General features: G+C 43.5%; 1 long non-coding RNA gene across 3 annotated transcripts; it reads left to right on the plus strand.

Moving 5' to 3' along the window:
• The first annotated feature begins 1540 nt into the window (after window positions 1-1540).
• On the plus strand, window positions 1541-42002 carry LOC125699884 (uncharacterized). Of its 3 annotated transcripts, XR_007379725.1 has the most exons (6): window positions 1558-1649; window positions 26849-26968; window positions 31213-31366; window positions 32146-32232; window positions 33110-37731; window positions 40271-42002. It is a non-coding gene; the product is annotated as an uncharacterized LOC125699884 (long non-coding RNA). The 3 variants fall into 3 exon arrangements; XR_007379723.1 differs by lacking the exon at window positions 26849-26968 and having other exon boundaries at window positions 1541-1649; XR_007379724.1 differs by lacking the exons at window positions 26849-26968; window positions 40271-42002 and having other exon boundaries at window positions 1541-1649; window positions 33110-39736.
• Window positions 42003-72089: the final 30087 nt, after the last annotated feature.

Genomic DNA, 72089 nt, shown 5'->3' on the forward strand with positions numbered 1-72089 from the left:
GTTAATTCCAGCAGTTATCTGTTCTGCTGCATCCATCTGACAATAAGACTGAAAATCTTTCTGTGGCAACAACCGTGTGTAATAGCAATGTTCCCATACCATAGGTATTTATATTGGGATGTCATAACTGTCTGCATTTCAGCAAACAAACCATCAGCTTTTCCCAGGACAGGGCAACCTAGGTGCAGCATGTGGGGAAGCTCATCCTGCAGACAGCTCAGCTCTGCCCGTAGTTATGGAGATAACTCAAAAAAGCTGAAGTCACACACAAGAAAGAAAAAAAGCTGTACGTATTATTTTTAAATGTGTTGATTTGAAGGGCTGGGAAAAAAAAAAAACAACAAACCCTGTTCACATTTTTATACACTTTTCAGATAGAGATTAAACTGATTGCCACTGTGGGGGGATTTTGGACAGGCTCCTTGATTTCTTGACACTGAGATGCTTTGTTCTCGGCTCTGCGGCACAGCTCTGTACAAACAGCAGCGACTGAACTTTAAGAGTACTTACGAGTGGATTTTAGCTCTCTTGACTTAGCCAAGGGAAGCCAGCAAGAACTCAGCCTGCATTTTAATGACTGCAGCTTGAAAAGAGTGCAGCGGCGTTCAGGAAGTCTCATAGGAGCTGCCTGGTGAATGATAGGGCACCGTGGGGAGACTGTGACTTCTTGCTCACCACCACACCAAGAGCAGCTCCCCCAGCTTGTGCTATGGACACCAGGTGTACCCTCTCTTCCTCTCTGCTTTCACCCATAATCTGGAATGCGCTTTGTTAGGAGATGTAATTGAATGGGTTGGATATTAGGAACGTTTTCTACTCTGAAAGAGGTGAGGCACCAGCACAGGCTGTCCAGGGAGTGGTGGGGTCACCATCCCTAGAAGTGCTCCAGATGCATGGGGATGTGGCGCTGAGGGACGTGGCTATGGGCATGGTGGGTTGGAATTGGACTTGTGGATCTTAGAGATCTTTTCAGCCTTCATGATTCTAGAGACCCAGCCTCTCCTCTCTGTGGCAGTAACCTTTAAATTGTGAGTTCTCATTGCAAAAGCTCCTCAGTTGGGTGGAGTTTCGCCCTGTGCTCTGCACCAGCTTAAAGTACTAGCTGAATTTCTTCCTATTCCTGCTGTGAATGTTAGGTCAGGTGCCTTCAGCATGCTGTTTACCTCGTCCCTGGGTGCTTCATTCACTCCTGTGAAAAATAAGTAAATCACTTCCACTCCTAACAAAAAAAATCTTTGTCTCTTTTTATCTCTTTAAAATGTACCTGACTGGCTGAGATTATGCCTGGAATATTTTTCACCTCTCTTTCTCCTGTCGAGCAAAATCAAAGCTCCTGAGCTCCACAAGGCTGCTGCTGATCTAAGTACAATCTCTGCTAATCACTGCAGCCTGCGGGTGATTGACTTCAGGCACTTCCAGAGGCCGTGGTCAAAGCTGACTGCAGGGCACAGGGCTTGTGGAGATGAGCTCCAGCTGGGTTTGGCCCTCCAGCTCAGAGAGATCAGCTGGAAAATACAAGCTGTAGCCAATGGACTCAGGGAAGAGCTGGAAGGATTCAATAGAAGTGAGTATGAGGCATAGAGAAAAAGGATGCTTGATGCTGCTGGGTAGGAGCTGAGGCAAGTAGGAGGGAACTGGAGGATACAAAGGTAAGTGAAAAACAGAGACCTGGTGCCTCTTTCATAATAGTGGTGTCTGTTCTCATAGTAGTGCAGATGCTGGGTGAAGAGTGTTGGGTGGCAGGGATGCTGCCTGGCTGGTGCTGCAGGGCAGGTTCCTTCAAAGGAGAATTAGCTCCTATCAGAACTGAATGTCAGCTTAATTATTCTAGTTACACTGGGATAATTTCAATTAGCTTTTCACATCTGATGTTATCTCCCCTGTTTTGCTCAGGCAGACTTTTGCCCTCATTTTTTGCTCTTACCCAGGAGTTGGACACGATTAAAAGTCTCACCTATTTTCCAGGTGCTCTGTGTTTCTGCTCGGTCTCGTTGATAATCAGATTGTTCAGGATATTGAAGCAACTTATTGGGAGCAGCTTCTTTTCGATTAAACCTCACCTACGGTGCAGAGGTTGGGCTCATTTCTTTGCCTCTCTTACTGCATCAGAATCAGACCTCAGTGTGTGCGTCCTCATGGATGATTGAAAACATTTCTATAATGTGTCCCTCACCCCCAAGGTAGTCGCTTAGCAACTGCTTCCCTGTCATGTCACACATGTGATGGAGCTAACATGCAGTCAATCTTTCTCATTTGCTACAGAAAAAAAGGTACTCTGAGGAAGAAGAGGGTTAAACAGAGAAAATGTGAGCTTTGATGGATGTGACTCTTTACCCTGGGGAATGGTGCATTTAAAAGCATCACCCCAAAATGTTTGCTGGGGTTCATGGATGCACTGTGCAGGTGATGGGAGAAGCAACCTGCTCTTGGATAGGTCACCATCCCAGAGGTGCCGCGCTGCCCTTCACTGTGCAAGGATGGGATGGCTCACTATCTATGCCTCTGTTTGTCCTATGGATACTAAGGTTCAAAGAAAAAAATATAGATTAGATTTTCCTGCCCAGACCGTCAACTTCTTTGAGGGGTCTGCATGGTGTTACACAGATGGCTTATGGCCTTGCTGGCCCACAGAAAGATACTGTATAGCAGCATCTGCTTTGATCTCTCAGCACAGAAGGGGCTCTGCCTGTGTCAGGCTGCAGACCTCTGCTTGCTCACAGCTATTTATCTAGTGTTTTTAGCTTAACCAATCTCCCAAGTGGTTGGAAATGTCAGAGAGATGAGATAGTGTGATCTGAAGGACTGTCTCTGTTCAATATCAAAGTAAACTTGTGGTTGTCTTGTAATAATTAAAACTAGTTCTGCTAATCAATATCTCTCAGTTTAGCTAACTCTTGCTCAAGTTCAGACTTTCTTTTTAATTAAACTTGCTTCAGTGACCTTTTATTCCTTTGCTTGCATCAGCAGCGCCATCCGTTTGCATATATTAATGCAATAGGAGGGATGCAAATAAGCCAGCTGCATGGGGAAATCTTGATTAAGCAATTTTACAGGGAGGAGGATGATTTGTCAGGAAGGCTCTTCATGCATTTTCAAGAGAAAGATGGACTCAACTGGGAGAAATGAGTCCAGCTCCTTCACTGGATCTGGGGAGGTGTTGGCAATGAGTGTCCCTACTCATGGTGCAGTAGAATACTGCAAGTTTCCTCTGCTCATCTTCTGAGGGGTCTTGCTTTGCGTGCTTTGCAGCTAGATGCTTCTTCATTATGGTTTCAGCAGGGATCCCCAGTTATTTTAAGTCTTGTAATGGCTATGGATAACTTAATATTTGGTATGGTTAAGTCCATGCATCTTCATCCCCAAAGGCATGGAGTGCTTTTAGTTCCATCCAGATGGTGATCTATCAGGCCATTTAAATGCTTCCATGGTAAGAGTAATATAGAGGATGTTTTCTCTGGCTCTGGGTTGCAGACTCTGTAGGTGCTTCCCACACTGAGAGCTCTGGGTATGACAGAGATATCCATTCAGTTATTTCATCTCCTCTGTAAACACAGGCTAATCTTTCTTAGATTCACAGCTGTAGTATTTTTAAAGGAAATAAGTCAAATTCATGGCAGACAACACAAAAATCCCAGTCCTGCATTACGATCCACTAGCGGACATGGGAGTTCAGAGAGCTTTGATATGGCAGTGGGGCTTTATGCAGGGCTCAGCCCACTGCTGGATCACTGTCCTGATCTGGCAGGTAAGTTCATCACCTTGTGATTCATGGGGAAAATAGATGAAGTTTTAAACAGGTAGGTGGACAGCTTTGCAGTTGTTCAAAATTACTGTTACATAGATGGCACATGGAGCATGCTCTATACATCCCCTGCCAATCTGCTCATCAGTTCCTGGGTATTAAAGGTCGCTGGGTATTCTGCAAAATTTATCAAAATCTTGCTTTGTGATGCCTTTCTGTCAGTCTGCTCCTCTATCATTGCAAACCCTCCTTGAGAGAGGCTGCCCAGGAGCTGGTTTAAAATTCCTCTGCACCATCTGTCTCCTTGTAGCATAGGGAAGTGGGAGCAGAGCGGTGTGACAGACTCTGTGCTGAGATGGCAGGGGCTGGCAGGTGGTGGGGCTCTATTTGGTGGGCACAGCCAGGCTCTCCAAAGCTATTTTTTTGTCCCATGCTGCAACCAAAAGAGTGAGACGCTTTTCTTTTTGAGAGTAGGAGGAAAGGCTGACTCAGTCCAGAATGGCCCAAAAGAAAGTGAGGCTTGCACCCAAAAATGAGCATCCCCCTAGGGAGGGCAGAACTCCTCATACCACAACCAAATGCTTTTGAGTTCTCAGAGCCCCTGCAATCTGCTGTAACAGCAAACAAAGGTGTGGGTGCCAGGGTGCAGGAGCTGCTGAGGTTACCTCGTGTATCAGGGACTGCAGCAGTGCTAAGGCTGTGCCCGTCTGGGATTGGCTGTGACAAGGTCACCCTATTGCTTGATGCAGAGCTGCATCGTCCTTCTAATGCAACAAAATATGAAATTCAGGGCTGTTCCCTTCTGCTTTCAGCTCACTGGGGGGGAAAAAAGTCCCAAAAGGTGGAAGCCATGTGGAGCAAAGGCAAACAAAACGTTGGCATGAAATGCTAAAGTGATTTTTCCAAGGGTTGAGGGCAGCAGCTCCTATACCCCAAGATAACAGTGCCCTGAATTGCGCTGACAGACACAGCGTGGGCACAGCTGAATGCAGTGCTGAGTTGGCTTGGTGGAAAGCTAAAGCGAGGAGAGATGAAGGCAGAAAGGAGCTGAGCCATGCTCCCCAGTGCTGTGAGTTCAGGCATCTCACTGCTCTGCTGCTCTCATAGGTATCAGCACACACAAGCTGGTGTTTGGGGGAGGAGGAAATGAGCTTTCAATTCAGATTCCTCTGTAACGGACAGTAGGGTAAAGAGAAATGTAATTCATTAGGGCAATATCTTTATCTCCTATGTCTGCCCAATTTCTGCTCATTTAGTGGTGTAGCAGCAGATACGGAGTGCCCTTGCACAGATCAGAGCAAATCACTGCTGAAGGGAGCAGACTGGGGACAGCAATCACTTGGCTGCTTGGAGGAGGGGATGGAACACAACACTTGCTCCACAGCATGTAGAAAGACAGGCAATGGCCCTGTGGAACCAACTGGGTGCTGACTGCTGAAAGGCAGTAATTGCTGGGATCATTTGCATGTAATGTCCTCCTTTCTAAGAATGTCAGCCAGGGTTGGCAAAGCCACCGATTAAATTTAACAAAATCACACATTTCTTACCTGGTTTTTCTTTTATTCTCTACCACCTCTTTCTGATATTAAAATTAAAGCAGAGTAGCATCATTGTTGAATAGGAAAGCTGTAATTAACTAGTCCATCATGATTTCTTTGATTCCTGAGATCATTACGGGTGAAGCCAAGTTGCATCTACTCCTATGATATGCTGCTACTGAACGTATAGATGCTTTTTGAACAACTTGCTCTGAGTGCTGAGTTGCCTGAATGTTTCTGCAGCCAGAGAACTTCTGAAAGCAGGGAGCTTCTATGCACGTGTATGTGAATACACATATTGCTCTCATCATGCACCTTGACATTTAATCACGGGGTTTTTGTTCTGGTTTGGTCTGTGGGTCCTGACTTCTTCTTTTCACTGTGGAATCACCACCAGAAGTTTGTTGGGTGCAATGTAATCTCTCCTAACTGTAGTCCCTTGTGTTACTACAGAGGTAAATGCCCTATAATGAGAAGAGATTCTTTGTGCTTCTGTCCAGCAAAGGCCATTTGGATTGATTCAATCATGCAAAACAAATTACAAAGAAAAAGAATCAACTCTCCAAAGCCCCTCTGCTCCCATGAGAAGTGAGAGCACTTGCTGACTTTGTGGTTAACTTCAAATGACAGTAGATTTGTTGTCTTCCTTTTAAACCATGTAGCTCTCATGTATGCAACTTTCAGCTGCTTGGATTTGAAACAACCCAAACAAAAAGAACTCCCAAGAGAATCAGTTTCTTCCTTTGGCTCAGAACTGTGTTTTACTGAACTGATCCATGAATTCTGCAAAAAGGAAAGCCCAAAGCCTGATAACAGGAGGGAGGAAATTGCTATTTGACCCTCTGCTTGCAGCCAGTTCAGTCCCAGTGTCTTGCTATCTGATGGGAACTGTTAAAAACCAACAACCAAACACAACCCCAGGTCTTTGCAGCCCTGGCTGAAGCTTTGAAGTTGCACTGTCTTCTGAGCACTGTTGCCAAATGCTAATACTTAAAGCTGCAGCTAATTTGTAAAACCTTTACAAGATGATTCTTAATCACAGCCATTGTGGAGTTTCAGCTGCCAGAAGGCCCTTCGTGCTGGGAGGTGAAATGCAGAGCTGCTTCATGGGTGCAGTCAGGGCTGCCCTTAGAAGGTCAGGGAGTGCCCCAGAGCAGTGTTGTGTCCCCTATAGGAATGCAGTGCTCTGTAGGATGCTCTGTGCTGTGTCGGTGTTGTTTGCCAGACCTGCAGTGCTTCTACCCCTTCCCAGCTGTTAATTAGCAGCCAACCAAGGCTTCATTTCCTTTAAGGCTGTGTATGCGAGAGGGGGAAGAGAGAGGACAGAACAGTGTAAAAATTGGGGCAAAAAGGAAAAAAGAAATGCACTAAATGAGCTCTCCAGGGCTGGTGGCTTCAGTGCTGCTGCCTCAGCCAAGCTCCTTGTGGGAGCAAACCTAGCAGCTGGTTTCTATTGCGAGTCCTTGGCAGTGTGTGTGGATGAGCCCTAACCCAGGTGCTCTGCCATGGGCTGGGTTTGCTAATGTTGGCCATCAGTGTTAACTAGGTCATAAAAATGTCCATGGGTTGGCTGTAATGAGGCTCCTAATGAGCTGCTATTTCAGTCCCATCTCCAGCAGCTTCCCAAAGGCTGCATTTATGAAAATGCTTCAGTGCTGGTATTTGTTCTGTCCTCGTGGTGGTGAGTGCTGTGAAATGGTTCATCAATTTTCTTGCAGAGGTTGTTGTGCTCAAACATCTCCTCCATGTTAGGATGATGAGATGGTGTGCATTATGGTTTAGGTTGCATGCAGATGATCTCATCGCTCTTCTTAGAGCTGGAAAATGGAAGAACAGCAACCACATGTGTTGTCACAGCTCTTTCCTTATAGCATTTGCTTTTGAGCATTCCCAGTTAAAAAAATAAATAAATAAATGAAAAAGGAACAAGCGAACAAAAAAAACCAAAACACCACAAACCCAAAATAAAACATTGAAGAGCATCAGTTTATTCATATAATGGAGACTTTGTGAACTGGCCCTTCCCTTAGGACTGCCCTTATGGGCAACTCCATTTTCTACACTGCCCACAGAGGGTTCCTCCCATGAACTGAAATAATTGAAGCCCTGACTCAAGCCCGGTGAGAACAGTGGGGGACTTTCCATTGACTGCCCAACATCTGCCTGCTCTGGGCTGCTCCAGGCGCTCTGGGGAGCTCTTGGTTTCCAGCTCATTGAAACCTTCTTGGCTTTGGGCAGTGCCCTGCTGTGCAGGACTGCTCTAAGAAGTTTTAATGAAGCATGAGCTTGATTTAAGTAGGGACCCTGTCCCTCAGCACTGGAGCAAGGAGAGGGAGCCTTGCTGGGGCTGCTATGCAGGCTGGTTGAAATGACCTTTAGGTGGAATGCAAAGTGCTACCAATCCTGTAGGGAGTTAAAGAATAATAGGGATAAGAAAAACCTTTAACTTTGACTCATCAAATTCAATGGCTTTTGTTCTTGTGGTTGTTCAGATTCGGATGTATAGTTTCCTCAGGGATAGCAAATTAAACTGTGGAGAAAAATCCATTCTTTGGAATGGCTCAAAAATATCTTTTTATAGGAGTGCAAGTTCTGCTATTATTTAATTCTATCTTTCTGTCCTCTGGAGCTAAATGACCAGCCAGATTATGTGCTGTGCTTCATTACTTGAGAACATTGCAGCAACAAGCTGGAATAATGAGTGTGGATCTTCATTCTGATAGTGGTTGAGGTTCTCAGAGCTTCCAGAGATTCTTCAGCTTTAGCAATGAGAGAAATTGAAATATACTGAAGAATTCAATATTTTCTAGGATAGTCATGGAAATTACAATAAAATCAGGTCAGGTGAAGGGCATAAAAAGATGCTCTGAAGATGGACTGTGCAATTCCCATAAAACTGTCTGAGAAGTTTCATCCTTGGCTGCCCCTTCTTGTTTCCAACTCATTCTATAAGCAGCTAGATTTGGGTTCCTGTATGGGATGGATGTCTTTTCACTGGCAGTGGAAAAGAAAATAACTGACATACCAAAATCAAAATGTAAAACACATTTGACAGAATGTAATCAACTTTGCAAGCCTTAAATTCCTTTTATAGGGAAGAGGGAGAGGTAGTACCAATCAAACCATGTCCATCTCTCTTAGCTTCTTGACGCTGGGTCTCAAGCACCCATGCAATGTGTAAGAATAAGAACAACATGCATCTGGAATGCACAAAGCTGCAGCCTTTGCCCTTATCTCTTGTGCTTTCTCTGAGCTAATGTATCAGTGTCATTTTTCCAAAAATACATTTTTTTAATCTTTGCAGAAACGACTTCAGGTGGATCTTTAAATGAATTTTTGTACCTTGTCATTTGTGACAGGTTTTGAAGAGTATTGTGAGCCAACTGGCTTTGTTCCCCTATGTAAAACAAAATGACATGAAGAGACTTTAGGCTGCATCCTCAGATATCTTGTGACACTCTGGGGTACTTCTGATACAATTTTCTCCCTTTCTGGATTAATGTTCCTTTACCAAATCACTCAAAGATTATCATTTTAATGGGCACAGACACTGTGTCCTGTATGTCTCCTAATTCCCCTCTCTGTAATTCCCACAAACCACTTGATTAACTCCTGATGTATTCTGGATAAAGTTGTCCTAAGTCTGGTTTAAGTATCCACAAAGCAATTCAGCAAGCTTTGCTGCCTTCGCAGCATTAACGTTCTCTTAATGTTGCATTCTGATGATAAACCTTATTTAAAATAAATAAGCCCACAACACTGAGCATGCATTTTGATCAGATGAACACTGATCTCCCATGCATTAATATGAATGAATAGGATTAGCATGAGGAAATTTGCAATTTCTGAAAGCGCTGGAAGTCTGAGCCGGAATAACAGTGTTAACATTTTGCCTTGGCAAAATCCTTTAAAAAACCTTAAAGGTTTGTTTTGTTTTTCCCCCTAGTTATAAGCAAGCATATAAATTCAGAGAAAGACTGAGAGTATGGAATATATGTAAGAAGTTGAAACTTTAATGGTATAAGTTGGAGATAAGAGTTAGCAGGCGTTTTTATTCTGAATTTCCTGCATGGTTGGTTTGTGTGTTTTGCTGTTTATTTGCTTTTCTTTGTTTGGTGTTTTTATATTAAGTGTAGAGTGTGGTGAGGGCTGAAGGAATTGCTCAGCCTGGAGACAGATGAAGGATGGACAAATTGCAACTTCCTGACAGGAGGTTGTTGCGAGATGGGGGTCGGCCTTTGCTCCCAGGTAACAGTGATAGAATGAGAGGTGATGGCCTCAAGCTGTGTCAGCAGAGGTTCAGATTGGATATTAGGAAAGTGTTCACAGACAGAGAGGTGCTGCAGTGACACAGCTGCCCAGGGTGTGGTGGGGTCACCATCCCTGGAGGTGTTCAAGAACTGTGGAGATGTGGCACTGTGGGACGTGGCTATGGGCATGGTGTGGGGTGGGTTGGGGTTGGATTTAGTGATATTTGTGGTCTTTTCCAGCCTTAATGATTCCATGATTCTCTAACAACTCAAAGAAATGGGTTATAAGGAGGAAGGACCAAGGGGCATCTTGAAGATGCGTGGAGAAGGACCACAAGGCATGTTCCCACCCAATTTATTCTATGACCATACAAATTAGGGAGATAGTTGCATGAGGAACAGTGCATCCAGACATGTTGTTAAATGTGCCTTAGAAAACATTGGGAATGACAAATGGTCCCAGTCCCAAAATGCAGTGCCAAGGAGGATGTGCTGGGTGTGCAGGAGCACTGTGGGCTCTTGGGGTGTGCGAGCTCACACACACAGCCCTGTGCACAAAGAGAGTTTTGCAAGGATGTGGGCTTTTCTGTGTATGGTTTCACTGACAATTGTAGCCTTCCTTTCAATTGGAGATGTCTAGCAAGCTTCTGGAAATTGCAGTGATGAAAGGCAGTTTTTTTGCTCCTGCTCTTTGAGACATTCTCCTCTAAAACTCCAAGCAGCTGCAGTTTCTTTGTCCAACCATCTTAATTGCAAGCTCGTCAGTGAGCCAAGCTCTCTTCTTCAGGCCATGACAATGAGGAAGAAGCTTTGCCAGAGCATCATCCATCAGAGATGAATGCAGTGTTAGTGACAGCTCAGAAGCTGACCAGGTTTTGCTAGTGCAGCCATGTGAGTATTGCTGCACTCTCCAGTGCCCTGGTGGTGATTTATCAGTGAGCACTTGGGCTGTAATCCACACGGTGCTGGAAACTGGGAGAAAATGTGATGGAATATGTTAATCCCCTGAAACTCTGTTTCTTCTGATCATTGCCATCCCCTGCTGCGGGTACCTTTCCTTCTGTTCCCTAACATACATCAAAGCACTGTAAGTTGTTACCACCCACAAATATTCCCTGTCATTATTAAACAAACGAGATGTGATTGCCAGGCAAAGATAGCCAGAGTGCCTCAATGGGGAGGGGGAGGGGGAGAAAAAAAAACAGAATAGGGAAAATATGTCATTCTGGGGGGTCTTATTTACCATGCTAAGGATGCTGGATAATTGGGGCATGGATCTTGGCACACTGACTCAGACAGCACTGTCTCACTGTGGGTTTGGAGCAGGGGTGGGAATGCAGGGGTGCAAAGGGGCTGTAAGAGCAGAGCTGGCCCAGACCTTCTGCAGCTCTGTCTCACTGGCACTGACCTTGTATTTGCACTTCTCCAGTTGTGCTGTTCCCGATCTGCAGCACTGGAACTGCCTGGGGAAATGAGGAGGCATCTGGGGGCTATGCTGTTGTTCTTGCAAGCACAGGGGATTTATAATCACTTCCAGTGATACTGAATATGTATTTCGTTTTGAAGTTAGCCCCTGCTGCCACAGCAAATGGCTGGAGTTGCATTAAACCGATATGTTATGATTTCACCACGGTCGTGTCATTTTGACTTTCTACACAGTTCTGCAGAACCATTTATATACACATATCTATGATCTGATTCAACTCCCTTGGCTGTTGCTGGGAGCTTAAGCCACTAGAAAATCCTATTTTGAGACAGAAAAAAAAACATGAGAACAAGAAAATTCAGACACTGTGGGATTTGTAACGTGTTTGTTCTTTCAGAGACAGTCCCAGCTCCTTTTTGGGAAGCCCCACATCCTATCTAGGGTCACTGGCAAATGATGCGCTCATCTAGCAAAGCTGTTCTGAATGCTATGCAACTCTTTCCATGGAGAAGCAAGATATCTATGGTGCCTGGAGGCACCAGGGATTTGCAGTGTTGACATTCTCCCATGATTTCTTAAATTTGCAGTCTTGCAGAGTGCTGTGAAATAGCAGTCTCCCTGTGGGGCAGCAGCCCCACACCTCAGCTAGCAGGCAGGCTGAAAGGAGCTCTGCTTCTCAAGGTTCCCTGGCAACCAAGGTGACATTCTTGTTCCCCTTCTCTTTTAAATGTTAATATAATTTGGCAATTAATGTGAGAATGCTGAAAAGCACAAAATGTGAGGCATTAATGGTTTATTGCGTGGGATTTATTTACTTGCTAGAGCAATGGGGGTGCTTGGTCTGGAAGCACAGTGAGGTTTTTTTGGCTGTTTTCTCACTGGGTCAGGATTAAGCTGTGGGATTCTCTGCCATTTGGGGGCTGGAAAGCTCTGACATTGGGTGAATAAAGAGAGGTATGTTTTGCTAAGAATATGCCCTTGGTGATGGGACGTGCAGCCCAAGGAAGGAGGGAAAGAGAATAACAAGCCTGCTCTTTCCTGACACTGAATTCTTGGTGAGGAATTAGGGCTGATAGCACCCATGGTGAGTGTAGCCAGAAGGAGAAAAACTCCAGCTCTCCCTGGCTTTGTGGAAACAGCCTCATTCACTGATGGCATGAGTATAGGGAAAGACTCTGCTTTTCCCAAAGCTGAGACAGGTTGAATGATGTTTGTTAATAATATTTGCATGAAATTACGAATAACGGGAGGAAACAAGGAGAAACTTTTAAACATGGGGTCAATAGGCTGCAGATTATACCTCAATAACAGCAAATGATTAAGGTGTGGACAATGCAAGTGGACAGATGATTGACTTTTCTAGAAGCTCTGCAAACCAGAGGCAGCTGTGTGCTGTGTTGCAAGGTGTGAGCAGTTACTGCAGGGTAGCAGTGTGTTGCAGCACTGGGGCGCCTCTGTGCTGTGGTTTTCAAGCAACAGAAAAACCCTCATAGTGAGACAAGGTTGTGTGCTCCATCCTTAAACACCCTCCTGCCCTTCACTCAGATTGCCGCTTTATAGTGGATTTTCAGTTAAAAATTTCAATTTATACTTAGGTTTAATTTGAATTATATAACACACTCTTTAGATTTCTGCAGGGAATTCTCTGCTGTCTGATGGGGATTGCAAAAGGGGACTCTTTGAGCATTTTTATTTGTTCTGTTGTTGTGCTGACAAATTCTCCTAGGCTTTTGATGAATGGGCTCATAAAAGTAGCTCCCTACACAAATGTGGGATCTGAATCTCATCTGTGCTGAAGAAGCTGGCAAAAAATATTAATGATCTGCATGGGAGCAGAGCAGGCAGGTAGCTGGGCTGACCTTCCAGAGAGAACACTGCCCAGTGTCCTACCTTGCAGTATCTGAAGGGGCTGTAAGAAGGAAGGGGATGGGATTTTTAGCAGGGACTGATGTGATAGGACAAGGGGAAATGGTTTCAAACTGAAAAAGGGGAGATTTAGATTGGATATAAGGCAGATGTTTCTTTGTTGTTGTTGTTGTTTTACAGTAAGGGTGGTGAGACAGTGGCACAGGGTGCCCAGAGAGCTGGTGGTTCCCCATCCCTGCAGACACCCAAGGTCAGGCTGAATGGGTTCTGAGCACTGATGGAGCTGTGGGTGTCCCTGCTCAGTGCAGGGAGTTGGACCAGATGGCCTTTCAGGGTCCCTTCCAACTCAAACAGTTCTATGATGAAACCAATTTACGGTCACCAGGAAGTGGTTTTTCTAGTAAGTGGTTTGTTTCATTCTGGAAATGTTTGAAAATGTATTCTAGAGGTCTGATTCTATTGTTTGATGCCTGAACAAAAAGCATTTCTGTTGGGAAGGTTTGTTAGTAAAGCTCTGTGAGGAAAATGCCTTCATTGGTGGAGAAATGCCGAGGCAGTAAAGGAGCTGAGGTAAAGCACGGGAAGGAGTGAAGACATACAGATTTTTCTCATCTACTAATAAATTAACACAGCTGATGTCCTGCAAGGACTTCATGTGATTGCAGCGCATGAGCTCACAATGCATTAATCACAGCACCTCTCAGTGTCACCATTGTGTTCTGTGCAGGAACCTCAGCCTGTCTCAGCACAAGGCTGAGTTTTTGCTTGGCTTTCTAAGCAAAATTAAACCACTGGAAGATCTGTAGGAGACTGTCCTGCTGAGGAGCAGAGCTGCCCAGGAATATCCAATGTAACTAACAAAGCCAACCACCCCTTTACTCTCTCATGACTGCGTTTCATGAGGACTTCAATAATGTCTCCTGACAGCCTCTAAACACAAGGTGATTATTGAGACAGGAATAATGTTCTGTTTCAAAGAACGTCCATGTAACTCATGAATACAAAATGTAAATGTGCTGAAAGATATGGAACTTGCCACGGTTATGTAGTGAATTGCTTTGCTACTGGAAAGATTTCCTGGTTGGGTTTGCAGACAGGAAATGTTTGTTCGGCTCCTTTGATGCCAACAAGTCTGGGAATAGCCATTTCTCGTGGCTTAGAATTTCAAAAAGGGTTTGATGCAGAAAGGTATTAAATATATTCTGAGTTTCAAAGGGTATAGAAAATACATTACATGCAGTAGGAGACACCACTGTTGTTCTCTGGAAGATGAGACAGGGCCATCTGAGAACACCGGGGATTTAAAACAGCTATTGAAGTGTATTTGTTCCCTCACTTATGAGAAATATTTGAGGCTTGTTTGATTTGATTGTTTCAGTATTCGTGCAGAAGCTCGTTTATCTAATTATGGCATTGACCGCTTTCTTATTGTATTGAATTTTAATCATCCTGAGATTAATTAGATGGGCATAAAGAGCGGCCGAGAGAGATGTGAACCTTTTGTTCTGGATCCTTTCTGAGCTGTCCTTAGAAGAAAGAGAGAACTGAATGCAATCACAATGCAGATGTGTTCTTGATTAACAATAAAATTAGTTAAAATCTGGAAGTTGTGCAGGGAATATCTGCATAGATTTGGGGGTCTGAACTGGATAGAGCAAGACGATGATTGAGTTTGATTTTGTTGCTTATCAATATGAGGTTTTAATAATAAAAGCTGCCTTTTTTTCAGTAGTAAAATGATTGTTAATAAGTAAAGGGACAAAATGGGAAGGAACCTTGGTTTTGTTGCTCCTATGCTAAGCCTGGAAGTGAGCAATGGACTGACTCTATCTGTAACTGTTCTACAGTTAGCACTGCCTGAGCTCTCAGTGCTCTGTGTGCTCAAGTATGAAGTACTGCAGAGTGAATTGGCTGCAAGTGAAATCTTATTTACATTTTATATAAGGGTATGCATTTGCTTTCAGCTTTAAAAAGAAAGCTACAAAAAAAACCACCCAAATCCTTTGAAATCACTGAATGACATAGAAGCAATGGTGTGATCTCAGAAAATAGGATATAATTTCTTACAGATGAACAGTATATACTCCAGGATTTAAGTACCTTAGCTCTAAAACTGGAATTGTACAAAACCCTGACTTTTCTTTGTGCATTTCCATGTTTGCAGCGTGTTCCTTGCAATCTTTTCAACCATCAGTTTTAACTTATCCAATTCCACTTAGCAGCGCTGCCAAGAGTCATAAAAAATGGCCAGCAAGGAAGAAAGCAAATGCATTTTGTTGTGAGCCTTCATCTCCAAGTCTGGAAGAAATCAAGCTCTGCGTAATGATTTTCCTGAAAGTTTTGGGTTTTTTATTATTATTTTTTTGTAATGAAAAGTGGATTGATTTTTTTTTCTTTTTCTTTTCTTTCTTTTTTCCTGGTTTGATACATTACTTCAGTACATTTCTGTTCTCATAAATCCTTCTTATTCATAAGGGATACTTCGTGGAAGGAATTAAGGCTGTAGATTTCCTACTTTCAACATTCTTATGGCTTATGAATATGCAGAAGTAAATTCCAATTAGGAAATAATGGTATTTTTTATCAATAAATGTCCTTTCCCAGAGTAATTCTGGATAAAATGCAGCCTTCACTGATTCACCATGCAGACTTGCAAGCCAGAAGAGAAGGTATCACTGTGGCTCACCTCAGAGTCCCCACAGGGGCAGATCCATCCATCTCTAAGCCCTAAGACTGCTGTCTAAGAGTGGACAGCAGTGAGGGCCTGAGCTCCAGAGCCCCCATCTCATGTGACTCCGTCCTTGTGATGCTGATCCGTTGGTTCCCTCTCTGCCCCGAAGCCTTTCCTCTACCCATGCCAAATCACAACAGAGCTTGTTCAATTTATTCTGATAGTCAGCAATTAATTGTGCTCGCAGCTACTTCATGGTGGGCTCATAAAAATTCCTTTTTGCTCTGCACAGCCCCTCAGCATTCAGAAATTCTTTGGTGCACCATCTGCTCAGGGTGTGTGGATGTCTACATGTTACCTCTGCATGGGGATGGCTGAGAGCTGTGCATCCTTAGCATGCACAATTTTCCAGGCTGACTGCTGGTGAAAATGTAGAAGTGCTTCTGGCAAAGAATGCATGCTATGAAATGAAAGAAAGGAGTGTTCTCGCTACTCTTTACCTTCTGTGAAGCTCGTTGTCACTCAGCTGATCCTGGAAATGTGATAGTTTCATTCTGCTGAAATGGTAATACATGCAGGAGATGCGTTCTTAGTGCTTCGGATCAGCTGAAAACACTTTTCATAATTTATCAGCTCTGTTCCAAAAATCTCAGTCTGTAATTCTTCTACTGCGCAATCAACAAGCTGTACTACCAAAGAGGCTCAAAGCTTCCTCCTCCCCTCCCGTGATGTGTGCTTTGGAAATGGATTTTGCTATCAGCTGCGCTTGTGGAATTCACTGGGGCAAGTTTTGCTCCTGATCAGATCTGACTTTCACAGCTGTAGAGCATGAGATGCTCCTCTGAATATTCACTGCAAAAGATGTCATTGGCTGCTATCCAGTTTGCTGTTGGCAAAACCAGGATGTACCCAGCATTGGGTGGGTTTGCAAGTTGTTAAGGAGTCTCTTTCTTAAACTGTTGTGCTCCTAAAATGAGTTTTGTAAGGCAGGAGCAGGCTGAAATGAGGATGCCCTGACTGTACGGCACTGAAAGGCCACTGAGATGTGTTCCTCTCATCAAGCAGACAGAATGCATAATTAGAGCTCTGTAATCTGTCGCTGTTGATAGCTGACCTAATTTCTGAGTGCAGCAATGACTCAGTAGCCATCCCATCCCTTAGATAAAGGCATCGATTGGAAGTGGTGTGTTGTTGAATGGCCTCTGCCAAGAAGGTCAGCAAGTTCTTAAGGGAAAATGTTTGATAGATGCTATTAAATGTACAAGGCTTCTGCCTATTGCTTATCGACAGATTCTAAATTGAAATGATTTTCTCTCAAGCTTGAAGGTCATTTCTGCTACGTGTCTTGGCACTGCACTCAGGATTACTTTAAATGAAAAGCCAGGAGCAGAAATGAAAAATTAAGAATGTTCATATGCTGCAATTTTGGAAAAAAAAAACCACACAAATCAATAAAGGAAGCTCATTTAATGAGACTCATAAATGTCAGAATGCAACTTCAGGACACATCCCCAGTCATGGCTGGGTAAGACTTCGCTCTGTGCATGCCCATGTTGCACAACTGATAGAGAGAGAAACTGAACCTTACTGACACCCTTTATTTATGTAAAATAATTGCTTCCAATACATTGCAGGGCAAAACAGAGAGGATATAAAATTAGACATCTCCCTTGCTGAAAAGCCAGTCTATAGGTTTGGATGTCTTTCTTATTTTCACCATCCCTGATGCGATCCAGAGGTTATTGTGCCCCCAGAAGTCAGACAGCTCTAAAACAGCTTCAGCAGGGCTGGGCCCCCAGGTTCAATTACCATGCCTGGTGTCATGTCATAACTCATTACTTTTCAGAAATATAGATGTATAATGCAATACAGCAGGCATAAATATTTCTGGCATTTGATGCGGAGGGATTGGAAGACAATCAGAACAGAGCTGTACTTGGAGTGGCCTTTTTGGAAATATCGATGTGATGGCTGCTCGTTAAGGGAGCAACCAACTGCGGCCATGGCTGATTGCCTTCTTTGTGTCGCTGGGAGGCATCTGTGCCTCTGTCCACGAGCTGTAAAAATAACCCTCTTGAGTCTGAGTTCAGACTTCATGCTGTGTTTCTGCATCACATTAGTGAAATAGGAAATTTGCTATTAAAATACAGGTGAAGTAGGATACCGCTTCTTGCTGGGGTGCTTTGAGATCCATTTGTAGCCTTTGTTTGCCTTGCTTCTGTTGCTCGTTGCACGCAGCAGAAATGATCGTGGTGCAGTTCAGGCTCTGCGAGGAGCAGTTGGAGCTGCAGTGTATTGTATTCACGGGTGAGCTCACCTTCCTTTCAAATGACTTGGAAAGCCCTTATCAAGAGTAATAATGCATTCTGGAAGATGGATGGAGGAATTCTTACCATGCATAATGCATGTTGGCCCAAAGGACAAAGCTTAAAGTAGTTCTTGTAAGATGCTAATGATGGAGGTGAGATGGAAATTCCCACCTTGAATTCAGATCCACGGTGCCATTTATCAGCTGCTGAGACCTGGAAGCTGGCAGGTGGAATTTCTTAGCGGATATTCATTGAATGCTGCCAGGATGATGTTTGGGAAACTGTGGCTGTAACATAATGCTTCATCACACTGTGTGTTGGAATTCAACCTCCTCAGGACCTGGGACCTTCCCAGAGGTGCTGCAGCATTTTAGTGATGCTGCCAACACCAGAGGCTAACTAATGGCAGGGAAGAGACACTAAATGCTCCGCTTTGATGCCCCTAGACTAGGTTGGATGTCAGAAAAAATTCTTCTCTTTTCTCAGCAAGAGTGGTAACATTTTGGAAAAGGCTGCCCATGGAGGTGCTGAAGTCACCATCCCTGGAGGTGCTCGAGAATGTAGGGATGTGGCACTGAGGGACGTTGTGATGGGCATGGTGGGGGTGGGTTGGGGGTGGGATTGGTGATCATAGGGCTCTTTTCCAACCTGAATAAGTCTATGATTCTGACTCAGCATCACATGCACTGATTTATGAAAGCTTCCCTGCATCTTGTGAGCATTACTTGCAAAACGGTTCCCTAAAGCATTTCTGAAGGGTCCACTTCAGATTTTCTTGCGTTCAGATACAATCAGGACTACTTTCATCTATGCATAGCAAGCTTCAATTAGTCCTCATCATGTAGCAATAGAAAATAAGCCCACTATGGTGTGGCGTGAGATTCATGCAAAGGAGATTAACTGTGGGGCTATGGAGCAGGTTAGCAGATGGGCAGCAGTCAGGGCTGGTATGGAGGTTTGTGTGGGTGATGAAGCAAAGCGACAAGGCACTTGCATTTGACATGGATGTACAGTGATGGCACTGCATGGCTCTTGCCAGCAGTGCTATTAAAACAGCATCTTTAGATTGTATTAGAACAAATGGCTGTTGCATGCAAGCCTTGCATGGCTCTGTGTTAAATATAAGTGCACAAAGTGGTTAGCAGTTAACTCTCAGTTCTCCTTCCCTGAGATCACAAAATAACCTTGGCTATGACCTGTCTGAGTGTTGTGCCCTTGGACATTGCTTTCCAGTGCTCTCACCCTGCTGTCCTTCTGATCCTACACCCAGAGAGCACCCACTGAGGGAACCACGTGCACTTCTGGTCTGATGCAGTAGCTTATTTTGAGGAGAAAAAAAGAAAACAAAAAAAACCTCAAAGACCTGCAGGACCATGGCCTGACTGCTATTTCTTTTGCTCAGCCACTAGGATGAAGGACTCTGCTTAGCAGCCAGCTTCTGTTCTCAGAGCCTTGTTGCCTTCTGAATGGAATAGCTCATTTATTCTGACATAAACGTATGGTTTTGTATGCTGCAAAGCATCAGTAAGCACTAATTAACCCAGTCCACGTGCAGTGGCTTTAGTCTGACTGGAAAGCCCCTTTCCTTTGTCTCTCAAAAACCTTGTTAACATCAGCAGGACTCCTGAGCAAGGCATGTGGGTTGATCAAAAAAATGTGGCTTGGTTTGGGGGCTGAATGCTGTTTGGGTCCTTGCTCTCTTTTCTGCTGTCTGTTTTTGTGAATTAAAGGTGCAGAGGTTTGTTGTTGTTGTTGCTGGTCATCAGCGTTGCCAAACATTGAACAGCTTTTAATGAAATCAGTGATTTGTGGTAAGACCAATCGTAGGCTGTTGTTAGCACCTGTATTCAATATTACCTCCTATGAAAAACAGACTTTACTCTGTGTGGATTCACTGAGCTGTTTCCATTTTCTTAAATCAGCTTTGAAAAAATATTCTAGCTTCTTCAGCCAGTGGATTTTCTCACCTTTCTGACCTTTACATTCAACCTGTTGTATCCAAATCAGTTGGCAGAGGACAAAAATACAAAATTGGTAACTTAGCTGCCTTTCAGAAGCAATGGGCGAAACTGCTGGCCATACAAACCTATGACAAACCTGGTGTCTTTGTTGGCATGAATTTGAACAAGGGAACATTTAATTTCGTACCAAATTATTTGTCAGTGCTGTACAAACAATGATCTTGCAGAACATCAGTTTATCTGCACAGGTATTTAAGTGATGAAGATGCCATGTAGCAGAGATAATAGCACTAAACTTTCAGGCATTGGACCTGCGACTGCCAAGCAGCATGCTGTTGTTTTAATAGGTGCTGAGCCTGTAAGACTTTAGAATTCATTGTTTTTGTATGGTGTGTTGATCTTTTTTCTTTTTTCTAGGTAGTTATAAGTGTGCCCATGATGTCTCTATAATTCTACAGTAATTAGATATATATAATTGATAAAACATCATGCAATTTAAAGGTGGGTTCAGACTGTAAGCGATGGGATGCTCCATTTTGGTTCTGCTTTCATTAAAGACATCACAAAGCAAAAGGCAGGTATCTGCAAGTGAAAAGCACATGGTTGCCTACTGGGATGGGGGATGAATGATGTTGTCCATATAATTACTTTGGCTGAAGATTGCAAGATTTAAAATCCTATTTCCCATCCCTGTAGGGATGCTAGATATTGTTTCCTGGCTCAAATCCAAATGGAAGAGTGTGTTTCTGCATACCAATGTGCCCCTGCTGCTACAGCTAGATGTACTTCTTGACAGTTTGACCTGAAAATACGATGTGTTGGTGCAGCACTGGCACAGGTTGCTCAGAGAGGTGATGAGACTGCAGACACCCAAGGTCAGGCTGGATGGGCTCTGAGCATCTGATGGGGCTGTGGGTGTCCCTGCTCAGTACAGGGAGTGGGACCAGATGGCCTTTAAGGGTCCCTTCTAACTCTAATGACTCTATGATTGCCTTTGCTCTCTGTTCCATGATGGTGATGTGATAGAAGGCCACTCTCTTGTATTCTCTGCCCTATTAAGTGCCAACAGCTGCCCTGAGGTTCTCCAAACTACTCTGTTTTTATGGTCAGCAGGAGCCAAATGAACCTGGTGTGTGAAGGCAGGATGCAGCTGGGAGCATCTATATCCTCCTAGAACATGTCAAGGACCTTTGCAAAAGTTCTGTAAGAACTCACATCATTCATTGGAAGCCCCTTTAGCGTTAAGAGAAAAACTTTGTCCTCTTTCAAATTACAGTTCTTAGCTGTTCATGCAGTTTTTAGTTTGAAATACGTGCAGAATGGCAGTGTGATGCGTGTCAGTTCTATGCCTTCAGAGCTTCTCCACCTCCATGTATTGCACCTATGGGGAAACCTAGGGGCAACAGAGCTTTACCTCTGTGCTCAGGGCAGGGCTCACGTCTTACCTGTCATCACCAGGGTGAATCTTTGGCAGCGATTCGCTATGCAGAGCAGCACAACAATCCCACAAGCACACAGCTAATTTCTTTTGAATTTTGCCTGCAGGTGGTGTAGATTTTTGAGAGCTTTTGAACTGGGGGTCCCAGCACAGAGCCTGCAGCCACCATGCTGGGTTACAGAGCAGCAGGGAAAGCAGGGAGCCGGGCAGGACAACAAGATGAGAAAATAAATTTTTCAGATTTTCCCTCCAAAGAGTAGCAATTTATTGAACATCTAAAGATTCTAATTAAGTATATAAAGCAATCGCACCTTCTCTCTCCCTTTTAATAAGGTTTCTGGAGTAAAGCAAAGGTGTGAATTTGGCCAGGCTGTCCTCAGAGGATTAAGGCAAATCAAGTGAGCTATATTCAATTCAATTAATCATTCCAGATAGGTGCTAAATCATGTCATCAATCTCTGTGATTCCACAGGCATAATCCTTAACATGCAGCTGCCTGGCACAATAAGCCAGGGAGATGCTCAGCTGCATTCAAGGGAAATAAATTTAATTATAAACACATCATAGAGCTGAACATTTCCCGAATTTGGAATTCAATGTCTTGTCAGCTTCCCAGTCCAACTCCATCAAACTTTTATAGGGAAGCAGGCTGTCCTGAATTTATATGTTCTGGCAAACACGCTAGCTGAAGGATACCACAAAAACTACTTTTTTAAGTACTTTTAGACTTAAAGCTACTTTCATCTTCTGGTAGAGCTACCCATGATGTTAAATAAAGCCAGGAGTCATTGGTATCCAGACTTGGTGAGCTGAGCTGTATGGGGTGGAAAATGGGCTGGGGGGGCTGTAATGTGGTGTTTGGAGGTGGAAAAGCATCTTGCAAGAGCAACACTGCGTGGAGGGGAAGCCAAGCAATGGGTGTCCATGGGAGGACTTCCACCCCAGCTCCAACAGCTCTTGGTGACAAGCAAAGCCCTGTTAGCAGTAATTCAGCATATCACCTGGCATCTGGCTTTGTTGAAGTATGAATAATTAAAGCCTGAATAATTCTGTGTTCCTCCTTTCCTTGGTTGTTATTATGTCCCAGCATTGACTCCTCAGTCCTACAAACATCTGTTTCTGGATTCCTTTGAGAGGAATGGCTGATGGCTTCTTATGATGTGACTTAAAAAAAAAAAATATATATATATTTTTGCTATAATTCCTAGGCTATGCTAAATATTCCATAATCTAAGCAGCCCAGAGGAGTTGTGGATGCTCCATGCATGGAGATCCCCAGTGCTTAATTGAGAGGCAACAAAGATGTGAGCTGCCAAGAGCTCCCACAAGTTCACAGGGGCTGAGCAAAGGGCTTTGGTGTTCTCAAGAGAGACTTTGGTATATTATATGTTGGCTATTCCAAAAGTGATGCCTCCTATTTTATTACATTGATCCGTGGAGTCAGAGGTGGGTGGTGGTGAGATGGCAGTAGAGGTTGAATGAAGGGGTGTTGTTGAATTCCTCCGTAAGAAAAAAAAATGGTAACCACTGACATTCATAAGCTGGCTGAAAGTTTATGGAGAGCAAACAGTGGATGTGTGCACAGTGATGGAATGGGTGGGAAGTTTCAGCAGTAGTGACAATACCCGGTGGTACAGATGTTTGAGTGTGTCATGCAGCTCTTGTTCATCACTGGTGAAAATGCATGACTGTGTTCTGTAGGAAATTCTGTAGATAGAATTTCCTCTATCAACTAGTGTTATTGTGCTCTTTGTATCTGCTGTAGTTTCCATGGAAATAAATAGGAGGCGTTACTTTCAGAGCTATATACACACTACGTATATCATAAATGTATAATGGGGAAATACTGTTCTCCTAATAGCTTCATTTAGCTCGGAATGAATTTTTAATCTTCGCTTTTAGCAGACTTAATTATTAAAGCTGGATTCACACTAAGTCAGCGTTTCATGTTAGCTTTGGCCCTTCTTGGGGACACGACATGCACTGAGGTGACAGTTTTCCAGAGACTTGCCAGCTCCCACCATGCTGATGCACCTCCTTTGGTTTGCTTTCAGGCAGTCCTTCGTGATGTTGCGGTGATAAATAAGTTTCATTTAGAAGGAAAGCAAAGCTGAGCAAGCCTCGAAGGCATGCGGTGACACCTGCATCACCCTTTGGTTTGTGCCTGCATGGTAACATTGTGATTTTGTATTTTCTCCAGTCCTAGTGCAGGTTGTCTTGTAGTATTCTGATAAATTGAGAAAGGTGAGGTGAGGAAGAAAGGACCAAACTTCTTTCTGCTCTGAACTGGGCACTGAGGGAGGCACAGCTGGAAGAGAGCTGCAAGGAAATGCTGTGACACTGTGAGGGCAAGCAAATGCCAAAGCCCAAGGGAAGAAAAGGACACACTGTCTGCTGCGTAACACCACTGCACTATGTGCCCATACTGCCCACCAAATGTTATTTTTTCACATTACGTTTTAATTTAGGTTGGACTACTTTCACTAAGTGCCCTTTAAATAAGCTCATAGTGCAGAGGAAGAGTAGGAAATAGAGGTCGTTGTCTGCTCAACTGCACCATCAACCTCATGTGTGCAAGAAAATCTTTAAGTGGTATGAAAGGAGAGACTGAGTACTGCTAATTGGCTTTCCTCCATAAGTAGCACCACTCAGGTGCAGTTACTCCAGCTGATGTTTCAGTAATGGTTTCCCCATGCTGGGCTGGTAGCAGGGCAGGGTAGGGGAGCAGCCAGTGCTGTGTTAAGGGCAATATGAAGACCCTTCTTACTCAAATTCCAGCATATTTTTAACTTACTAGATACTATCAATGGAAACTAAATGCTGAATATCTCACTGCTTGTACTGAAAGTGTTTCCATAAACATCTCAATGAAGATGTCATGGAATCATAGCATTGTTGGTGGTGGAAGGGACCCTGAAAGGCCATCTGGTCCAACTCCTGCACTGAGCAGGGACACCCACAGCTCCATCGGTGCTCAGAGCCCATCCAGCCTGACCTTGGGTGTCTGCAGGGATGGGGCACAGCCACCTTTTTGGGCAACCTATGTCTCACCTCCTCCATTACAAACAACTTGTTCCTTTTATTCATAACATAATGCTGCAGAAATAGTTTGCCCTGATAATTTTTCTGCCATAATTAATGCTGAATATATTTCCGAACTCTAGCTGAAGGTGTCTTCTATGTTACAAGAGTATAAAGCTGAGACAGCAGATAGGAAGGTAAAGATGTCACTTCTGCCTGTGATTAAACTCTTAGACTATAATCTATTTATCTTGAGAACAGCAAGGATGAGCAGCAGGTCTTGCCAGCAATGGCAAGATATCATCTGACAGTGCAGAAGTAAATGACCGTGACTGCTTTGGGGATGTGCGTGCTTAGAGACTGCCCAGAAACCAAACGCTGACTGCTGCTATGGGCCACTGTGTCCCATGGAAGAGTGGGGTGATGGGCTCCTCACTCATCATCCTATGAGCTGATGGGAGGAAAGCTGAGCTGTTGGGAGAGACTTCAATCTGACTGACATCCAGAGGGCTCAGGCTGCCAGTGCTAAAACGCCCTGCAAATATTTTGTGATTATAGATAGCAATCTCCTAACTCAAGAAGCATTGGATTTGGCAGAGAATTCTGTGTTTGACCTTCTGATGGGGAAAGAGAAGTTTGTAAGAAACAAAAATAAGCAGTTTGCATGGGTACAGCTGCTGTGTGCAAAGAAGTCAGGTCCCGGATTGGAACACAAGAGTTGCTTTAAAAATGCCAGCTCCAGTGAGCAGAAGCAGTGAATGGTGACTGGGACCTCTGCTTCTCCTTTTGCATTTAAAATCACATACTGACTGCCTGAATTCAGCAACTGGGTTTTTCTGTGTAATGGGAACTGCTCTGGGTGCCAGGATGGACTCATGATTTCAGGAGAAATGGGGCAGTTATTGCCTTGAGGATTAACTTTGCTTTCTTGACAGAATATGGTTAAATCAGACCTTTAGGTCTATTGTTATGTACTTACTTGTGTTTTAATTATTGTTAACAAACCTGCCCTTTATGCCTTGTAAAATTACCTCTCTCCTGGAGTTGCTCTGTTCTCAGAGATAGCAGCCTGCTAATTAGTGTCTGTCAGTAATTGCTGCTTTAGAAAGGCTGAGAAGTCTGTAACTGAGAGGGCTTCAAAATGGACAGAGATCTGATCTCTGCAGTGGGTGTTAACAGGAAACAGTGCCACGGGGAGAACCCAAGGAGAGCAGCCCTAAAGCTGGGAGTGGATTTGGTAGAGATGGAAACAAGCTTTCATGGTAGCAGCCACAGTTGTGCTTCTGGAAGAAAGAGGCAGTGACTCAGATTGTTTAAGGAGATTAATAATTCAAAAATAGCCTTGCAGATCTATGCAGAGGGTGCTTCAGAGTGATATTCCATACCCTTAGAGCCGTGAACCCCTTTCCCTTCTAGTTCCTACCCTATAAACAGTGTCAGGCTGTGCCTCATAGGGGCCTGAAAAAAACCACAGGCGGCTCTACTGCAATCAGAGGCAGCAAAACCCTTGATAACATTCCACCCCTTATCACCTAGAGACAGACACAGCTGCACACGGAGCCATCTGCAAAGAAATCACCTGGCTGAGCTGGGGTAGGAGGGCATGACTGCACACAGAAGCTTCCATCCATACAGTCACCAGTAATCAGTTGTTACTTAGCAAGGGTGAAGTACAATCTACTCATGTTTTGCTGCATTGAATTAACGTGACAGATTAGCTCACAGCAATGGATCATCTCAGGGGAAGCTGACTGGAGCAGCTTGCTTGGAGCCAACATCTCTTCAAGTCCTGCAAAGGCTGTTCTTTACCCAACTATGAGCAGGATCCTCTTAGTCCTTGACATTTTAGCTTTAGGACTTTATGACACATAGTTTAACCCTCCTCCTCCATGCTCTCTCCTGGTAGTCTTGTGGGAAGAGAAGAGATGGGAGTCAACTCCTACCCCCTCCCAGTGTGTTATATAATTATTCCTGAGCAGCCCCCGAGTAAACTCAGCAGAGGTGTGTGTGAGGAAATGATGTTTCCACAGTGTGGGTGAGCAGTGCTGGTTTCAGGGCAGGGCTTTGTGCTGAGATGATTCCCAGTGCCGCAGCAGAGATGGAGGATTAGCTGCCAGGCAGATCTGCCAGCTGATGGAGGATATAATTAAGCATAGCACCTGCATGTAGAGGCTGCTGGGAAGTGGCTTCCGAAAAAAACATCTTCCAAAAAAGGCTTCTCCACCCACCAGGCAGGAGCTGGGAGCTCTCTGCTGCTCTGTGCTTCATATTGAGCTCAGCTCCACTCACAGCAGGGCCCTCACCCCATCGCTGCTGACATGGCACTGCCAAAGTGTGGGCTGCACTTAGAGGCTGTGCTCCCCTGTCCCCATTTCTGCTGGTTTTAACGTTGCGAATAAGCAGTTCAGCTTTCATCCTGGAGGAAAGCAGAAGCTGAAGAGCATGGCTGCAATTATGGCCCTTCCCACTCCTCCAAACCTCTGGAAGTGGGTCTTGATTAGTGTTATTGTCACTCATAATGAATTCATTTCTATTCCCATTACCAAAACAATTTAGGTGCTTGAGAAGTCGCATTACTTTCACTTATATTCAGAGCTAATTGATTCCCTGTGTTTATTTTCTCAAGAGCAGAAAGAAAGCATCTCTCACTGATGGGCAGCAGCTTTCTCTATCATCAGCTTTGCTCGCCTTCCACCTCTGCATGGGTTTCGTTTAGCAGGAACAAAAATCCCCCCCTGGTTTGTAGGTGAGCATTAATTAGCCCAAGCGCATGCACAGACACTCGTTATTCTTTGCCTGAAAGGTTATCGTGTACCAATCTGGGACGAGGGAACAGGAATCAGGTCAGAGCCTTTGTCCTTGGGCATCAAACCTTGCAAGTAATGATTTCTCTTGGCAGCACAAGGCAGAAAGTGTGGGTTTTGTTGTGAAGTCTGTTTTGGAAAATGGTGTCTTTTCCTTGTAACTCTTCTATGTGTTTCTAAGTTCTTAAAAAACAATGTAAATGCATATATATAGACGTTCAGCTATGTAGTTTGATAACAAAAGGTGTCTTTTTACTTATTTTTTATTTAAGAATGGTCAGGCTTCAATCTCCTCTTTCAGCTGAAGGACTGAAATGGAACAGGTTGCCCAAGGAGGCTGTGGATGCCCCATCCATGGAGACATTCAAGGCCAGGCTGAATGTGGCTCTGGGCAGCCTGGTCTGGTGGTTGGTGACCCTGCACATAGCAGGGGGCTGGAACTGGATGGTCATTGTGGTTCTTTACAACTGAGGCCATTCTATGATCCTATGACAAGGTGCTGGGGAAGTGCAGAAATCGTATCTGAGGTTTCAATATTTGTCAAATATTTGTCAAGTATATCTTCAAATTTTTGTCCTCTTATTCTTTTGGTCAAAGAATGGGGATGGAAGGAAAGTAAGGGGCGCATTTATTTCAAAATCTAAAGGACAATGTGTTGAATTTCGTATTTCTATAACAACATGCACAGTGCTAATATGCACACAAGGAGCTGAAAAGCAATTATAGCAATCTAATATTAGAGATCAAAAGTGAGGCAAAGCAGGGGAATCAGGCATGAAATTTGTTCATTGTTCATTCCTCAGACTCAACATGAACGTGTTTGTATGGGAAACTCGGGCTGCGGGGAGTTGCATCATGCAGTCACAAATCTGTTCTTTGAAAGAAGCTTTTTGCATTAAAAAACAAACAATAACAACAAGAGAGTTCTTCTGACGGATCACAGATGAAGCAAAGCGGTTTTATTTCCTGCCATAGGAACTGGTTAAGAGAATTAGAAGCTGTCTGAGGCATCAAGCTGGGTGTGATAATGAGATGGGTTATAAATAATGTCATTAATTCACATGTCCTGCTAACATGTGCCACTCCAGTTAACATACAAATCTCAGACCCCTCAACGTTCGCTGACCTCATCGTTGGAGGATCTAATAGCATGAAGCCTACTTTGCACAGATCTGCTAGCTAGAATTGGTAATAATCATGTGGTAGCATTTCTGTTCCCAAACTAAAGGGCAGAAGGATTTCTGTCACCAGAAACCATGGCTTTCTTCATGTCTTCTGTTGCCTTTCCCAAGTGCTGGGAATACATCTTGCCTCTCCTCTCCCCAAACACTTTGCGATGTCAAAGTGCGTGCAGCTGGCACAGCACCCGAAGAGAATCACTGCTTCTACCAGAAGTGACCCTTTGTTCTCCATCAGCATCACATGCAGTCTGAGTAATGCTTCATCTGCTTCTGTATTGAAAGAGAATGCACAGGGTGTTTTCAACGGGCAGGAAAACCACCTCTCTGGCACTTGGCACTGTGACTTTTGTCGCTGACAGTTTCTGTGGTGTTCGTGTTTTCTTCTTCATTCCTGGAGTCAGTACAATTTCATCAGGTTTAAAGATAGTATTTAAATTGCCCACCTTGTCAATGAATTAAACCCTGATAATTATGGGCTTTTCTAAATAACCTAACAGAGATGCTTCTGCTTTGATGAGGGGAGTTTAGCTGTAAAGCAACATTTATAATGGACTACAAAAACTGTGATTAACAGGAATGCTTTGTCTGGAGAGTAATGGTCCTCTCTGCCCTGCATGGCTATGGCTCAACCACTTCTCAACAAGGCTGGGAATGAAGAACCATTGAACCAGTGGTCATTTCATCAAGGCATTCAGGGGAGCATTGGTTCTCCTAAAGAAACCCTTCCCTAGCCAACCTGACTCAGTGACATTGCTGATTCTGATGTTGCCAGACTGGATCTGCTGCATGTGCTGCTCAGCCCTCCTTAATGTAAAATATTCATGAGCGCTGCCTCTAGCTCATCTACATTTTGAGGGGTTTCATTCCCCAGTCCAACCTGCTCTGCAATCGTGATGTTGACTTACAAGGCACAAGATTTAGAAGGTAATATAGACTTTTTTTTTTTTCCTTCTAGAGTGCATACATTCAGGCTTTCTTCTGAGCGTTTTGGAAGGCAAAGCAAGTGGTGTGACTCCTCTAAAGCCACACCTGCTGCAGCTCCACGAATGGCACTTGCTAGATGGAGATTTAGCAAAATCATGGCAGTTCCCTTTTAAATGTGTGCTAAAATAGTTTAGTTTTGTAGCAGGATGCTGCTAACTGGGCAACACTGGCTCACAATGCTTCTGATGATGTTTCTCCTTTGTTTTCTGCAACGCTGGGATACCTGTGTGTCAGCCTGGAGGCTGACGCCAGAAGAACTGATTTAATTCCTGGTTTGGCCTCAGCAGCTCCTCTGTGGATTGCATAAGACACTTTGCTTTTCTGCAATTATAACCTGGTCCTGAGGACAGGAGGCTTTGCCACCACCTCAGCTATGGGCCTGCCTCAGCCACGTGCTGCTGCACCAAGACCTGGAAGTGGCATAAAGCTCACACAGATTCTTCTGGAAGAAATTAAAAGTGGTTAAAAGTGGCTCTTTTATATTGGGAGATGTCACACATCAACTGGCTTGTAAATATAGCTTCAACTCCTAAATAAGGCGATTATCACCTTTATACTTCCTTAATAGCATCGTTGTAAAGTGAGTAACTGACATCATATATTACCTTCTTCCCCTAACATAAATGGTCTCTCCTTGCTGTATTTTATTACATATTGTAAATTCATTCGAGCAGTATATTTTGCTTTCAGCAAAGTATCCTCTGTTACTTTTTCTGTGCAGGATAAATTGAGATAAATTTTGCCCGTGCCTGCATTTTGCTTGTGGCATCCATCTTTGCCCATGAAAAGTTACAGCTGGAGTTGAGCAGGACTTGAGAAATGGTTGCATTGCACTGCAGAAAGTTACAGATCACCAGCTGTGTACAGAGGGCTCATTGAAGCAGCCAGGATTTTAATCGGAAGTGAAAAACATAAAGAGATGTGATGTATTCTCTAATGCCTATCCTGATAAAGCAATAAGTGGAAGTGGACAAGTGGAAGCAACAAGGAAGTGACACCAGTTATTTACCATGCCATCAGGAGATCATACAGATATCTATCACTCCTGGCACTGCTGTTTGCTGCTGGTACCACTTTTTTTTGCCACTGGAGGATTTATTGCCAGGGCTGTAAAAAGGTAGAGATTCATTTTGTGGCTATTTGGCTTGGTGGTTGTTGTTGTTTTAGTTAATTTTATTTTTTTGTGAGGCTTCAAATAGAATCATTAAGGTTGGAAAAGACCACTAAGATCATGTAGTCCAACCATCAACCCATCCCCACCAATGCAGAGCTCACATAAGAAGGGAAATAATCATTTGGGTCCCCCTGTCAGTGGGGTTGGACAGTGGGCAGCCCTGGGTTGGGTCAGAGGTTGCCATCCCACGAGCCTTCCCTGCATCATGGGATCATATCATAGAATCATAAAATGGCTTGGGTTGCAAAGGACCACATTGACCATCTCATTCCAACCCCCTGCTATGTGCAGGGTCACCAACCAGCAGTCCAGGCTGCCCACAGCCACATCCAGCCTGGCCTTGAATGCCTGCAGGGATGGGGCATCCACAGCCTCCTTGGGCAACCTGTTCCAGTGCCTCACCACCCTCTGTGTGGAAAAACTTCCTTCTAAATGTGTGATGTGTAATGGGATGTGTGAGCTTCTCCTGTGTATTCCCTTCCAGAAACGCTGCTTGCTTCTCACCAACATCAAACTGTTTTATTTAAAAGCACTTAAATATGCTGAGCACAGTTTGATTTTTGTATTAACAGAATTTCCAAGCGGTTGAGGGTGTGATTTTCACATTGCAAGGGAGTAATGTTGCATCTCAGCTCCAAGTGAGTTTTCAGAGCCAAGTTACAAAATAGAGGTGTTGAAATATGCAGCAGAAGCCTGGCATGGCTGCATGTGTTGAGGGAGGCAATCCTTGCAATAACTGAAAAAGCATTTCTGGGGACTGCTGGGCACTGCTGCAAATCCCATTCAAATGGACTCGCTCTGGATGTCACTGCAAATTTCACTTCTGTTGGAATGATTTTGTCCAAAGGCAGGAATGCATCTGGAGGGGACTTGTAGAAGGAGATCCTGTGCTCTGCTGGCCCATTTCTTTTGGCTAACCTCCATAAAACCTCTGCAGTTCCTTCTACCCACATCCGCTGCTAAGAAAAGAGAAGCCTCCGCTCGCGAGGATTTAGCATTCTGTAAGTAAAAATCAATTGATTTTTAGATCATGGGGCTGAGAGTTGAAAGCCAGTTGGGATGGATTTTGTTTAACTTCCCTATTTAAATAGATCACGCTGTTTGAATACTTATGCTTGCCTTTTGATTAGCTCACCCATGTTGGCGATTTGTATGTCTGTATCTCATGCCTTTGAAAATAAGGAACCAGGAAGCATGTGGGGCTGCAGAGAGATGTTAGCCAACTTCTGACGTAGAGAGAGTTGCACTGAAAGACCCAGGCACAAAAATCTGTGCTCGCCATGTGCCAGGGGACATTTTGACCTTCTTTCAGGCCCTTCTTTCACCTGTGGTCTGTGTCTTCTGTGCCACCAGCAGCTCCCCTGTGCTGTTATCTTGCAGTAAAGCTTCACGCCGCTGTTAACAGCTGAGCTGCAAAGGGCAAGGTCACCTCTGCTACGTGCAAAGCCAATTAAGGCTTAAAGAACACTAAACTCAGATTTCCTCAAGTCGTTTCGTTTTATTGATCAGACACATTTTTATTTCCAGATTGCTCGCTCTTGGGAACCATCCAGGCTTCCTAGTGCGAAGGACTGTGTAAAATGTATTGAATCAGCACTCCCAGTGTGTCTGTCTGTGGGTTTTGTTAACCTTGCAAGCTCTGTTTAAGATGCAAGACACAGCTTGAAGAGCACCATCATGTATACAATGTTCTTCTGAAAGATGTTGCCAATTTGCATTTCCCTCTTGTCCTCTTCAAAATCAAAGCACTTCCTTCTCCCCTTTCTTTGTTAAATCCTAGGATTTTCCTGGAAAGAAGATTCCCAGCACGTAAGAGAGTTTACAGAACCTGCTCTGATGCTTCTTCAAAAAAATTCCATGCAGGCTTGTAAGTTTTCTCCTATAGCTAATGGAGCTCAATGGAATTTGTTCACCCACAGGTTGTGCAGCACAGCTCTGTGCTGCCACTGCTCCTTTCCCAGCTCTCTGAGCACTGGCTTCAGAGCCACACGTGCAATTTCTCGGAGCCTTTAGCGTGAGTGAAACAACTTTACAGACAATTCAGTGCCTTCTTGCACAGGAAAAAAATATACATTCCTTTTACTTTGAGTGAAAGAAAGGCTTAACGTTCAAAGAAAAGAAATGCAGTGGTTCTAGATCAATAGAGGCAAATATATGGTAAAAGCTTTAATATGTTCATAGAATCACAGAACAGTTTGGGTCGGAAGGGACCTTTAGGATCATGTAGTTCCATCCTCTGCTATAGCAGGGACACCTCCCTCTATCCCAGGTTGCTCACAGCCCCATCCATCCAGCCTGGCCTTCAGTGCTGCCATACAGGGGGCACCCACAGCCTCACTGAGCAACCTGTGCCAGTGTCTCACCACTCTCACAGTAAAGAATTCATTCCTAATATCTAATCTAAACCTATCTTCTTTCAGTCTAAAGCTATTTCCCCTTGTCCTGCCCCTACCTGCCCTTATAGAAAGTCCATCCCCAGCTTTCCTGTCCTTTTTACCTTTTTCAGGTCCTGGAAGGCCACTGTAAGTTCCCCCATAGAGCTTTTTCTTCTCTAGCTGAAGAGCTCCAGCTCTCTTAACCTGTCCTAGTAATGCTGTGCATGTTGTGCAATAAAAAGAGCTCTCATGCTTTATAAAATCAGATGCTTAACACGCATGTAGCCAAACCTTCACTATCCATAAGCCACTTGAAATGTGAATAGCTGACAGATCTGAAGCTATCTCTTGTGTGTGTTTGTGCTACAGGGTGAGATATTTTGGACAGAGAATGATGCTGAGAAGATGCACCATCAGCACCTTGGACCTGAGCATCACAGAGGCTCCACAGTAGAGAGATCTGTGCCAGCTCTGCATGAACCTGTCCCATACTTAACAGCAGGAGCAGCCATTCCCATTGCTCTGGGTAACACACGTTCCCTCTCATGCTGCTGGTAGCACTCAGGTTGCCTGGAACTGGGTAACAATTAACAGTAAGTGACTGGGAAGTGAGGGCTGGGCCCTCTCTGAGAGAGAGATCTGCAGAAATCTCTGCAGGGCTGGGATATCTGCAGAATTATCTCTTAACCGCCTTAGCTGTGCCTCTGGGGCTTGCAGGTTCTCCTTGGGGTATAGCCAAGTATTTCCATGGATGCTGAAATGTGGCTGCTGGAAATCCATACTGTCACACTTTGTTAAAGGATGTCCAGGGACAGGCATGGGAAGAAGTTAGGCTGATTGCAAACACCTCATTTCCTTCAGAAATCAGCCTAGAATTCTCTCCGGCACGTACAGGCTAACTGTGAGAGCTCAGGGTGTTTGCAGGGCTGTTTGTTAGCTATGAGCTAGCAGTACATGCTATAAGAGCATCTTTGCAAGGCTGCGGACCTCCTCTACCCTGCAAGAGGTACCACCACTGCCTTGTACTCTGATGTGTGATGCTTTATTTCCATACACCACAGAAACACAGAAATTGGATGTTTAGCTGACTGGCAATGGCAAGTTGTGATATACAGCACTTTTCAAGCATTTATTCCCCTAGTCTTGTCTATAAGCCATGAAGGGACTGATCTGAACACATTTCTCCCTTTGCTTGCCTGAGGCTCCCATTCCTCCTTCAATGTACTTTTTCAAATTTCTTTTGAGAAACAATACTTTCAAATAAGCTAATAGAGAATACATAATGAAATATGAGAAGAATTCTGTGGAGCCCAATATTTCGTTTTGTTCCCAGTTCACCTCCTTGCCTCAGGTTCCCTTTGTTCCCCCTCCATCCACCCACCAGCCTTCCCGTTTGTTCTTTTTCCTTTTGACTGCCCACTTTCACATTTGTTTTGGCTTTCCTTCAGTCTTTTAATGCTGCATCTATTCCTTGAATCCACTATAGTTTGACATTCTGTTTCATGAGTCACCACTGGGGACAGAGTTTGAAGGAGATCAAATCGCACAAACTAGTTCTTACAATTGCCAAAAGCTAATTTGAATTTGTGCTCTTTATTCCCTGGATAAACCTTCGTGGATTCTTTCCTCTATGCATTTGCCTCAGAAGATGATGCAGTAAATACATGTGTTTGTTGCATGTAAACATCAGGAGAATTCCTGAATTCCTTTGCTTCTACCTTTGTGTAGATCCTCAGCTTGTGAACCATACTGAGTTTGAGGCACTTCTCCAGCCTTCCCTTCTGCCATGTTCTTTGAGTTCATTTGCTCTAATACATCGGAATGATGCCAGTGCTCACCAAACAACACTTAAATTCTCCATGCAACTCAGCTTTGCTGTGGTGTTTAATTGCCCTCAGAAGTTGTTCCTAGGTGTGCATGTGTGACTAAAACCGCAAGTAAGTCTTTAAATAACTCCATGCCATTGTGGTGCAAGATGATGAGGTTGGCGAGGATTCTTGTGTTGTCATCATAATTTTCATTAGTGCAGACAATTATGACAGCTTGTTCTCTGCTCAGATTGATGTGATTACTAATCTGAAGCCCTGGCACATTGCACTAACACCTGACATCTGGAAGAGAAAGGTGGGAGGTGATGCAGGCTCCCAGAGTTGCTGTGTGATGTATACCAAAGGTCTCCTTGTCCACTTCAGGAGCTGCTGCTGCCAAGGTTAATGGCCTTCCTTGGTCAGCAGAGCTAATGCAATTCTTGCAATGATAAAACAAATAGCTTCTGTGATTAGTGATGGAAAATACCATCAAGAAATATGTAATGCTGAGTAGGCAGCGACTGGAGTTAGCAGCACTTTCCTGTTAAACTCAGCTCCTCAGGAAGAGTTGGATGAGTTGGAGATTTATGTAAAAAAGAACGGAAAGTATGCATCAAGTGTACATGTGTCATTCAAAGTACATCAAATTGAAGACCCTTATCAAAACAGCATTGATGATGGAAGAGGATTTTACCAGCAAAACTGGAGAGGAATGAGTTTATAACTCAACTTACAACCCCTCTAGCAGAGGAAAAACCTTTGCCATTGAATAACTGTGGTCCCTGCAGGCAGCTACTCTGTGGGATGGCAGCAGTGATGATGCCAGGCACACTCACATTGCCTAGCCAAGACCCTCAGCAACCTTTGGTTGCCCAGCCCACATGCAGCAGTGCTGATTAAAAGCAACAGCAAAAGAAGCCACAAAGAACAACTTGGAAGAGAGATTCCTATTTTGCAGCCGTAAGCCACACACCAGCAGCCCAAAATGCAGGCAGTTGGCAATGTTTTCTATGCAGGCATATATATTCCAGCACTCGTCACTGGTGATGAATCTTTTCACAGTGATCTTGTTCCCTGCAGAGTCAGCAAGCCCTGCATGCTGCCAGCAGGACGAGTGGCCGACAGGAAAATCTGATTTGCACTTCCACTGTTAAGCCGCTATTTCCAGCCCTGAAAATTATGCTGGGTGACATTAGGCAGCCAGGCTCCATAAAACAGTGTAGAGATGGCTGTCAGATCGGTGCATTGGCAGGATAATCTGTTCTGACACCAAGGAAACCACTACACGGGTAAAACAGAGCCCTCACCCAGGCGGGACATGTGTGAGTGTGAAATGCCATCACTGCCACCACAAGACACGGATGTTTCTCAGCTCCACATCCAGCTTTTTGCCCAATGGAGTAATGTCTTGTGTTTGCCACTATCAGGAGTATTTTCCATGCTGCTATGCATTAAACTGTTAAGAAAATAACCAAAACCTATTAATCACCAGCATATTTCTTACTACTGTACCAGCCAAGGATTATTTTAATGCTTATTTTAATGGATTGCTCAGCTGTGAACGATTTTAAGGTTAAAGGTCTTGCAAGACTCCTCATAAGCTTTCTGAAATCTAATCCATCTCTAATTTCCATATGTCTTGCACAGCACTGGGCTAATGTAATGCATCACCACATAAAACCTTCTCTGATAAAATTATCCCGGGTATTACAAAAATTCAAAGCATTGTTCTTAACGAGATGTGCCTTTCTCAGATGTCTTACTAGTTGAGACATAAGCCTGGCTGTTCAAGACATTTTTTTCTTGGCGATAACTGGAATAGGAACTTTATGATGATTCTCCATGTCAGCAAGTGTCACAGGCAAAAGGGGCTTTTCTAACTCCATCTCTTAGTAGAGAACAACTCATCCCCTACTTGTGCCCTCGGATTGACTCTCTGGCCCCAGTTCTGGTATTTTTCATCCCACAAACAAATATGCTCCCTTTAACAGTATGTAAAACACTGATGGATCTCCTCTGCTTTTTCTGCTTTGATTTCTTTCAAATAATTTTGGTACCCTCTGCTACCCATTGCACACAACCACCATAAGCAGGGTTTCCTTTTGATGTGCTGCAGATGGATTGGTGCAAAGCCACCAGAGCGCAGCAGCAGCATCGTTTCCTTCTTGGTTTTCCAGTTATGATCTCCCACAGAGGAGACAGGGAATGGTGTTATCCCATTAATTCAGTGTGCTGAGATAAGACCAGATGCCTTGATGTCTTTATCCCTCAGTCATTAACAAGTTTCCTACAAATGGTAGGAGAAGGGCAGTTTGAGAAGCCAGACCACAACTACTACAGTATATCTTATGTTCAGGGAAAGTTGATGCTCACATGCAGAGAAACAGGCAAAGATGTGATTTCCCAAGCAGAATAGAGAAAGCTTGAATACACGAACCTCTAGTACATCAGTATAATGCAGAATTTGCAGAAGTATAGAAGGAGAGATAAACTGGAAATGAAAACTTGTTAGCACATTGTTAGGCAAAAGCAAATGGTAGTGGAACAAGCCTTGTGTGTGGCAAGAGAAATTATTATATCAAATCCTGCAGGCAAAACAAGAAAGAATATACACTGCATTAAGTGGCAGTGGTTCAGGCAAGTATCCGCCATCATCCAATGCAAAGTAGCAAGAAAGTTGTGTACATTAAGCTGCCTTCAGATGCAAAAACTGCCTGGCCCCATGTAGGCACCCCAGGAGGCAGCACAGGAGGGGATCTTTGAAATTGTGGGGATCTTTGAAACTGTGAGATGCCAAAGTACTCAGAGGGAAGCACCTGGGCTCTCGCTCTCCCCAGCAGTGAAGGTGCTCACTCTCTGAAAACAAACCTTCCTATGGCTTGCAGTGGGGAGAATTCTCCCCTTGTGGTTAATCAATGCAGGTCCCATGACGGTGCTTAAAATTGCATGCTGCCAGCCAAGTTTCATGAGCCAATGTGTTTTTAACAATAAGCGTGTCTTTAATTTACAGTTTACCATTAAAGACAAGATCTGCATTGCATTATTGGACTAATATTGCTGAGAATAATGTGACCAGAATAGCTATTCATGCCTCAAGGCCAGAAATGATCTATGCCAAGCCCACCTCCATCCCTCCTCCTGTATTGCCTCATCTGTGCTGACATTTCCTTGTGAATATTTAAGGTAATGTCTATTCTCATCTCTTGTTGAAAGTCAAACGCATGCACACTACAGAGAACAACAGGCAGTTGCTATTCAACACATACAAAGTTGACGTGCTGTGCATCGATACAGCAATTATATTTGCAAAAATTGAATTATTGGCATCTGCTTTGGGGTGTGGATGGTATAACTCTCACTAATAGTCCTTTAAAACGTTGCCAGGAAAGTGAATTCAAACATTAGAACCTGATTAAAGCTTTTCCTTATTTAAGTAACATTTGACACCTGGAGGTGTCCAAGGCCACGAATGGGGTTCTGGGCAGCCTGACCTGTTGGGGGGCACTCAGCCCATGGCAGGGGTTGGAGCTCAATGATCTCTAAGATCCCCTGCAATCTCAACCACTCTGTGATTCTGTAAGTACACTCAAAATACTCCAGGTTTATCCACCTGAATGTCAGCAACAGCGCAGGAAATTGAGGGGAGCATCACATGGAGAATAATTGCAGGCTAAACGTTGTTTTCACTACAGCCATGTTAGCATGATTAGAGAAGGTGGTCATGGTGCAAGAGGAATTTTCTGTCCTCAGTGCTCTGGTAATGGAGAAATTAATCCAAAAACAAAACCACTCTTCCTCTCCTGCTTCTCAAAATCACACATGCATCTCGTGTTCTCCTTACCTGATGCATACTGTGAGCTCTCAGCTTGCTGCCATGCTTCAGATGAGTTTAAAACAACAGCTGTGGATAGGTAACATCCATGGATGTATTTTCTGTGCACGGTTTTCCCAGCACAGGGACTGCCTTCTTCACTGTGCACTGCTTAAATACAAAAGTCTGCATTGCTGTGCAAGGAAGAAAGGACCTGGAGCATCACCCTACAACAGCAGCACCTTCAGCACTTAAATCCACAGCACGTGACATTCTTCACACTTTCTGACAAGTCGAAAAGTTTGTGACCAAGAGGGATAAACAACAAAAAGTGTCATGAAAGACACATTTAGTCATCCTCAGCCCGTATTTAGGCACCTATATACATTGCCCACTTTCCAGCTGGGACAGAGGATTTCAGTGGCAGGGAGCTGAGCTCAGGCTTAGCAGGATGCCCACACACTTCAGCATCCCACACACTTAATATATACAATTGTAACAACATGGCAACTAGTCTGTAATTAGTACAGACATTGCCAGAGCTGCCTTTGTATTACATATGAGTCATGCTACAAAAATACTCTTTATTCATTATCCAAGCCCTTTTCATTTCAGTGCCAGCCATTATCCTGTTGCAGGGTATGTAGGGCTCTGTCAGGCTTGTCAAAGCCAAGTGCCTTCTGATAGCGATCTTTGCATTTAACCTGACAAAGATTTACTTTACAAAAGGGTGAGATCAAAAGGTTTCTTTCTGCACAGAAGAAGAAAGAAACACTTAAACATGGCTCAAAGTGAGGGGTTTGCTCCTTGTTGCTTCTCCAGGCGCCCATCTATGGCTGGAAGAACCTCTTTCAGACTTGGCTTAAATTGTTCTGTCAGTTAATTAAATATTTGTATCTTAATGTCTTCCTGGTTAACTAGTGAGGAGAAAAGGCTCATGAAACACTCAGACTGAATAGGAAACTTTCCTTCATCTTTAATGTAATATATGGAACAGAAGAAGGAAAATGCAGCTGAAATGTATTATGACAAGCAAATAGAAGTAATATCAGAAAATTCCTTCAGGCAGATTTTGTTCTAGACCACTACTATTTACTAAGATTTTTTTTTATTCACTGCGTTATTAAATCACTGGGCTGGAAAGTCCTTGGGTCATTTCAAACCACTGTCTCATTGATTTCTTATTCCTGAAGCATCCCTAATATAGCACTGTCATCGGCGCTGATGACAGCAATCCCCAGATCTCCCTTGGCAGTGGACTAATTGTCTAAGTGCTCTTGCTGTTGGAGAGGAGCACTGACAGTTTAACTCAGACCCTGTAAACAAAAAGGTAGGTTAAAAAAAGTCTGGCATAATCAGAAAAGTTCCCACAAAACACAGTAGGAAGCTGTTTCACAGTACAATACATCGTGAAATTTCTTTTTTTCTTTTTTTTTTCTTGCATGTTACTATTCTTTCCAGACATGGCTGTATACTTTAAAGGCTTTGTTTTACCACCAGGAGAGCAGACACTCTCCCTGATCTGCACCAGAGTTGAAGTGTTATTTCTGAGCTTTACAAGCCCCAAAAAAGGGAAAAAGCCATTCCTGGCACACTCTGGTGCAGTGCTGGGTCACCATAACAAGATTTATAACGATTCTGATTGCTGAGAAAAGCTTGAAATATAGAGAGGAAATCAACCTGTGGTCAAGAAAAATCTTAGAAGTATTCTATTCAGCAATCTAATTGTTTCCCAGCTAGAAAGGATATAGCAGAAATGCATTACAGAATTCTCTCCCAAAGAGAAAATTTCCAAAGCACTACTCTAGAAATAAAATTAAATTTCTCTTTTTAAGATGAATCTAAATCTACATTTTCTCATGGCAACTCTCTTCTTCCTTTCAACAAAATCCCTGGCTGCGTCTGCGGCAGAAAGCACAAAAGCTCAGCACTGAGATGTACCTACTGCCTTTCGGGATAAATCAAACCAACTCAGCGCCGTCGCTTCCTGTAAGCATTACAGCCCCAGAGAAATGCACCCTCATCGTTATGAGGGATGACACCCACTGCTCCTCCCACACCAAACTCCAGCAGCAGCGCTTTGCCGAAGAGACCAAAAGACCAAGTGCTGAGCTGCACAGAAAGGGATGGGTGTGGATGACTCACCCCGAAATGGAAGAATCCCATCAAACCATGACACAGCGCAGGATGGATTGAGCAAGTTGTAGGCTGTGTTTGTCATACAATGGTTAAGGCTGGAGAAGACCTCCAAGATCACCAAGCCCAACCCACCCCACCATTCCCGTCACCACGTCCCTCAGTGCCACATCCCCACAGTTCTGGAGCACCTCCAGGGATGGTGACCCCACCACTCCCTGGGCAGCTGTGCCAGTGCATCATTGCCCTTCCAGAGAAGTTCTTCCCAATATCCAACCTATGCTGGCACTTGAGGCCCTTCCTCTTGTCCTGTTGCTTCTCACCTCCAAGCTGGATAAAGAACCAGTGGTCCCATTACCTATTGCCATTTTGGATAGTCCTGTGTGGAGCCAGGAGTTGGACTCAATGATCCTCACTGGTCCCTTCCAGCTCAGGATATTCTGTGGTTCTATGATTCTATCCTGCAGAGATTAAGGTGCTTCCTAAGTAACAAGGCATCACTTTGCCTGAGCAAAGAGAAAGGCAACAGAAAGTTTCAGCTACAGGAATGATCACAGCCACCATTTCCAAATCATGGCTGAAGGAGTTTAAAATAACAACAAAGAACAGAAACCTACTTTTGAGAGACAAACTAAGTTTCTCTATAGCACTAACAGACATGAAATTGTAATTTTCTTCATTAACTTATCTTGCTGCAGACAAAATGGGGTTTCAGAGGGAATTCAGAAATCATTTCTTCCACATGAAGAGTTTGTACACTTAATTTGTTGCAGTAAACCACCATTCTGCGTGCTGAGGACCTCTGTGTTAGCAGATGATGAAACAGCATCTGCCTTAACTGTTCTTTTCTCCATTTAACTGGTAAAGTATTTCCATCTCAGTGATGAGATGAAAAACACAGAGGAGAAAATCACAGAAGAAAAGAAATTCACAGTTTTCTAGCAAGAGCATTCGGGTGGAATAGCTAATATTGCCAGCTTCAGCACGGTGCAAAATAATGGGGAATATTTTTACACAACTTATTACAATGAACAAAAGCAGCAAGAGCATTTTGAAGGTGCACGTAGCTTGCAAGCAGGATTTCAGAAGAACATAAGGGACTTACAGATTCAGAGATATATCTTTTTCATTACCCCGAACGCTACACTTGTCTTCAATCTAAAAACAAACATTGACAACGGAAGAATTTATAGGCTCAGGAGTCTGAAACGTGGCTCTGGTTTCTTAGACTGCTAGGTGCTCAGAATAAGAAGGTAATTTGAAATGACAGACTCATAATTGTGCCCAGCATTGGAGCTGCACACTGGTAGCGGGGGCTACAGAAACTCCCTCCAACAACACATCCATGAGCCACAACCTGCAGAGAACAGGAATATGAGGTTGGTTTGAACTCGCTCTTCAGGCTTCTGGTGCAGCACAAGGGGTATTTACCACCTTGGTCTTTCTTTTCAAACAGTCCCCCAGCTACTGGGCTTCGACACCTGTCAATCCATGTAGAATATGCCTCTTTTTACTCAGCTCTCACTAAAACGTTAATAAAGAATTTTTCCGACTGCTCCTTCCTTTTCACCTCCCTCCAACAACTCTCATCCATTATGCCCAACATCTTACAGCATATAAAAATGCATCATTGCATCTGAAGTGAAATCAGAAGAGTTTTAATTGCTGAGTCTTGGGAGGCCCAGCCCCATCCTCAACAGTAACACATTCAAGGATTCAGCCCTTGGATTAATCCCAGGGCTCAGTGGACGGATCCAAGGATGAAACTTAAAGATGAGGTTGGGAATGGCAATGTCACTGATCCTAGAAACTCTTCTGGGGAGGAAGATCTGGCAGTGGGTTCTCCCCACAGATACACAGGGTTTTTATGGGATTCAGTGCTACGTGTTATGGGCCTGGTGGAGAGGGGTTGATGGTTGGGCTCTGTGATCTTAGTGGCTTTTTCCAGCCTTAGTGATTCTATGATTTGTTGCTGTTGCACTGTGTGCAAAGGAGCTGCAGACCAAAATTATCAGAAATAACTTAATTATTGTGCCAAGGCTCAGAGAATGGATGACTGCGGAGGATAATTCTTTTTCTTGCAATATTTTGGCAGAGTTTTGAACAGAAAAAGGCACTGTTCCAACAATGATCGTAAGGGGCAACTGCTATCCACTATTTATTCTCTGTGGTTAACACAATATTTTGAGCACAGTCATTGAGCAGCAAGCTCTCTTGGCACTGCAGGTGTTGTTTAGATCTTCTCCCTCGTGTGTGTAACACATGGAACTGGAAAACCAGCGCTTACCAGTGTTCACATATCAAAGACACTGCATAAAGAAGCAGTGAACAGTAATGTGGGGAGGCCTGACCGAATTGCTGCTCTTTTTTGGGAGCTTTCAAAGCTTTTGTCTGCCTCACCATACGTTATCTTGCTGGGAAATGGTGTCTGTACCATTCTCTGTAGGAGTGGACTTCATCCCTGTAAGTAACCAGCCATAAGTAACAGGCAAAGTGAACATGCAGGTTTATAGCTTCATTACTCTCTTTAGCATCTATCAGTACTGCAAGGAGAAATCATAGAGGGAGGTATTTGCATGTCTGCAAATAGCCAAGGAAGCTGAAATCCACAGTTGTTGGAATCTTCTGCTGTTAGCAAAATGTATTTAAAAGCATAAGTATCTGATGGCTGGTCGTAATTTCCAAGCCCTGTTCTGGTTGTGCCCTGCACACTGCTCAGCAGCCACCTCAGAGCTGTGAGCCTTTTCTCACAGTAAGGAGAAATCAGAACAAACCAATTCATTTTGCAGTGCACTACAAACTGCGTCTGCACACGAGAGTTGCTGGAGTCACAGAAAGCACAAGACAGTGCCAGGGGAGAAAATACATCTCTGGGAGAAAGCTACAGAAGCGATCTTGTTGGGAAGAACTGAGCAGTGTGGTGGATAATGAGGGTCCTCCCAAAATGCCAGGGGCTGAGCAGGGTTTGCATATTGCTGCTGGCACAGTTCATCTCTTGCCTTTTAAAAGCTGTCGCAACTGCCCTAACTTTCAAAATAAGAAAAAAATAATGAGTAGTACATTGAAATTAATCACTGCTTGTTCTGGGAAAGCAACTAGCCAAAATGCAAAGGACCTTTACAGTGTCACAGAGATTTTCCTGACATAATAATGGCTGGTGGGAAGGGCCTGTGTTTGTCTGTGCTCTGCTCCCAGCCTAATCAGATCATCACTGCTAATACAGTTGATTTCCCTCTCACTGACTTTGAGCTTGTAGATGTATGTGCAGCTCAGATCAGGGAAGAAAGAAAAAATATTTGCCCCTGCTCTGCTTTTGGCAGCTTTTGGGATGGGGATGACATCAACTGTAAGAAATCTATGTTCTGATCAAGATGCACAGAGGCACAAGAGAAGTGAGGCCAGCCCCATTTGGGCACACTACCCTGAATTGCCTGTGTACCAAATTCCCAGGGCAGTTGATGCTTTTAGCTTATTTTATTTTCTTAAAACACCGCTAAGGCTCGTTTTATCAAGTACCATTTGCTAGGCTAATAAAATATTGTCATGTCTTATGAAGGAAAGCCAGCTGCTCAGCAGATGAAGCTGTCCAGCAGAGTGCTGGTGACAGCGCTGCAGATGCACTTCGATGCAATCAATTTAGGATAACAATGCTGAGCAAAGGAGCAGATGTGCCACAGTCTCCTGGCTTGGCTTTGGATGCTGCAGCTGATGGCAGCTTCTTTAATCCTGCTCCCTATCACGCTTAGCAGTGAGTTTTGCCTGCAGCCAGGCTGAGAGTTACCTGGGGTAAGCAGCAGACACTCTTCCTTCCTCACCTATGCTGATTTTCTTTGAGTGTTCCTAAGTGCCTTTTCAAACCAAATATAATTTAGCTGGCCCTCTGCCTTCTGACAAACACGTTTCCTGGCTTTATTTCTCATACAGCCATAAATACATCACTCAAAGCTGTACCTATAGAGCCTGCTTAAAGATTTTTTCCAACTGTATTTCATTTTGCAGAAAGTGGAATATTGAAAATATTTGTCACCTTTGAGGTAACGTGTGTCAGCTGGCTGCTCTGAACCCATCACTTAAAGGAGGAAAATCCCCACAGAAATGCAACTGGACACAATAAATACTGTGTTTGTGAGTTCAGGCATTTAGATGCATTGTGAGTCAACTTAGAAAAAGCAACTGAATAGAACACCTCACCTTTGCATTCTCACCTAGTGAGGACTTCTAATGCCATGTATCCTCCATGACATGGCCACACTCAGCACTGCCCCTCAGCAGGTGGGGTGTATGTTGTCCCCACAAACACATGGATGTGGATTGCACACAGAGAAACGTAAGCATAGCGCCTCCAAATTGCACTGTGCTCAAAGGAGCCCGAGCTTGCATGACCCTTGCTGGGATCAGAAGCACCAGCAGGACTTCCTGCCTGTATCTGTCTGCAGATTTCTGCTGCAGCTCTGTTGCCCAGCAATGTGGTCTCTTTGTACACTTTCCCTCTTTCCTGTTCACTCCGGTGAACAGCCACATAGAAAGCATTTGCTGAACTCATCCACAACACCTTGGTAACAACTGAAGCTTGACCCCTGGAAACACAGAATCACCAACGCCATTAAGGAGATTTCATGTGCTTTGTTGTCATTTCTGAAGATGAAGCTGAGCTGCCTGTTCAGGTGGGTAATAGATGGGGTCACACACAGTCCTGCAGTCACCCTTCCCCAATAACATGACAATGTCACATTCATGCAGTCAAAGATTATTTTGCCTTCTGTGATGTCTTACACTGGTCCAAGCAAAGAAAGAAAAAAAACTTGCCTGTTCTGCACAGCACTAGCTATTAGGCTATGTCTGGTTACATCACATCAGTTGACATAACATAAAACAATGTAAGCAGATCAGATGTGACATAAATGTCACATTGCATCAGGTTTTAAAGAAATGGCCAGCTATTACACGACGGATGAAAAATGCCAAGAGACGTTCAGCCATCATACCTGTAGACCTTCAAGATAAAGTGATGTTACCTACCCAACATAATCCACAGATTTGTATTCTAATCATAGAATCATTCAGGCTGGAAAAGATCTCTAGAATCATCCAGTCCAATCGTTCACCTATCACCAATATTTCTCACTAAACCGTGTCTCTCAGTGCCACATCTACACGTGCTGCAGGAATGGTGACCTCACCACCTCCCTGGGCAGCCTGTGCCAATGCATCACCATACTTTTGGAAAAGAAATTTTCCCTAACATCCAACCTGAGCCTCTCCTGGTGCAACATGAGGCCATTCCCTCTCATCCCATCAAAATGACACATTTTCAGCTTATGAAGTGATCACTTTTACTCTCTGCTATGTTCCTATTCCTCTCCAGAAGACATAGACGTGGTGACCATTAACCCTGACAAAACACCCATAAGCAGCAAATTCATCTACCGAAAAATGGACAAAACATGGAGCCTGACTCAAAAAAAAACACTGAAATCAATAACAGCCTTTCTATTGACTCAAACAGGAAATGGATCAGCATCTCCATGCCTCATTAAATATTTTTACTATACAACTAATTTCCCATTAAGAAGAAAAGCATCGTTTTTTGTAGGTCAGTGGGAATAAAAGAGCAGAATGAATTTATATAACAGAGCAAGCAGATTACAAAAGAGAGGTAGCACTTACATAAGGTATCAACGCTAATGCCAGGCTTGCTTTTTCCAATGTTTTCTTCATTTTCCACTCAAACAGAAGAGAGCGAATGAGAGAGCAAGCCTGATGTTTGCAGCAGCAGTAGTGACATAGCTTATGTATGTATCCCTCTTACCCACTGCTGGCAGAGCAAATGTGATGCCCGGGCATCACAGAGCCCTCTGGGCATTGAACACTTCCTCGCCCTGCCTCTGGAGCAAAAACAGCTTAGGAACCTTTGCAAAAACAGAAAAGGGGCAGTATCAGCATTGCCTGCATGACTAGTACAGCACCTGCACACTGCAGGGAGCTGCAGCAGCAAGGGAAGGGCATGAGCTGCCTGAGGGAGTCTGCTCTCCAAAATGCATCTCCTGGATGATTTCCTTACATACTGTTTTTCCCTCCTCACATAGCATGCATACACCAGAAATGACTTCAGTGATGAATCAGGCAGCTTACCCGTGGACTGAGACTCCAACTGTAAAGCAATTCATCTTAAAACTGGTTTATAAATGAGAAATAGGCATCACGAGGCTGGTAACCTTTCAGAAACACCATGGTGACAGATTCTGCCTGACAGATTTGATATGAATTCTGCCCATTGTATAAATATTGATAGCTCTGATGCTTAGCATTGCAGACTTAATCTTCTCAGGTGTATTTGAAGCTCTAGAGCCTTACCCAGCATGGGAAAGATGCAGTGCAGTGCTCAAGGTGTTATTTAGAATCATTAGTCCTTGACAGGAAAAAGTTAATTGACAAGCATTCACAAATGTTGCATACTTGAACATCTCAGAGGAATTGCCCAATTAATATACTGTCAAACAAGCTGATTTGGGATCATTAAGAACCTGTGACACGGTGAAAGCACACAAGCAGAGCAGGAGGTGTGTGGTCACATCACCCTCATTGTGATGGGGAAAATGATGCACCCCAGCATCCCTGCTATCAGGTTGGATATTAGGAAAAGCTTCTCTGAAACAGTGGTGAGGTATTGGCACAGGCTGCTCAGGGGGGTGGTAGAGTCACCATCCCTGGAGGTGTTCAGAAACCATGGAGATGTGGCACTGAGAGACATGGCTTCATGGGCAGTAATGGTGGTAGGCGGATGATTGGACCTCAGAGGTCTTTTCCAACCTTAACAATTCTATGATTCACATTTCCTATAGACGCCCTGGAGATCCCTGTGAGCAGAGCAAGAAGGAAGCAGAGAACAGCAGGATTTAAGGTTCATAATGAGGTCTTCCGAGCTGCTCTCAATAAAGGTCTACACCAGGGGAAGCTCAGAGCCCAGCCAAAAGCAGACTTCATAGCTCCTTTTGTTCAACGTCTAAGTTAACTGTACAAAAGATGTTTAATATTGAGAAAGAGCCAATCATACTGAAACTATGAAGGATTAAGGAAGCAAGATAGGATAAGTATATTAAAAAATCTGTACCTTGTTTGGCTTTGTTTTCTTGCTCTGGACAGCTCTTCTTTGTGCATTCTGCCTGTGCGGTCAACTTTTGGACAATTTAGCTGATGAGCAGTTATTCCCACTGTATAATCAAGACGTTATAATCACAATATAATTGTATAATCAACAGATATCAAGATGTTATAATCACAATATATTCAAGAGAATTAGGCAAAGTAAACAACCATCACAAAAGAGAATAAGTGGAAGAGCTTACCCTTGGGTTGAGCTCACCAGAAGACACCAAAAGAGGGGATCTCCAGAAGAGATCCTTCCCCTCTGGTAGCCAGCTCTTAAATAGGTCCAGGAGGGGTGGAGCCTTCCGGCAGCACAGGTGAATTGCCTTCACCTGTGCTCCTCTGGCTGACTCATGGCTCACCTCAGGTGATTAATCAGAGGTTCAGGCCGTGACTCAGCAGTTCCCATACACCCACTTTTAAAATAAAGTAATTTTACAACTAATTGTTAATGAGCTGCCTTGAAATTTTTCTATTTTGAGCCAGAGCCACTTCGAGTCAGGCCTGCCAAACCAAATTCTTTGACCCAATTTCTAAGAATAAATTCCCTCCTGAAAACTGAACGCGCATCTTCACCAATCCATTCACCAGTCCAGCCTGCTAAAACTGGGTTTTTATAATGGAAAATACTCGGAGCCTTCAGCTATGGGGATGTAAATTAAGCCACTGTATTTTTTTGGCCAAGGTTATTCTGAAATTTAGAGGTCAGTACTCACATGGCTTGGTGACAAGGGAATTAACTGTGCAAAGATCAGGTGATATTAAAATAAGAAAAAAGCTCACTGAGAAAAAAGATAGGAATGTTCAATAATGTATGAGGCATAGATGTGCCATTGTTTAAAGTAAAAGAGCTGGAATATTGTTATTACTTTTACAGTAACAAATTGATGCAAGAGAAGAAAGGACTCTGTTGCCTATTAAAGGGACTCTGTTGTCTCTGAAAAAAATTATGTGCCTACAATCAAACTTTTAAAAGATTTATTATGCAGAATGAGACAAACAGGTGCCATGTAATAGCTGCCAGATACCTGCAACTACACAAATCAGTTCCCTTGCCTCTCCTCTCTGTTCAGGCTGCAAATCCACACATCACATAGTGTATCTCACTGTGACCTCTTGCCTGTGCCATAAATCAGTGATAGTTTTGCTGCTGAGCTGTTGTGCTTAAATCAAGTCCTATGGGTATAAACACCATCACAGCAGCAGCATGCTGTAATCCTGATGGAAATGTATTTAGTAAAACAGGTACATCTTAAGACTAGAAACTTTGCAAGCACGCCATTGCTTTCGAGAGAGGACATCTCTGAATCAGTGCAAAGAAGGGATTTTTTTTTTTTTGCATTTGATTCAGAAAATAGTAATTGTACATTTCAAAGAGAATATTTAAACTGTATTCAGTGGGCTAAAAATGATGCTGAAAGTTCTATCTAGCCACGTCATTTAAAAGGAAAATAGCTGAAAGTCCTCCTTGATAAAACCAACAAGATAAGAGTTTTGAAGGAAAAACAGAGAGAGCAGTTGCTCTGTACAGAAGAAAAATGCATTCATAATTTGAAAGAAAGAGGAAAACCAACTTATTTGCAGTTTTTCTCTTAAGGGAGAAAAAGGTTTTGTCTCCAGCTGAAGAGCAGAGAGCAATTTCCAGTCCATCAAAGAGAGGAACTCGGTGCAGACCTGGTCAGCCATGCAATCAATTCCCATTATTTCCTTCTGAAAACAACAAGCTTCTGTGAAGCTATATTTGTTCCATTTTGCTTGGGTGAATGATTTTACATTAATAATGAGATTATCAGTAAAAAAATATGCACATGCTGAGTTCTCAACTTCCTATGCATAACTGCAGGGTTTGTTTTCCTTCTGAGATATCAGCGTAGAAAAGAGTGCTGAATATGTGCTGGCCACCTGCTGTGGTCAGCAGAAGACAGAGCTGAGAGGAGAAAGAAAATGATAAAACCATAGAATAGTTGGATTGGATAGGACCTCAAAGATCAACCACTTCCAACCCCTGCCATGGGCTGGCTGCCCAGGGCCCCATCCAGACTGGCCTTGACACCTCCAGGGATGGGAAACCCACAACTCCTCTGGGCAGAACATTGGAGGATGCTGCACAGCTGTACTAGCTGACAGATGAGTCTTGCTTAGCTTGGATTAAGACAGATGTCATTATTGCTTTAAAAGGCAAGACTTGGTTTGGATGCTGGGAAATTTCACTTTCACATGATGCCCATGGTCCTACCCAAGTTTAGCTCATAGCAACATCAGTGCTTGATGGAAGCCTTCGGCAGCATTCCCAAAGACTTCCATTTCCTCCAGCCAGACCTACTCATCACATAACAGCCAGATAGGCTCTGCTGACACCTGGGACAGGCAGGGTGCTGCAGCTGAAGGACCACAGGCATGGTAGAATTTCCCACTAATCAATTTTTAACTTTGACCCAGCATCTATGGACATATCCCGATCACTGCTGTCTCCATGGTTTCTCCCGACTTTTGGAAGCAGCAGCATTTTCTTGCCACCCTCCACCATCTCCTCTTGGGAAACAGCAAGGTGTTTCTGCAGAACCAGGACTGTTAGGTAAACCTCTGCTGCAGGGCATAGCTCAGTCAACTCATTGCATTTTCTCTGCCCACCCTTTAAAGCCTCTGGGAAGCTTCAGGGAGCTTAAATAATGTGAGAGCATCAAACACTGAACCTTCTACTCCTTTAACATTTCCAGTTCAAGCGCTCTGTTTTCAGCCTCATCACACAGTGAGGGTGAAGAAGAGGGATGTGTTATTGGCAGGGTTGCCTTTGAGTGGTGTGTCAGGCAGAAAGGAGCTGGAAAGTTCTCCAGTGCATGGGCAACTCCTCAGCAAAACCCATTTTCTTCTCCCTTCTCAAGAGGCCTAGAGCCCTCCTGGATCTGGTATGCAATGAGACTACCTAGGAATAGCTTGTTTGTACAGAGACAAGCAAGAAGCAATAGCACTGGCAGGGGGAGGCACAAAAGAGAGCCAAGAAAAGAATGCATTGCAAGCATCAAGGTGATCTGGGCTGTGGGTTTGCTCCTGTACCTCGCTACATTACTGTATGTATCAGTGGAAAGCAAAACCATGGCAACAGAAACTTCGTTCGTACTTTAATTTATTGCCATTGAGATATTTGCCAAGTGCCAGCTCCCTGGGAAAAATGCATTTTTCATCAGCCCACAGAAATTAGCATCAGAAGAATTAATGCACTTAATAACTGTCAAGAAACACTGAGAAATGTGCCAGAGACGTGAAGACAACTGTATTTATGAGTCCCTTCAACCTCTAGCAAACATCAGCTAACTGGATAAATGTCAGTGCAGGTTTGAATCATGATTTGGTGTCATTTTAAATTTAAGTGAAGCAAGAGTTTTCTTTATTTAGCTAACAGTGGAAGCGACTTAACGAATAAAGGGCACAAGCTCCAGTTTGTGCTGTAGATCTCAGCCTTACACCTAGAAGATGAGGGCATTTCCCAAATGGGGCAAGGCTTAAAGAAATGTGTGTTTTGCATCAAGTACCTGAAAGTGTGGGCAGATGTAGGAGATGCAGGGCTGAGTGCTCCAAGCCCATGGTTCTCCTCCTGTCCTCTCACACTGCCAACAGCATGACTTCTCCACATCACTGGTATCTCCATCTCACATCTTGCTAATCTGCAGTGATAGAAAACAAGTGACAAGCTGCCCAGAGCATCTCCAGCCTTTGCAACCTTATCTCGAGGGAGTCTGTGTCTTGGTTTTGGTCCAAGGACAAAAAGAAGTAACTTTTTTTTCCCCAAAACTAATGGTGAATCATAGCTAATTCATTAAATATACAGTGCTCAACCTTCAAAAACAATTAAAATCATTACAGGTAGCATCATATCTCTATGACTTTTTTTAGGGAACATCAATCTCTGGATGTTCCTCGCCTATTTTTTTTTTTCCCTTTAATTTAGCATACAGCCTTGCCAACAGACAGCAATGCCTGCTGTCAAACACACAGCACAGAACCAAGTCCTGGCCTTGCTTTCAGAGTCTACAGAGACTTTCAGAAATTTGGGTTGTAAGGGGCCTGTTTTCCCATCTGAAGCAACAGCTTGTTCCTGGATTTCTAGAGGATGGTGCTTTCAGATGCATCCTGGTTTGGAGCAGGACTTCCTTCTCTAAACACCATTTGCTTGCTCTGAAGGCTGTATCACTGACATTCATGCCATGTCTGTGAGCTTGTAACAAACTGACCACTTTGTTTGACCTCATGGTTTGGAAGGGAACATTATCCAAGTAAAACATTCAAAATGGCATCTTTGCTGTGAGAAAAATAGAAACAGGTTCATTGCTCAGCTGATGGGAGGAATTACTTCCTCCAAGGACATGATTCAGCATGGTTCATCAATCATAGAATGGCCTGGGTTGAGAAGGACCACAATGATCATCTAGTTTCAACCCCCCTGCTTTGTGCAGGGTCACCAACCACCAGACCTGGCAACCCAGAGCCACATCCTATGCCTGGAATCAAAGAGAAACCACTTAACATTTCCTTCACATACTGAGAATTCCTAAACTAGCTGAAGCCACATGGCATCGCCATAGGTAGCTGAGGAAAATCTCTACTTTGTTCACGTTGATGATGGACAAAAGCAAAATGTGAGGATGTATCAGATCCAGAGCAGCAATACTGGAAAGATGAAAGGCGCTCCTTCACTCGGAGTTTGCTTTGGAAAGCCATCTCTCAAGGGAGAAGGTAAGAAAGAAGCAGGCTAAAGCAGGGGTGATCTTACAGAGATCACAGAGCACCAGTCCTTAGGGGATCTGACCCAAAGTGCCTCATGAGGCAATAAGACACTGTCTATTTTTTCCATGGCACAGCTGTGTCCAGAAACAATGGGTTTGCTGACACCATTCCAGTTCAGAATAGACAATGTGCTGTGGTACCAGGCAGGGCACACACAGAGCAGCCCTATGGGATGCACCACATGACAGATTCACAAAGCGAATACTCTGAAGGCTGTAATTGCTATCTGGAATGCATTATTGCCATATGGAGGTTTTAATGGAGAGTTAAGAGCAGCTCTGACCTTTAAATACCCTACGCATTCTAAGGCTGCACTGGATGATTTTACACCAATTATTTATTAGCATTATAAGTAAATGAGTTATTATCATTCATGAATTCTGTAACAGTCAATTTGTTTCTCTGCCCAGAGCCTTGAAGTGCCTATTTCACAATTTCTTAGAGATGTAACCATAGGAACTAAGTGGTTGGCAACATAAACCTTCATAATTAATGACGATAAGCCTTCGCCCTATTGAGTGATACTGAAATGCATACAGAGCTGATGGAACACACCTCAAGGGCCACGGGGCCCCGAAGGCAGCAGCACATCGACTCACTGTATGTAACACTTGAGTGACTGCCTTGGCTCAGCTGTGCGGTTTTGAAACTCTCCCACAAAGATGCATTCTGTGAAATGGAAGATCAAGAAGGCAGATTTTCTGCCCTGGAAAGCAGCAATCCCTCTGAGCTGTAATGGAGAATAAAGAAGTGCTCCTGATCTTCTCTCTGAGTATCACAGAGGAATGGGAGCTGGCAAGAGACAGCAGCTACCTTGGGGATGGGCTGTCCCAGGAGCACTTAGCATGCAGTACCCAGGGGGGAGTTCTGATGTAGGCTCTTCACGCAGGACCAAGAACAAGACACTTGTATAGCATCTGTGGATATCCTTTCTGCAGCCCAATCAAGGTGCATTGCCCATTTGCAGACTGGCTTGGCTGTTACTAGCAGCAACCCACAGCGTTCTTTGGGGAAAGAAAAAAAAAAAGGGAGAAGAAACTATAAAGCTACCTGCAAGATTCCCAGTATGTTTGTGAGTACGTTTGTGAACAACTGGGAGCAAAGGGCTGCCTGTGCTGAGGGGATCAGCCCCACAATGGATCAGAATAGAAGTTTTCCATCAAATACTTCCTGAAGGAAAACTTGACAATGGACACAGCAATAGCTTGCTTCCTTTCACCCACTACAGAAAAGTGCTCAAGGAAAGAAGTTATACAGGCTGTGTGTACTTCCATGCATTGATACACACACCAATAAATACTTATCTAATCTTTCTCTATACAGCACCTGGCAGTAAGAAGCGCCCATTTCACTGCTGTACTGCAAAAACCTTCACAATGGAGAAACGTGCTTGGGTATTTAATTACATTAAGTAAACGACACCCATCCTTTAAATAGGTTGTTGGTTATCTTCATCATCAGAAACACTCAGAATCCTCTGTGTCTAAATGTATCCATCTCCAATTTGGTACAGATACACAGGCACTAGCAGATAACATTGTCACACAAGATAATAGGCTCCTGCTGCTAGATAAACACTTTGGGGAAGATACACATTTGAATTTTTATTCTGTTGGTTTTAATGAGATGCCATCAGCTGAAGTTTACCCCCATATTTAGATGTCATTAAGAGAAGCTCTTTGCAATTGTGACAGTAAAAATGCTCCCAAGATTTTTCAATGCAATTTCTACTGGAAATAGGCTTTTCTTGCAAATGTTTCTCTGCAGACTTCATACAGGATTGCATTGGTGAACGATGAACTACAGGAAGCAAGGATGGGCCCAAAGGGATCTCATGGAGCAGCCTGGGATGGTTGGCTGCTAGGGCCAGGTGCAGCAAGCAGGGTGCAGCCTGTGCTCACATGCTGGCACTGTTCAAAATGCTGTATGCAGTGTGTGGCATGATGCCACTGCAGTTGTATTTGGCAATGGACACAGTGTACAGATCCAGGCACCTGGCCACACAGGTCGGAAGCATTTGGACCTGAGGGGAGCCTCCAGTTACAGCAGTTTCAGCTCTTTCATACCCAACCACAAACATACCCTCCTGAACCACTTGCAGAGAAGGAAATGCATCTGATTTTCAACCTACCACTGTTTCTGGAGGTCGTTTTCTATAGCCTGCACCCTTCATCATAGGATTGCATAGAGACTTCAACTGAACAGTTATCGACATCATATTCCAATGTTACATAAAACAACACTGCAAGATCCTGCTCTGAGCTGTCACTAACTATTTGCTCCTTGTCAATCAGCCCCCAAACTACACAATGTCAGCCAGCAAGAGCTGAGCTGCGAGTCCAGCCACTGACATGAAGGGCAGCCCATGCATCCCCTACTGCTCCCCAGCAGCAGCAGCTCCCTGAAGCAAGAAAAGGCTCAAACCAGCCATGTTTACAGCATCTCCTCCCTGTTTGCTCCACGCATTGCAGAATTCAAGTGCATCCAGTTCTGCATCCCTGGAACCTTGGCAACATCTGGGGATTTCAGGGTATCCAAAACTCATTTTCTGCTTCATATTCCAATAGGGATAACTCAGTAATAAGTTAAGTAATAACGATTTGGCCATATGTATATGTATATTCTATCACTTTACACTCTAAGCCTGTGGGTACCAAAAACACATTTAAATGTATGCAAGCTAAGTTAGCAAATGTCAGCTAGAGGTCCTAAATACAAACTGTGCCTCTCAGCCCCCAGGCTAGAAATCTAAACAAACAGATATTCTTTGCACTATGCCCTGAAGATTAAATTTAGCCTTTGTTAGACAAACAAAGGACAGTGGTATTCTTTTCTATGTAAGATAAGCTTATGGCATATATAATCAAAGCTTAGACCATTTGACATATTTTAGGTTAAGGACTTTAGCAGAGGAAGGGAAGTTTTAATACCTTTTTCCAAGTACACAGCCTACTTTTGTTTCCAAGTCAATGCATGTTGGCAGGCTCCGAACACATATACCAGCTTGAGCTGAAGATAAGAATGATGCAACTTTTCCAAACACTATTTTCCTTATTACTTCAATATAACGTTTACCTGGAAATGTACGTCCAGCCAGGGCTGTGTCAGCTTGATGCAGCACCTGTGTCTCTTCTGAGCAACAGAGCTTGGCTTGCATTATGAGAATGGGGGTCCCGGATCTTCATATCCCTCCTGTGAGCTGCAGTCAGTGAGATGCACGTCTGCAGGCTCCAAAATCTCCATACCTTTGAGAAAAGCAAAAATATCTCAACCACAGAATTGTAAGATAATTAAGGTTGGAAAAGGTCATCCAGTCCAGCCACCACTTTTCTACATGCTTCTCCACACCCAAGGGAACTGTTAAAATAACAGGTGTGAAATAAAGGTCTAAGGGCTTAGTGGTTCCTCTGGCTGATGGAGGAGTGGTTTACAGCCTAATGCTTACAAAGAATCTGAAAGAAAATTACAGAAATGATCTGTAAAGAAAACTGCAACACACCCAACAAACATAAAACTTGAAGAGAAAGTTGGGGAGAGTCCCAGCCACTGTGCTGTTTCTTCCCTGAAAATAGGAAAACTAAATATACTAAAGGACTACTTGCTCCTCCAGGTCTGTCAGCAGGGTTTCTTGCTTGTTCATGAGCCCCTTTTGGGCTTTGTAGTGTGAAATCAAGGCACATGTTCATCCTACTCTTTTTTCCCCCCCGACTATTTGCATTTCTTCACATTTCTCCAGGCTGAGCTGCTTTTTTTCCTTTTCTTGCTTGTGTTTCTGTTCTAACTTATCCTGCATGTCTTTGCATTCTTTATCCACAAACTTCTAACCCATCCACAGCTCAGCAACCAATAACATGAATATGAGCAGTCCATGTTCCAGCTGCAACATGCTGCTTGTGGTTGCCACCCATGCTTGATCGCTTTGATTTACCCGTTTTATTTCTCTTCACGTCACTAAGTGAATTTTTTGTGTCCTCCAGCCATGCTTGCTGACCTGGGAGGTTATTTTATTGTGTGGTTCTTTACAGAACGCTTCTAGTTCTGCTAAATTAGTTCTGCCAAATTTTCTTCTGCTAGAAGACATTCTTTTGCTATGTGTTTTGCAATTGAGAAGTGTTGCTTTAAGCTGTGTGCCCTAATGCTCTGAAAGTGGGAAATGAGAAACTCCTGGAAAATAGAGGGATAGATGAAAGGGGTGACCCAGTATCTTCAAATGATAATTTCTACTGCATGTTCAAGGACAGCAGATGCTGTTTACAGGGAAGAAGCAGAGGGATGCCGTTGTTCTTTCCTTCAAATGCCTTTTCTCATGTTCTTTTCAATCCCAGGGAAACAGGAATGAGGTGGATGTAGCCTGTCCTTGCCCCGAGCCTCTCTGGGTTCTTTACAACATCCTTCTAGGAGCAAGGGGACAATGTGGACTTAAAGACTTAAATGAGCTCAGAGAACCATAATAAATAGTGTACCTCACCACCATTCACCATGAGGGACTCTGAGGCCAGAGGCTGATCAACAATGCAAGAAGGAGGGCTGAAGAGCCATAAGAAAAGTTATGTTCCTTGCAGCTTTGCTAAGATGAGTTACACATCGTTAAGTAATCCAGAACGACTCTTAGGGCCCATTGTTATTCAGCAGAGGCCAATCAATAGAACTTTTTAATGCTTTGTCATGTTGTTTCAAGAATAATGGATTCGGGTACAGAGACAAGGCCTTGTAAACCCTCTGCAATAAGATGCTTTATATTAGGAAAGTAGAGAACTATGATTGCAGATCATCTAATTAAATTTCAGGCTAAATTTGCTGTAATTTGATTTACTGATGTGCTCTGAGTGAATCACATTTTGAAAGAAGAGGCTAGTATGACAACTGTGCACAATGATACAGAAAATAAAGGCTTTTTCCATGCCAATTGGAAATAAATCCACAGTTATTTAAATAAAGCCATGAATTATTTATAGAATTTCTGTAGCACAAAGATGCTGATGCAAACACTATCATAACAGAGAATATAAAAGCAAAAGCTAAATATGTGACTTAACTGCCAATGATTCCATAACATGTCTGCTGAAATAGTACTTGGTTTACTATGGCAGGCTTTGTAAATATAGTGGGCAAGAGTTTTCCTGTATTATGTCTGTGCAGTCAATTAGAGTACATCCATATCCTCATACTAAATAAATTTATCCTGGAATGAAATCTTCGTTAATGTTATTATTTAGAGAGTGTATCTCTTGGAAACATCCAGCCAGACTTGCTCATATCCAACAAAAGATCAATTTTTTTGTGCCTCCCATAAAAAAAATAAATCATTTCCATCAAAAAAAAAAGCATTTTGCAAGATTAGAGGGAAAAAAAAAGTTGAAATCAGCTCAAAAATGCATTTTCTATGGGAAAAAAACTCTTGAATCATGAAGAGGATTACTCCTTTCAAAACACTGCTTCCATGGTTCTGTTGGGAATTGGGCTTAAGTAGGAACTGAACTCATCATTTCCTCCTTTAAACAACTGCAAGCAATGTCAGTGCAGCAGGACATTAGACCTGGACCAGAAAGATCTACAAAAAAAAAACATTCATTGATATTTAATGTAAATCAGAGCTAGCTCCATTTTGCATATGATGGTACCTGAGCTCTTCTTGAAATGATCTGGAGCTGCAGATATTTCCGTTAAGCAGTGGCCATTTGGCTGCCTCAAGCAAGAGCTTAGGGATCATGGCTCATGTGAGGTGCAGTGAAATACTGGTTCAAATCAGTAAATAGACCTTGGTAGATTCAGAACAGAATCTATGGAAAAGGATTTGAACCACGCTGCCCTGCTTCAGAGTCCCACTGCTAGGATTGTATTATTTCAATTATAAGCTGCCCTGCAGCTGTTAATAAAAGAAGTGAACCAATAGCCTCGAGGAGCTGCACTTGCTGCATCTGTAGTATTAAGCAATGGTCTCATCCTATCTGTAACAAGGCATCACCTAAAGAATAACCTCCTTTTGCAGCACAGCCAGACTTGGCTTTTAAGAGAGGGAATGGGTCCCCCAGAGCTCATACAAAGAAAAAGCTGCTTCACAGGAGCACATCAGCAAAACATAATTTCCAGAGGAGCTCTTAATTGACTGCACTTGTGGAAGATGCATCAAAATGTCCCAAAATGAGCATATTGTTGCTTTTTCAATTTGCTGACAGTTTGCCTGCAGGTAAACCTCCAGCACACTAATAGTTTTTCTTGGCCAACATAACCAATATAGATTTAGTATCTCTCTTTGCTAAATAAGAGGAACATTTACGATAGCTGCTGGCTAGAAAATTAACCAAGTGAACTCTTCAATTTCTCTGTCCTTCTCTGTCTCCCTCATTAATTTTTTATGGAAAGCAAAGACTAATTCTGTCTCTCTGCTTGTAATCACATTCAAAACATGTTCATGATTCAGTAATCTGCTTATGAACATTGCTGTACTTTGCAGTAACTCTGCAGACACCCACATTTGGGGTGATCTGAATGCTCACACAGCTTGCAGTTGCCAACTGGATCTTTTTTTTTTCCTTACAGTTTTTGTTGTTTTAGACTCTCTTTTCATTTTGAAAGCTAACGAGAGGAACATGAAACCCATCAAGCTAACGTTAGAAGTCATAGGAAGCTATTCACCACACTGTAAGTCTCTGGTAAGCAATTTCTGATGGTTTTACTCAAAAAATGCAACTGCTGCTGGTGCTGTATCAAAACAGAGCCCAGCCTGAAAGGACAGATGTGCAATCCCACACTCGTTCCCTCAGTGCAAGGGAAGTCTGAGCCAAATTTGATATTTTGGCTTGAGCAAATGCAAATAGCACCATTCCTCTGCATACAGAACACAGTGTGGATGAGGCTTCATTTTAAAATTACCATAGACGCCTACACAGTAACTTTCTGAGCCATGTTCAGCATGGTAATTCCCTGCTTCAATCAGCAATATGTTGCTGTCATACAACAGGGCTGTCCAATTGGGCAGTAGCTTTGCTTGCAGTTATTATTCCTCTTTCTGTCCCAACAAAAGGCATCTTGGGAGCAACTCCAATCCACGTGACCTTCCCACCAGCTACTGGAATAAAAGATGACCAAGGTGGACTCACATTTAATGGCAGTACCATGACTTGTGTCCCTCTCACAAATAGACAGAAGGCAGTGGAACACAAGGGACAACTCCATGAGAGCAGCAGGCATACAGCTGGGCTCGCCATGGTTGTTTGCATAGCTTCACAACCCTGCTAATTCTACCTAAGAGAGAAACAGTGAAGCTAAGTGATAATAATTCCCCATTAAGCAAATGAGCTTTTAGTTACAGCCAGATTTCAGACCACAAAAATAAGAGATGAGCACAGATTTTCTTTTCTATTTTTGTATACAATCAGTAGAAATGCTTTTCCACATATGAAGTACACGCTAAAATCAGCTGTCTTGCACTTTAATTAATGTATTTATTTACTGGGGCAATCTGTGGACAGCACAAAGGCACTGCCAGGGGAGTTTATAGCAAAAACTGAACATTTCTACTTCAGTCCTTACTCAATACACAACAAACATACACATATCACACAGAGAACTGTTGATGTATTCCTGTGTTCTCTCATGCTTCCTGCAATCACAGTCCCTAAAGCGTAATATTTTGGAAGAAGCTAATTTGTCATATCATCAAAAGAAAACAAGCACGGCCTTCCCAGCTCTGCTCACACAACAACACCCAGAAAAAAAAGAAAGGATTCCTTTACTCCAAAGAATGATCCATGAGTTGCCTGAAAACAAGCACATAAAAATAAACACCACAAATATGAATGAGAGAGAATTCTAAATGAGACATTCATCACATCCAGGAAGGTGAAGAAATAAGGCAGCAACACGTGCCTTCTCCTCTAAACGAATCCTGTTTGATGTGACGTGTTCACCGTTGTGTGCTTACAGCCAGGCAGGGATTTGCTGGGAAGATCCCTGCAAATGGGGACATGCAAGTGGGTCAGAACGACACATTGGTGCTGATTCCAATCACTTCTTAACAGTCGCCTCCTGGAGAAAGTGTAAGGACAAAAGCACTCTGCAGCCAGCTAAGCAAAAACTCTCCCCAAAGTTCCTGTGCAGAACGTACTGCTTATTTACTGTTTCTTTGTTTTATTTTGCCAGCCACGGTGTTTCCGTATTAATGGAGAGCGTGCTCATTTTAGGCTTTAAAACTGGGTCAGCACACCCAGAAAATTCACACCAAACTGCAGCTCCTGAGCACAGATAGGCAAAGTTGTCAAAATATTCTCATCACTGAGTAAATCTGTGCTTAGAGCAAAACCAACAGCCTGGAAAACACGAGTGCCCTGCAAGCTATCAATTAGCCCTTACATCAGGAGAAACTTGTGTCAGAAGGAAATTACTTCCATCTTACGGGAAGAAATTCAGCTCTGCTCTGACTTATGGAAAAGGACAGCTTAGGTAAGACTCCATTTGCTGGAAGAAAGGGGAAGGTGCTGTTTGATGGGCTCCTATAGGGCACCTCCTGTACCCTCAGTGGGTACAGCTGTAGCTTACAGATTTCTCTGAGATTTTAAAGATTTCCCCTTCTACACCAAGGCCACACAAAAGTGTTTTCAGGAACTGTTTGCACGAAAACCATGAAGTCCAAAGCCTTGTGACTGGGACAGCAATGTGTTGGATAACTCAAGATGCACAAAGAAGTCATTGTTTTTGACATTTTAGAAGTATCATTTGCAGTGGCTCAAATTGGACTTCTGGTCTGAGCTGCTTTTACAGACTATACTCAAAAAAAAACCTCATTTTATTTAGCTAACCCTTATGAAGATATGTGCCTCAAAACCACAATTTTTCGTTAACTTTAAGAAAATTGGCACCTGTTTTTCCCTTTTTTCCTGATAAACTCAGAAAATTTGGAGCAGATATTGGATAAGAAAATATTTGAAGCACTTTTATCCCAGGTTACACTTATCAGTAGTTCTTCCCAGCTCCGTATCAAACACAGAGCCAGATGGTGGTAAGCAGGTGAACTTTTCCCTCCTGTGGATCTTTGTGCAGCCCGATGTAGGCAGTAATGAAGTCTACATAGAGAACGTGAATCCATTACTCAGTGGGTTTTTCAGATGCAAAGATCAAACCTTCAAACTGAAGGGTAGGTGGAAAAGTCTAAAAGACTGCTTTATTACCTCCAGTTCTGGGAGGTGTGTTACTAAACTGCTGCAAGTTATGCTTAGGTAGGAAAAAGATCACAATTGAGCTGATAGAATGAATTGCTTGGCAGAAGCATTGCACAGAAATCCACATAAAATGTCCCATAGACTTGAGGGAAGTCAGGATTTCCTCCCAAATCACCCCCATTTCTCTGCCTTCCTGCTCTGATGTTTTCCTGCTCCAGACTCTTTATCTTATTTTACATAGAATGGAATCATAGAATCCTTAGAGTTAGAAGGGACCTCTGTAGGCCATCTAGACCAGTCCCCTGCGATGAACAGGGACACCACAGCTAGAACGTGGTGACAAGACATCCTCTAAGCTGAATCTTTCCTCTATTTGCTATGCCCCAGTCATCCTCTACCTGCTTCCCTTCCTTTTTGCCTCTCTGCCTGCTGAGCAACAGAAGAAAAGAAATAAATAAAATATTAACCTTTACTGTGTAGAGCTTCCCCAGCCAAAGGACTCAAAAGAAATCAAAACCCATCTCCCTTTCTCCAGCCATGGACTTTTCAAGGGTTTCAGCCCTACGAGGTAACTGGAGTCACAGACGTGAAATTTGCTGAGATGCATTTCCCCACTCTAGTCCTAATCTAGTGTTACTGGCTCTCTGTGGCTCCCAGCCCCAGGCCAGGCTGTCCAGTCTCCAGACAGCCCCAAAACACATTTCTGGTTGCATGTCTTATAAACTCTTTGTCTCAGATCCAAGGGGATTTAATAAACAGGAAAATAACCCTTTTGAAACACACAATGGCTCTCAAGCTACTGAATGGAGCAAATGTAAATTGAATCCTCAAGATCAGTTGATCAGAAAAAACACAATGTAATGGATAAAATGATTTCAAGCAAAGTACATTTTCAAATAAGATATGCATTCCTCATACTAGTTTCAGAAGTGCAATACAGGGCTACATCTATCAGCACGGCACACAGGATGCATGGGTCAGAAGAGTTCAGCCTTAAATTTGTAGGAAAAATGATGCTGTATGTATTTTCCAGCTCTTGCCTACGTTAAACACCCCACCTTGAGATATGCAACATTTACCAGCTTACACATCTGACATTTCCTTGCTTTGACTGAATGCCTGTTCTCCTTCTGTTTTGGGCTATTTCAGAGCCTGTTAACAAGGAAAAATAGAACTGGCCAGGAAAATAAATTGCTGTTTGAAAAAGATCACAGCAGCTCAGACATGTTTCTAAGTAACTGGACAGAGGAAGGCGACAGCAATTGCAAACCACAAGCCCCAAAGTACCCAGACTAAGTGACTGTGCATTAGAAATCAGGCTTTAAGTTCTTCCAAAGGCATCCATTTTTCTTGTGTTAATGGTTAATTCAGGTCACCTGTTCTTTGCTTAAGAGATCACTGTAACTTGCTAGCAAGAATACAACATTGATGAGCTATTCTCACATCACAGTACTTTCAGGAAAGGCTTGGCACTAAAGCTAGAGAACTGTCCCCTAACTTATATCCATAGGGAAGTCTTGAAATACTGAGGTCTATTTTTCAGAGAAATGTTGCACAGATAATGGCAATCATGATACAGCACAGCATCGTGTTGCACCTTTGTCAGAGCTTTGCAATAGATAGGAATAGGGCACAATTACAAAATATCCTTTAATTACAGGCTTGCCCCATTGGAAGGGACTGAGGCTGCTCAGCTCCATCGAAGAAAGTTTTTGTTCTGCCTCCAACTGTACAAGCTTTTAGGGGCATATAGGGTCATTTTACTTCACTTTCCATTGTTATTCTCCGAAACAAGAATGGGCACCACTCAATGCAGACTGAATTGATTTTAAGGAAGAATTCAAACCTGGTGAGCTGAGCCTCAATGTGCCTGGACAGCAGGGAGAGGGCTCAGGTGGAGGGTTTCCCTTCCTCAGCTCTGCTGCAGATCTTGCAAACTTCCACCCTGCTCCAATTGCTCAGGTCACCCACCCGCCTCATGTAATTGGCTCTGCAACAACAACAACAGCAACAAAAATAGAGAGAAACTGCCTCTCTGTGAAGAAAAATTCACAAGAAGGAAAAGATTAATGTGAAACAGCTGTGCTATGGAGTTTGTGAATAATTTGCTGAAAATAAACTCTAATGGCAAATTAAGAACAGAGATTAGCTCCGCAGCTCTGTGCTCTCAGTGTGTAACTTGGTTGCACATCTCTGCTGGCAGCAGCTCCTCAGGAGCAGGCAGTGACATGGGAGCTGCTTTCCCACAATCTGCTCAGCTCCAGGCAGGTTTTTGCTTTCAGAAACCCCAACTGCATGAGCTGGTTCAGGAAGCAGAAAGGAGACAACAGCCAAGTCTTCCTTTCCCCTCCACATTGCTCCCAAGAGGTAATGTGATTTTTGGGCAGCTGTCAGATGCTATCACTCATGTCAGGAAAGCTGTTTGGCTGCCCAGTTTAACTGTTGCTCTACAAGATGGATTTGTTTTCCCCTGTTGCAGTCAGGATGGCATCACCCCAGTCAGACCAACGCTGGATCTCCAGTGATTTCAGCTTCTATCCCAGGTGCTGCAAGGAGCTGACAACTAACTGGCAGTGTGCACCCCGTGGGCCAATTTAATGCATTTTCTGAGTTTGTCAGCAGTCTGAACCCTACACTTCCATCTCTGATATATCCAGCAGCACAAACTCCAGCTCTGCATCCCACTTCCTGCTCTGATCTCAGCTGAGGCCGTTTGCGCCATGCCATGCTCTGCCCTGCCTGGGGCAGCTCTACTACATCCAGCGGTGCCCATTTTTAGGCTCTATTTGCCCAGCAAACTTCATCCTGGTGGAGCCCATAGTTTCAGGTTCAGCATCATTCACATAGAGCACGTCAGCTCCCTCACTGCCCAGGGACTGGTGGGGTCACCATCCCTGGAGGTGCTCCAAAAGCATGGAGATGTGGCACTGGAGGGACATGGTTATGGGCACGGGGGGGTGGGCTGGGGTTGGACTTGGGGATCTTAAAGGTCTTTTCCCACCTGAATGATTCTGATTCTGCTGTCAAAGCCTCAGCATATTGGAGGAGCTCCCCCATGGGCACTGGGTTCCTGGCCATAGCGACTTTCTTTGCTGCACCCTGTGAGCAGAATCTGAGAGTTAAACCCCTTGGTTCCATCATCAATTTCTCCTACAATGGCTGGGCACTGACAGGACGAGGGATGAAAACAGAGCTATTCCTCCTCCTCTGAAAGGATAAAGGCCAATAAAAAATGAGTATTGGCAGTCTGGCATGAATTACCACACCGACTTGTGTTCTGAAACGTCCCAGCTTTGCCAACATGCCTGACTGCTTTGTGGACATTGAATAACATGACCCCAGACACAACAGGATCCGCTTGTGCCTACAGAAATGATGGCAATTCATTTTGTGGCTCAGTCAGCCAGCTCCAATCACTGCTTTTGCTTCAGTTAAGAAAAGACATAAATCTGCCTAATTTTTCTCTCTGTAATTCACATCAGACAATCTCCATTTACTAACTGTGATTGATAAATGAATTAATTGCACGACATTCATTCCTGACACCAGTACAGAACACGTAACCTGGAAATAAGTCAGTAGGAATCTCTAAATCTAGAAAATAAATGATGGATTATTCAAGAAATTTTTGAGCTCAGTACCAAGAGATTTTTGGGCTCAGTACCAAGGAAAGACTGAAAGCCTATTTAACCTTGTATAGTTCAGTTCTTTCTCTTCTAACACCATCAGTTGCCATAAGAGATCACAGGAGTTCCATGGCCAAACATGAAAGCCCATTTGGATGGACATATTGCATCTGGCAGCAAAGATTTCCCATGTTGCTTCTTGTTTTTCTGACTTGTACTGCCACTCCAAAGAGACAAAAGATCTTTTCCTTTCTTTTTAATATCCAGCCAGCAAGCAAAACAAAAATGTTTCCTCTACAGCACTAAGCATTCATAGCTTTTTATGTCTACTTGCAGGTTAAAAGAAATAGAATTGAAGGATTACAGTGTATAAATTAAGAGGCCATCGTTGGCAAAAGGCAATACAAAAAAGCTCCCAGCAAACCCAGGCTCACGAGGAGATGGCATTTGCTCCTTGACTAAACCACAGACACAGGACAAGCTGTGGTTGAGATGTGCCCTGATTTATGGAAAATTGTTCCTCAGAGCCAATGAGTCACTCATTATGAAACATGAAGCACATCCAGTTATTCCAAACTGGAGGACATTCACTAGCTGCTTAATAAGCTTTATTACGGTGTCTCCTATGAGTTTTATGTATGTAATCAAAGCATCTACATTGAGTTCTGCAAGTTTTAAGCATCTCCATAAAGCAACGTAATGACCTTCACAAAAAAAAATTAGAAGTTAATAAAGGCCAATAATAATCAAGCTTTGCGTCAGCAAGGTACAAATATTAACCATATGCAAATTGCACTGATAAATCTGAAGGGAGCAGGCAACAAGCAACACTTTGCGTAGTCACTGGGGATATTAGGACCACAGAAAAGCAACAAGAAAGGCTCTAGGTGCTACACTTGCAGGACAAGTCATAGGGTCTTGAGTGGGGAAATTAAATGTGTCCATAGACCTCTGCAAAAATGAAAGGAGCAGAGCTGTAATTTAAATGCCACTTAATTTTTATGACTTTAACAGCTAAATGAATGCCCTTTGCCATGATTGGTTAACACTTCTCTGATGACATACAATTAGGAAAGGTATATATAAAAATTAATGCCACTCCCTGCTCGCCCCAGGCTGACTGGCATCTCCATGCAGCTCCTTGCAAGCCGTCCTGCTGGCAGTGGCCAAGGGTGCAGAAGGAGTCAGGGCAAGGAGAGCAGCACGGGCACAACTGCTCTCTGCAGCACTGCCTCTGTCTTGCTGCACGTTCCCTCTATACACTTATTCTTGCCCAGAGATCATAACATCGATCACCAGAAGGAAAGACTAGCAAAGTGCTCCCCTTTCTATTCTTTTTCTCATCCAAAGAGATCATATAAAGATGTACAGGTAATCCCAAAGCTCCTCTACCAAAACAAGCTTTGATCTATCACTGCTTTCGCTGGATGTTTGCCACCACCTAGCAAAGGGCCTGAAGGGTTTTAAACTAACAGAGGGGAGATTTAGGTAAGGTGTCAGGGAGAAATTTTTCACTGAGAGGATGGTGAAGCACTGGCATTGCTGCCCAGAGGTGTGGGTGCCCCATCTCCAGATGGCTGTGGATGGGGCAGTGGGCAGACTGAGCTGGTGGTGGCACACAGCCCATGGCAGGAGTGGCTCTGGATAGGCTTTGAAGTCCCTTCCAAGCCAAGGCCTTCTGTCATTCTTGTGTTCTCTCTTACTTAATGCACAGTGCATCTAACAGCAACGTTTCAGCTGGTTTTCTTTGTACTGCACTACAAGCTTTATGGAGTACCAAGACCTGTCTCATAAATATTGGTAAAGAAAAAAAACTGGAAGAAAAATAATCAAACCCAACAACTATGACTGCACCATCATTCTCTTCTTTCTCCCCCCTTTCTCCTCCTGTGCTCCAAGGCTGTAGACATCCTAGAAGAGGAGGACCCGAGCTCCTGAACAAGCACAGAGATCAGTAGAAAGGGAAATTTCAACAGCAGAAGCATCGTCACAACCATTCCTTGAACACAAGACCACAAATCAGGTTTAACTTGCCTTATCTGGGTATTCCCAGCCATGCCACAGGGAGCCTACTACCAACCCCACAGACCAACCAAGGATCATCCCAGTGCCAAGCTGCTCTATTCACACAATAGGGATTTCATGAGCAGTTCACATCTTTCTACATACTATCAAATGCAGTCTGACCCAGTGCTGGGACAAAGCAATCCATCTATTACCTTTTTCCCCTGCATATAAAAGGCAACCACACACCACACCCATGATGAGGAGCCCAAGGCAGTTTCAATCTGTATGACTTTGATGGTATCAGCAGATCTATGCAATTCAATGCAGACAGCTTGCACACAGGTTGGGGGCTGTAGCAGCAGCCCAGCAGCACCAAACCTACATTTAAGATAACCCATTTCCCAGCCTGCCTGTAATTCTAGCCCTTGCTCCACTTCGAGCTGAGAGTAAGGTGACACAGACTGAAATCAGTGCTTCCAGAGGCCACACTGCCTGCCACGATTGATTTTCCTTAGGGGTCTTCCAGACTGCTATTCTGGGCCTATAATTACATCTCCAAACAAAGTTGGCTGTCAAGATCAAGTCTACTTTCCTGATGATGCTGATTTCCTCTTCCTTTTATATTGCAAAATGACACAGTTAGGATGAGGGAGAGCTTTTTTCAGATTTCTCTTTTTTCATCTAGGCTGCATAATTTTAACCTCCAAACTAGGTCAGCTCGGAGAAAGAGCATTTAATTTAATCTGTTACAGTGATTAACAAAGCTGTTGTATTGTTAAAGACTAAATACGAACTGTTTACAGAAATATCGGCTCCTTGGTGTAAATGGCTCTTAAGCAGTGCCAAGAAAAAACAGCCAAGATACAAAGGAAGAATAAAGAAAAGAGCCTGACAGAAGCCCTGACGTTCTGGGCATCCTATCACTCCTTGAGATCTGAAACATTGTTAACCCATCCATTAAGAAACTCAGCACACTCACAGCACACACATCCCACTGCGAATGATGTGTCAGAGGTAAGGAAAGTCTTGCAAGACTCCAAGATTAAATACATCAGGCCTTGTATTTTCTGTTGCTAAGTGCTTTTCTTTTTAATTAATCATAAAATGTAGCAAGGAGCCCTTTAACATAAATAAAATTGAAAACAAAACCTTTTTCTCTCTCTCTCTCTCCCTAGCAGTTGTGCAATGGTCACAGCTGAGGATACCTCAGGGTGGGTTTGGGTGCTTCCAAATGAGTCCCTACACCTTTCTTTTGGCAGTGAAGCAGTGTCAAGTAACAGAGCACTGCCTGGAGATCTTTAGGCAGATTCTCTCACTGCTGCAACCTGCTGTAATTTTGCTTTAGCATCACTTTCCCTTGTTTTGGCAGTCACTGTTCTACGGGCTTTTGGTTTTTTTTCCCGCCCAATTTAACTCTTTTGTTATGCTTGTTAAGAGTCTCAATAGGGGAAACAAGAAACAGGCACTCCTATGAAAAGCCCACCTGCTGTGCCAAGATCAGGAAGGTTCTTGTAGCACCAGAACCCCAGTGCCTGTCCATTCTGTACCCTCTACGACCAAGGTGCCAACTTGCTGTCGTGTCCCACTTGCTCTTCCAGCTCTCCTCATCGCCTCAGCAATTCCAAAATGCTGAAGCAAGCAGGCAGAGAAAAGCCTGGAACTTGCTCCAGCTTCCTGCAAAACACAAACCTCCATCTACTTCCAAAGGAGAAGGAGCTGACCTTTAAATCTCCTGTTGCATTCAGCTTGGAATAGCTCAGAGCTCCATTCGTACAAAGATTTTCGAGGATATTAATCACATACGACACTGCACACAGCCTGTGTGTTTGTTCACTGCCTTCCTATTTCCCCAAACCCCCAGTAAATAATCTCTTCTCACTTGCTGGCACCTGGAGAACAGAAACACCTCAGGTGTTGTCTCATCTCTTGCTGTGTTTTACACCTTGCAGTCAGGGATTTCACCACCTTTGTAGATCTGTTCTGAAAAATCCTTGGCTCTTTTTAGGACTAAAATTAAGCCTCCTTCACTGTGCGTTTAATTAACTTTTATTTGCTTGACATTTCGTTTTTATTGTTTTTAAGCAGTCTGGGACTCTTGGCATTAGAAGCACATGTAAACTAATCCTACTGATAGACTATCTTTGCAAAGACTATTTTATTTTATTTTTTATCATGCCACTAAGAATATTTTTCTTGTAAGAGAAAACAGCTGCAGAAGTTCTTCTCGATTACCTCAGCCAGACTGACACCATGCAAGGCAATAACAGGGCAGGAGGAAGGAACCTGCTGAGAGCACACGGACACTCAATCAGATGCTGTGCTTCTGGTTCAGCTCCTCCAGGCACCAGCAAGGGAGTGGAGTGACTGCAGAATATTTATTTTACTGGAAATAACACGTTTATTTCCTAAAGGGCTTTAAAATCTGCTTTTAGGCTGGCTCCCCAGGGGATCAGAGAGAAAGCAGTAGGTGAACTCCTCTGCCCAGTTATTTCCACGTTCCTCCTTCCTGATTAGTGGGCATGGTGGGGATGGGTTGGCAGTGGGATTGGATGATGTCAGTGGACTTTTTCAACCTTAATGATTCTGTGATTCCCTCTCCCCTCTTTTTTGGCACATACTGGGAAAGACCTGGTGCCTCTGAGATGTGAAGCCTCTTCTGGATGGAAATCAGTAGTCACATGGGAGCATGAGCACATCTTTGCTGTGAGGACTGCAGGAAGGGAGCAGAGAGAAGATCGTATCCCACCCAGAGCTCAATGGGAGAGGGAAGGTCACCACAACAGCACCCCACAGTGCTCCCATCAGCTTCTTGCTTGGGTGTGACCAAGCCAGCAGAAAGAAAACAAAAAATATAGAATTCATCAACATGAATAGTAAGCCATTTTGAAGCACAAAATGCGCTACTTCTCACAATCAACTTTTTTTGATAATAACTTCCTACATGCATACATATATGCAACACACTTACTTAATACTTCTGAGAAGAAGGGGAATAGTTAAATCAAGACACCAGCTCGATCCCAGGGCTGGAATCTAATAGGAGAGGAAGAGAGCTGGGGCTGTGCAGCCAGGAAAAGAGGCTTTCAATTGTCTTTTAATTTCTAAGGGAGCTGTAAGAGAGAAGGGGACAGACTCTGTATCAGGATCTGTTATGACAGGACAAGGAGAAATAGTTTCAAACTGAAAGAGGGGAGATTTAGGCTGGATATATGGAAGGTGGCTTTATTACAGTAAGGATGGTAAGGTGCTGATACAGGTTGCCCAGAGAGATGGTGATGCTCATCCCTGGAGACACCCAAGGTCAGGAGATGGGGCTGTGAGCACTGATGGAGCTGTGGATGTCCTCTAAGGGTCCCAACTCAAAAGATCCTACGACTCTAAGAACTGCTTTCATGAAAATCAAGTAAAATGACAGATCTTTTACATTTATGGGCAATCTCAACCCACAGAGTTCCCTCTTCCATTCTGAAGGTCTCATAATTCAGCAAAGAGGGGAAACCTGGCACTTACTGAGCATGGGATATTTTTGTAACTGCACAGTTGGCACACTGATGACATTACTTCTTTTTAAATATTTTAAGAGTCTTTGGCTAATGGACTATTTAATTAAAGAGAAATAAACATTAGTTTTCAATTTATGGGTAAGGAATACCCTTACCAGGATGGGTTGCAGGATATGATCCTCACTGCCTTTGCAGATTTATCACTTGTACCAGACATGCAGAATATAAATAGCATCAGTCTTAGACTGGTGGCACCCACTCAGTCTCCAACACTTCATAATGTTCTACTGAAAAATCAGTGCTCTCTGAAAGCCTGGTGCTGAATAGCAAGCATCTTTTTCTCAGCTGAAATTAGAAATGGTTGGGAGACGAGCAATGGAGGTGCAGTTGTCATTATTTAGACATATAGACTACATATTCTGTGTGGATGATACTGAAACTGGTGTGTTGTTTCCTGATAATAGAAAATAATGTTTAATAAACACTGAGTTTGCAAACATTGGTTTTAGTCGTGAGTTCTCATTTCATTTTTGCCTCCATTTCCTATAATCTGGTGGATCCAAAGCTACAAATTCAATTTGCAAATTCCACCCCTTACTGAAAACTTATATTTCACTCTGCACGGGTGAGAAAAGGAATATAGTTACATGCATCACTGCAGACACACCTGACAAACAGGCTCTTTAAAACCTCTGCTGCCCACACCCCCACCATAACCAAACTAATAGGGGACAGCCAAACTTTTCCACAGCCTGAAAGCAGTTTCAGCCTAAACTGAGAGGAGATACTCAGAAAACAGGGGTGATTCCTGTCTGTGGTGGAAAACAGAGCTGAGATTTTCATAGAGAAGCTTCCAAGAACAAAAATGAGGATAATGGGACACAGAGGGACTATCCTGCCCACCAGTGGTACTTGAACACAAACCAGTACTTACACACAGTTCCCACTACACGACCAGTTTGACATAAAGGATCTCTAAGGTCTGGAGAAGCTCAGATATCCCCATATAGATAGTAGGAATGAGTCTGAGCCATTGCTGAATGCTAGACAAAGTCAGGGAAAGCAGAGAGACACATACAGTCAAGCCAGAAATCTTCACCTAACAGACATAGAGAGAGGAGAAAAACGTAGCATGGGAGCCTGCATAGGTCTTCCCTCTGATTCCAGATGCACAGTCAAGTGGTAAGTGCCCCTTGCCCAGTGATGCACTGCTCTTCATCATGACTATATAACATTGAATGCCTTCCTCAGCACTCCCTGGGAATGGGGTTTCTCAAAGCATTTCTGTGTTTAGACCCCATGCAGTGTCACCATGGGCTCCTGGGAGAGGAGGGGTCCCACAGAGGTGCATTCTTGTTATTCTTCAGGGAGC

Source organism: Lagopus muta, chromosome 13 (assembly GCF_023343835.1).
Source record: "Lagopus muta isolate bLagMut1 chromosome 13, bLagMut1 primary, whole genome shotgun sequence".
Lineage (NCBI taxonomy): Eukaryota > Metazoa > Chordata > Aves > Galliformes > Phasianidae > Lagopus > Lagopus muta.